Here is a 71279-nt window from a genome sequence, read left to right on the forward strand (position 1 = left end):
CAATTCAGCAGAAACATATCTACCTTTAGATTTCATTGACCTTTCACAGTAGTACCAAGAAATGTAGCACAGTGGGGATGAGAGGGATATGGAGATGGATGTTTCATTCATTCATTTATTCCAGGGAATATTATAGCGGAAGTTTAAACTATTTCAGATAACACTGGAAGTTGATACCTAAATGGATTATTAAAATATATACAAATGTGTGGGACTTCCCTGCTGGTCCAGTGGTTAAGACTTCACGTTCCCAATGCAAGGGGCACGGGCTCGATCCCTGGTCAGGGAACTAAGATCCCTCCTGCCACACGGCACAGCCCCCCACATAAAATACGTACACATATACTGACTTAAGTAGTGTGTCCTCCCCTGCCCCACCACCGATTTCATGTCCACCTGGAATCACTGACACAACCTGATTTGGAATACGGTCTTTGCAGATGTAATCAGGATGTGGTCATATTGGATTGGTGTCGGTCCTAATCCAATGATGTGTATCCTTATAAAAAGAGGGAAATTTGGGCACAGAGACCTGCACAGGAGACAGACATGTCTTCACCATGTAAAGACAGAGCAGAGATTGGTGTGATCTCTGTACAAGCCAAGTCATGCGAAGGATTGTTGGCAACCTCCAGAAGCTAGAAGATATGCCTAGAACACGTTCCTCCTCAGAGTCTCCAGAAGTATCCAGCCCTGCTGATCACTTCATTTCATACGGCCAGCCTCCTAAACTGTGAGAAAATAAGTTTCTGTTGTTTAAACCACCGTGTCTCCGGCGCTTTGTTAGGGCAGCCCAAGCAGACTAATGTAGTTCCTAAGGAGGGTGTGGGCCTTGGATATTTGAAGGACAGCCAGAGGCCAGTGTTTCTGGAGCAGAGTGAGCTGGTGGCAAGAACAGCAGAGGTGAGAGGAGAGCAATGACGGTGGGTAGGCACATCATGTCCTGATGCACTGACATGCTGTGGTGCACTGACACTGGCCATGAGTGACAGAGCCTAAAAGTGGCCAGATGAGGGAGCTTTACAAAGTCCCTGTGTTACCTTGAGAATAGACTCTAGGATGTTGTCACTTAAGGTGGTGGATCAGATGGGGCTGGTAGCAGTGGCAATGATGTGCCAGGTTGGAGCCCGGATGTAATTTGAAGTAAGAGCCATCGGAATTTCTTGATGGCTTGAAAGTGGGGTGAGAGGAAGAGTCAAGAGTGGCTCTATTATTTTGTGCAGGAAAAACTGGCATGATGGTATTGCCATCAACTGACATGTAGGTCGTGGGCAATGGAGAAGAATATTGCTGGAGTGTAAGGAGTTGAACTTGGAGTGTGCTGAGATGAAGATGAGATCAGGGCATACTAAGGCAGAAGATAAACTTATGAGAATTTTATTACAATTTAAAAAATATTTTAGGGACTTCCCTGGCGGTCCAGTGTTTAAGACTCTGAGCTTCTACTGCAAGGGGGTGTGGGTTTGATCCCTGGTCTGGGAACTAAGATCCCACATGACCCGTGGTGTGGCCAAAAAATAAAAATAAATTAAAAAATAAAAACATATTGTAAGAGAATGTTATTACAAACATTGGTCCCAATGGCAAAAATGTGGGGAAAAAAAGCTCCTACCAGTTGAATCATTTCATGAAAATGGTATAGTCCTACAAGCATAAAAATAGATTAATAAAAGTGCATAAATTACCAAGCTGTGGACGGCAAAACATTTTTGAACAAAAGACACTTGATAGGAACTTCTCTGGTGGTCCAGCGGTTAAGAATCCACCTTCCAATGCAGGGGACACGGGTTCGATCCCTGGTTGGGGAACTAAGATCCCACATGCCAAGGGGCAGCTAAGTCCGAGTGCCACAACTAGAGAAACCCTTGCGCCATAATGAAGACCCAGCACAGCTAAAATTAAAAAATAAATAAAATTTAAAAAGTGGACTGTTAAAGCTGATATTTAAAAAAAAAGACACGATATAAAATGATACATACCATTTGACTCTATTTACATGCAATATAAAACAGGAAAAATGATGGATGAAACTAAAAGTAAATGAAAGGAAATGATTTTTAAAAGTTTGGGATATTGGTAACTGTGAGAGGGCAGGGTGGGGCTTCTGATGGGGCATAAACCCAAGTGGGATGTGGGGGGTGTGACAGCAGCCTCCCTGTCTTGTATGGATTATGACACCATGTGTTAAAAAAAAAGGAGACATAGGGCCCAAAATGTAGTCACTTGTGCTGAATCCCATGTCAGCAAGCCAAAACTTACTACCTAGCCAAATTGCACTTTCAGTCTTTCCCAGGAGTGTGACCTTTAACCAGTCGATCTGGGTTTTCCTGCTCAGCACTAGTGAGGTAATCCCCTCGATAGGCCCCCTCCATCCCCCTTAGGAGGGCGGCATTGCCTGAAACCATGCATTCTTTGCTAATAATTTCCTTTCCACTTTTGAAAACCTTTCCTATTCTGAAGCTCAGTGGTGTGCCTTTCTACTTGCCAGATGGGACACTGCCCAGTTCATCAATTGTTCAATAAAGCCAATTTGATCTTTAAATTTACTCAGTGAATTTTTGCTATTTAACAGATGTGGTGGCAGCAGTGGGATCAAAGGATTTTCCAACGGTATTCAGAGATGACCAGAAACAGAGGCATGGGGGACATCCCTGGTGGTCCAGTGGTTAAGACTCTGCACTTCCACCACAGGGGGCACGGATTCATCCCAGGGAACTGAGATCCCACATGCCATGTGCCATGCAGCACAGCCAAAAAATAATTAATTAATTTAAAAAAACACACACACAGGCATGGTACCAGCAAACCTTTTTTCGAGTTCACTGTCTTTCTCACCATTTCTGAGGGTTGTGGATAAGTTCCTCTCACTTCTGAGCTCTGCTCTCTTGTTGTACTCCCAATCGAACTGACTTTCCAGTCAAGGGTTTAGTGGGTCAGCTTGAGCTGGAAGATGGTTCCATCCAGAACCCTAGTCCCTAGTTCTTAGTTCAGTCTGCAATCTCCTGCTTGTTTGGAATCCCTTTCACAAGTTGCACCCTGCATTTCCCCTTTACTGGGGTTGCTGATACAGTCCTTTCCCCAGTTCCAGTCTATTGATCCCATTTGCTGGAGTCTCCTTATTTAGTCCATGCTGGGATTTTTTTTTTAATTTGGCCATGCCCTGAGGCATGCTGGATCCTAGTTCCCGACCAGGGATTGGACCTGTGCCCCCTGCAGTGAAAGTGCAGGGTCCTAACCATTGGACTGCCAGGGAAGTCCCCCATGCTGGGAGTTACTGGTGGTGTACATGGACTTCTGCAGCAGTGTGTCTTGGTTGCTGCTGGTTTATTTTGGTGAACATGTTTATCTTGTTTTGTATAGATAAAGGCTACTGCTAACATGGATCTCAGAAACCAAAAAGCCGCAAAACTTGGTGGTCACAGATCAAGAATTTAAGAACTGTTAGAACACTTGCCACCTAACTCAAAGACTTCCATGTTGGGATAAGTTGGTCACAGAATGGGTTGGAATGGTACAAGGTCCCTTGCCAAACTCAAGAAAATTTCTATGCAGTGTAGTACATTGTAAACTACCACAGTTTCCAACTGAGTGGCATGTCCCTTTTAGGTATTAGTTTGACTCCAAGTGACCGAAAGTATAAGAAAGAAATAGAGGGAGGGAGGGAGGGAGGAAAGAAAGGTACATACATACATAAATAAATAAGATCCTTAAATCCACATGGTTAATAAGTATGCCACCTTCCAGTACACCTGTTAGGAACTGTGGTCCCAGAAGCTATAAATATCTGTAAAAATGGCAAAATCTTACTGACAACAACCTACAAATTTTGTGTCTTGAGAACACGGCTTGGGAGCCCCAAAATATGGCCAAACAGAAATGTATATTAATCTCCATTTGCAGCTAGGGTCCTACCAAACTGCTCTCATTCCTCAGGGAAATTAAAACCTAGCGTTACAATGGTTGTTATAAGGAACATTCCAATTAGATAAGATCATTTAAGAAGTGCACTTGGGCTTCCCTGGTGGCGCAGTGGTTGAAAGTCCGCCTGCCGATGCAGGGGACACGGGTTTATGCCCCGGTCAGGGAAGATCCCACATGCCGCGGAGCGGCTGGGCCCATGAGCCATGGCTGCTGGGCCTGCGCGTCCGGAGCCTGTGCTCCGCAACGGGAGAGGCCACAACAGTGAGAGGCCGCGTACCGCAAAAAAAAAAAAAAAAAAAAAAAAAAGAAGTGCACTTACTAAAAATTTTTAAAATAATAAAAATTTTTAAGAATTAAAAAGAAAGTGCACTTAAAAGTGAGGGCTTCCATGTGAAACAAACAGAATGAGATTAATTGGCATGTAGGGGCCTCCAAAAGTCAAAAAAATTTTCTTAAAAATTCATTACAAAAGGCTAATAGAAAATTAAAGCTATAAGAGGTACCTAGAACAAAAGAACTCATAAAGACAACACTGAACATAGTGGTTATTTTGACAAAACATGTCCACCTTTTATAGTCTCTTATTATCACGAGCAGACCACTAGAAAAAATATTCATTCTTTTAATAGAACAACCAATTTTTACTTTTGCACTAACTTACTTGTCATATTAAAACTTGTTCACCTAAATTTATTCCAATTTAGCCAGTCCTGATGACACAAAAAAATCCTTTCTAAAGATTCCTTTTTTCCACAAAACTTTTACAAATTTCTATGTCCATTTTACCTGTCCTTTGTTTTCTTTCCCGTTTAGAAATAAGTGGCTTTAGGACAAAGTCACTTCGTTTTCCCTTAACAAAATGCATTCCCATTCCTTATACATTTTTCTTTTAATCTTCTTGCATACAAGGATATATTCCTTATTAATCTTAGTAGTTTTAGAAACCTTAATTTATAATGAAACTAAGAAGTAAGCAATTGTGAACTGTTTGTTATACCAATATTTCTTTTCCAATTCAGTAAAAAGTATCTTATTAATAGATCCAAATATCTTTTGTTTTCTGTAATAAGGCAAAAGTAGGTACACTTAGACTTGTTTAGTATTGAATAACTAATGTTTCAGTATTTTGTCTTACTCAGAAATGACATAGACATTCAATGAATTCCCATCATTCAATTTAACGTAGCAAACTCTAAGGGTGTAAATTACCCCCTCAAAATTGGTAAGCTATTCTAAATAGATCTAACATAAAACAATTATCACTTAAAACTTCACGTAGGGAAAATGGCGGACTAGGAAGACGCAGAATTCGCGTCTCTGCACAACTAGGGCACCTACCAGGCACCAGTGGGGGACCACAGACACCTAAGGGGATGGGAGGAACCCCCAGCGACTGGTTGTTTCAATTATATTTTTATTTTACCTAATATATTTTTCATCTTTCTAATTTTATTTTGTTCTTTGATATTGTACTTCTCCCTTTTTTCTTTCTTTCTTTCTTTCTTTTTTTTTTTTTTTGCCACACCACGCAGCTTGCAGGGACCTTGGTCCCCAGGCCGGAGGTCGGGCCCGAGCTCCTGTGGTGGGAGCTCCGAGTCCAAACCGCTGGACTAACAGAGAACCTCAGACCCCAGGGAATATTAATCGGAGTGAAGTCTCCTGGAGGTCCTCATCTCAGCACCAACACCTGGCTCTATCTGCCTGCAAACTCCAGTGCTGAACGCCTCAGGCCAAACAACCAGTAAGACAGGAATACAGGTACTAGCAACACAAGAAACAAATAGATAAACTGGAGCTTATCAAAAGTAAAATCTTATATATATATATATATATATATTAAAAAAAAAGTAAAATCTTTTGTGCATCCAAGGACACTATCAAGAGAGTGAAAAGACACCCCACAGAGTGGGAGAACATATTGGGAATCATACATGCGATAAGGTTTTATTATCCAGAACACATTAAACAGCCTTTCATATCAATAATAAAAAGGCAAACAACCCAGTTAAAAAATGGGAAAGAAGTTAAATAGACTTTTGTCCAAGAGTGATAAACAAATGGCCAATAAACAGATGAAAATTTTCTCCACATCGCTAATCATCAGGAAAATGCATGTCAAAACCACATGAGATAACCACTTTGCACCTACTAGGATGGCTAGAATCATGGCCAGAAGTGTTGTCGAGGAGAAAAGCAGCGGCGGCGGCTCTAGCGGCAGTAGCAGTAGCGCCGGGTCCAGAGAGTGGAGGTGCTCCTAGAGCAGCGGCAGTTCTGACTACAGCGCAGGGACGAGTCCGGTTCGTGTTCGTCCGCGGAGATCTCTCTCATCTCGCTCGGCTGCGGGAAATCGGGCTGAAGCGACGGAGTCTGCGATGGAGAGAGAAAAGGAACAAATCCGTAAACTCTTTATTGGTGGCCTGAGCTTTGAAACTACAGAAGAAAGTTTGAAGAACTACTGCGAACAATGGGGGAAAACTTACAGACTGTGTGGTAATGAGGGATCCTGCAAGCAAAAGATCATGAGGATTTCGTTTTGTAACTTTTTCATCCATGGCTGAGATCGATGCTGCCATGGCTGCCAGACCTCGTTCAACTATGGAAGAGCGGTTGAACCAAAACATGCTGTTTGCAAGAGAGGAATCTGGAAAGCCAGGGGCTCATGTCACTCTGAAGAAGCTGTTTGTAGGTGGAATTAAAGATGCTGAGGAACATTATCTTAGAGATTACTTTGAGGCATACGGACAAATTGTTACCATTGAGATAATTACTGATAGGCAGTCTGGAAAGAAAAGAGGCTTTGGGTTTGTTACTTTTGATGAGCATGATCCTGTGGATAAGAGTGTGTTGCAGAAATACCATACCATCAATGGTCATAATGCAGAAGTAAGAAGGGCTTTGTCTAGACAAGAAATGCAGGAAGTCCAAAGTTCTAGAAGTGGAAGAGGAGGCCACTTTGGTTTGGAGATTCTCGTGGTGCTGGTGGCAATTTTGGACCAGGACTAGGACCAGGACCAAGTTTTAATATGATAACTTAAGAGGAGGACCTGATGGGTATGGAAGTGGTCCTGGATTTAGAGATGGGTATGCTGGGTATGGAGGAGGGCCTGGAGGTGGCAATTTTGGAGGTGGCCCAGGTTATGGAGGAGGAGGATATGGTAGTAGAGGTTCTGGATCTGGCAACCAGGGTGAGAGCTCCTGGGGTGGGTATGGCATCTATGGAGGAAGAAATCGTGGAAGTGGAAATGGCAATGATTTTGGAAATTATAACCAGCAACCTTCTAACTACGGTCCAATGAAGAGTGGAAACTTTGGTGGTAGCAGGAACATGGGGGGGACCATATGGTGGAGGAAACTATGGTCCAGGAAGCAGTGAAGGAAGTGGGGGTTATGGAGGGAGAAGCCGATATTGATCTTCTTCCTATTTACCATGGGCTTCACTGTATAAATATGAGAGGATTAGAACCCAGAGGTAACAGAACAGCTTCAGGTTATGGAAATAACAATGTTAAGGGAACTCTTATCTCAGTCATGCATAAATATGCAGTAATATGGCAGAAGACACCAGAGCAGATGCAGAGAGCCATTCTGTGAATGGATTGGATTATTTAATAACATTACTGTGGAGGAAGGATTGTAAAAAAAAAAAAAGTGCCTTTGAGACAGTTTATTAGCTTTTTTTTTTGTGGGCCTCTCACTGTTGTGGCCTCTCCCGTTGCGGAGCACAGGCTCTGGACGCGCAGGCTCAGCGGCCATGGCTCACGGGCCCAGCCACTCCGCGGCATGTGGGATCATCCCGGAGCAGGGCATGAACCCACGTCCCCTGCATCGGCAGGCGGACTCTCAACCACTGCGCCACCAGGGAAGCCCTCTTAGCTTTTTATTTGTTGTTTCTTTCTAGCGGTCTTTGTAAGTGTAGAAACATTCCTTCTTTGATAATGTTAAATTTGTAAGTTTCAGATGACATGTAAAAGCTTTTTTAAGATTTTTCTCAAAGTTTTGAAAAACTATTAGCCAGGATCATGGTATAATAAGACATAACATTTTTCCTTTAAAAAAAATTTAAGTGTGTCTTAGAGTTAAGAAGCTGTTTTACATTTATGATTTAATAAAATAATTCTAAAGGAAAAAAAAAGAAGTGTTGTCAAGGATATGGAGAAATTAGAACCCTGTACACTGCTGGTGGGAATGTAAAATGGTGCAGGCACTGTGGGTAAGAGCTTGGTGGTTCCTCAAAAAGTTAAACATGAAATTAACCCTGTGAGCCAACATTTCCACTCCTGCCTATACTGAAACAGATGCTCAAATATGTGTACGTGAATGCTGGTTGCAGCACTATTCACAATAGCCAGAAGGTGGAAATGTCCTGAATGTCCATCAGTGGCTGATGGAAATGTCCCAAATGTCCATCAGTGGCTGAATGGATAAACTAAGTGTAACCTGTACATAGGATGAGAATAATAGTCATAAAAAGTAAGGGAAGGGCTTCCCTGGTGGCACAGTTGTTGAGAGTCCGCCTGCCGATGCAGGGGACACGGGTTCATGTCCCGGTCCGGGAGGATCCCACATGCCGCGGAGTGGCTGGGCCCGTGAGCCATGGCCGCTGAAAGAATTTTTTTTTTTCTTTCTTTGTGGTACGTGGGCCTGTCACTGTCGTGTCACAAAAAAAAAAAAAAAAACTTTCTGTCTGTGAATTCCCTGGCAGTCCAGTGGTTAGGACTCTGCAGTTTCACTGTTGAGGGCCTGAGTTCAATCCCTGGTGGGGGAACTAAGATCCCAGAAGCTGCGAGGCATGGCCAAAAAAATTCTTAAAAAAAAGTTTTTTTTCTGTATTTGGATTTACCTAGTCTGGACATTTTATATACCTAAATGAAATCATACAATATTGGTCTTTTGTGTCTGGCTTTTTTCCTCAGCATATTTTCAAGGTTTCATTCATGTTGCAGCATGTGTCAGAGCTTCCCTTACTTTCTTTTTTTTTTTTTACCGGTACGCGGGCCTCTCACTTTTGTGGCCTCTCCCATTGTGGAGCACAGGCCCCGGACGAGCAGGCCCAGCAGCCATGGCTCACGGGCCCAGCCGCTCCGCGGCATGTGGAATCTTCCCAGACCGGGGCACGAACCCGCGTCCCCTGCATCGGCAGGCGGACTCTCAACCACTGCGCTACCAGGGAAGCCCCCCAAAAAGTATTTTAGTGGTGACCAAGAGGTAGGGTTATCATGGCTATAATCGCCTTATAATTTGTTTTTAAATGAGTACACAGTTCATATACCATAACGTTCACACTTTTAAGTGTGAAACTCAGTGGCTTTTTGTACATTGCACAGCTGTCCAACCATCACTATACAGTGTGAAAAAGGAAATATAACTTCTTACATTTCAAAATTCACAGAGACTGACTAAAAGCTGATCTGACATAAATTTCCCTGCAGTATAAAATGCACACCTGAGAACTGTGACATCTCAGAGTCTGTGCTGAGACCAGTTCTGCAGAGAGACTGGGATCTCAGGGTCTGACTTCCCATGGGGTAAAGTTCCCTGGGCCTTGGGTAGCTGACCTCAAGCCCCAGCGGTGGGAGCTTGGACTAAGGGCAGAGCCTCCTGCTGTTAAAGGTCACACATGGACCAGGCCTGACCCTGCGTTGCACATGGTGGGTGGTGTCACTGAGTCTTTGTTCTTAAAGGGCACGTTTCCACCATGACCTTGCCCTGGGCCATGCCCTGACACTGGAGATCACCAAACTGATGAAAGAAATTTTCACCTATTGAGGTATGGGGAAGTTATTCGGACTTATACATGATTTAACTCGAATTTTATACCAATTAAAATGGCCTGTTTGTGGCCTATCAAACACATTGTCTGTCTGCTTTAATTATTAAAGGACACATTGACCAGAACAAAAGATGTCCGTGTTAAAAATAAAGACTAGATGTCTCCCTTCCTGGGACACCAATCCTGGTCCTCCTTCGATAGCTACTCGTTGCCTCCTGCTGCAGCCTATGTGCTGATCTGTTTGTTTGTTTGTTTTTGTTATTGTTGTTTGTTTGTTTTTGCCGTTTTTTAAAAAAATATTTACTTATCTGGCTGCACCGGGTCTTAGTTGCAGCACGCGAGATCTTCGTTGTGGCATGCGGGGTCTTTAGTTGCAGCATGTGGGATCTAGTTCCCTGACCAAGGGTTGAACCCACGTCCCCTGCACTGGAGGCACGAAGTCTTAACCAGTGGACCACTGGGGAAGTCCCTGATCTGTTCGTTTTTGAAACCTTGGAGGAATGTTTCCCTGCATTGTTTGCTGTTAAGAGTTCTTACAAGACAGAAAACGGTGCTAAAAACCATGCTTTTCCTGAGCAGGTCGTCTGAGTTATCTGAGAGGCCGTCTTAAGGGCTCTAGTCTTCAGTCTGGCTCAAAAGATTTTTCTATTCCTATTATAGATCGTTTATTTTTTATTTCCATCAACAAAGCCCTATGACCCGTATTTTCTCATCCTCATTCCGGGTATGGAGCGATCCCCGGGGAAACTGAGTCTGGACTTCCAGGTGCAGGAGGAGGACACAGGGGAGCCACCGAGCAGATGCCACAGGGTGTGCCGCGCCCAGAGCCCGTTCTGCGCGGAGCCCAATTCCCAGGCCGGCGTATCAGCCACGCGTGTCCCTGTGCCCTGTCATTCGGATGTAGGGGCGGGGTCTGGTTGAACTGTCCAATCAGCGGCGACTGGGCGGGGTCCGGACAAAGCAATCAGGATAGAGTGGGACTAGGAGGACTGTCCATCAAGGCAGGGGCGGGGCAAGGATTACTGTCCAATCAGAGCCCGGGCCCCGAAGAGGGCGGGCGGCGTGCGCGTTCCCAGCCCGCGGAAGTTTTTCTGCGCTTGTGCGAACTTGTCCTGCGTGGCTTCAGGTGTCGCGTCCCCGTCGGTTTCACCTGCCCAGGTCGGAGGGTCGCCCCGAGGACACTTCGCAGAACCCGAAAGGAGGCACAGATGGTGAGTGCACCGCTCAGGGCCCTAACACGGAAAAGGCTGGTTCGAACGGTCCGGAACTTGCCAAAAGCGACGGCCGGGCCAGGGTCTCCCCGCCTCCCACCCACCCCGGAGTCCCGACCCGAGTCTCCCCCTCGGCCTCGGGGTGGGTACCCGGGATCCGGACCCGAGTCTCCCCCTCGGCCGCGGGCTGAGGACCTGCCGTGTTGCTCCGTCACTGCTCGGGGTCCGGGGGCGTCCGGACCGAGTCTTTGGCCCCGTGGGGGTCGGAGGGAGGACAGGACTATTCCCGACGCGGGCCGTTAGGCGCTGGGGCGTGGGGGACCCGCCCTGGACCTGACAGATAAAGTCAAGCCCGGACTTGTCAAGGAGACTGTATTGCAAATACTGTTGCGATAGCGCCGAGGCTCGGATCTCAGAGATGTGCCAGCATCTCCAACCACACAGCAAAGGGCTTTTCTGTGTGAGGAGGGCGAGCAGGAGGGAAGTTGGGCGAGTGAGGGCGGTGCGCGGAGTGCGGGGCCAGCGTGGCTGGACTGGACAGGGTTCCCTGGGTCACTTATTGCCTGGAGAAGCTGACCAGGGGCTTGTTCGGAACCTCAGTGTTGCTCAGACGTGGGGGCGACACCCCGTCCAGGAACCTGTGGGGAGAAATCTGACGATGTGGGGTAAGAAACAGGACACAGAGAACTTGGTCAAGCCCAAATGTGTGGGCAGGAGGGCCGGATCTCCTGGTGTCAAAGATAAAATGTCAAAGTGGGGCTGGCCCCTGAATACATGCAGGGAGCATCACAGAGTGTCTTTGTACTCTGGGAACAGATTCACAGTGACCTTGCTCCCAGGCCGACCCCTGACTCGGGAGGTTCCCCAGGCCCTCCTGTGTCATGTGGAACAGTAATCAGTATTGAGCTTATTTGAGGTCTTAGGAATTGCAACTTGGGGGACCCAGATTTGAGTTGATGGAATACAATTTATGTTTTTGAGGCATAAGAAAGAAAATTTAAGCATAACATTACTCTCTGCCCTTATTGGGCCCTCCCTAATGTACATTGTGCATCTGCATTATGCATTAAACAGACCTTCTCAAAGGTAGGAATGTCTGCTCCACCAGAAAGATCAAATTTTTTACCTCGTTCTGCCACCAGCAATGTAACTCCAAGATAACGTAACTTTCCTAATCCTGTCAGGGGTCATGCTGATCTGCTGCAGATCTAGACTATGTATTTTTGGTGAACCTTATGTGAGATGTCATTGTGTCATTTTGATATATGCTCCTTTGCCTCAAAAATATATATGATGGTCTTAGACTTCTAGTAAGTGGAACAGCCCTCTGAGTTTTATGAGAGACTGTCTCCTGGGTTATAATCCCCTCATAGGCTTAAACAAAATTTTCTATTTTCTCTTTTAGATCGACTATTCATTAATTTTTCATCAACAGCGTAACACTGAAAGTGTTGTAGGGAGGAGGAAGAGTAACAGACTTATTAAAGGAAAAGCCACAGGGTTGTTAAAGTTGCCTGGCGTGAATTATGATAGACTGACACAGGGAATGAAGTATTTGTCCTTAAGGAATAGGCTGTCACAAGTTATTTAGGGGAAGGGTCCAATAAGTATCTTGACTTTCTGGGTCATTGGGCAGATGTTCTGGATGCCTGCGTTAAGGCAGTAAGTGGTCAAAAGTTCAGATTCCATCTGGGCTGAGACCTGCATAAGCCCTACATCCTCAGTGGCCTCCTGCCTGCATTTTAGAGTGCTCTCTTAGCAATACTGACTCCATTTTGATTTTCCTTTCACACCTGTCCCCTGCTGTCCTGGCTCCCGGACTTAGGGGGGCAGCCCTGGACAGGGGGCACTGAGGGGAACTGAGTGGCACATTTCTGTTCAGGAGAAGGGGACTGCAAGCTGTGGGCTGATGCTGTGTCTGTCTGGCCAGCAGTACATTCGGCTTAGAGTCCACCAGGGCAGCCAGGTCTGGCGCCCCATAGAAAGCCAGGCAGTAAAGGGCTGAAGCCAACCACCCGCACTTCCGCCCTGCTCCGTCACGTGACCTACAGCCTGCCCTTCACTCAGAATGCAGGCCTGCACTCGTTGTCAATCAGGGCCCAAGAAGGGGGTGTGCCTAGAGACCCGTCCAATTAAGGTGCGAAGGCTTGGAGCCTCATCCAATCAGAGACGGGGGCGGGCGCATTCGCTTACGTTGTGACGTCGCTCTTAGCCGCCCGGGCGTTCCGTCGCACCTACTTCAGCGGACCTCAGGTGTCCCGTCGCTGTTGCTCTAACCTGCCGGAGCTGTTGGGCTGCAGGGCCGCGGGGAGGACGACCTGAATGCGCGGAGAGGGGCTGAAATGGTGAGTGCGTGGGGCTGGCACCGAGACCGGCTGGGGCTGGTTCGAATTGGCCGGAAACGGCAGCAGGATAGGACTCCCTGACTCCGGTCCAGACCCTAGTTTCCACCCTCGACCGCGTCGCGCGGTCCCGGGGTCCTGTCCGGTCCTCGCGCGGGGTCTCGTGTCCCAACTCGGGTCTCCGCCCTCGACCGCAACTTGGGATCCCGTGAGTCCCGACCCAGTCCCTGTCCCGGTGGGTGTCTGAGCGAGGACGGGACGAGCCGCCGGAGCGGGCGGTCAGGCGCTGGGGTCCCGCCCTGGACCTGACAGATAATGTCAAGTCCAGGGTTGGTCAGGGAGACTGTTTTGCAATTAATGTTGCGATAGGGCCGAGGCTCGGATCTCAGGGATGTGCCAGCGTCTCCAACCACACAGCAAAGGGCTTTTCTCTTCTGTGAGAGGAGGGTGAGAGGAAGGCGGATTGACAGAACCAGAGGTCCTGTGGTCAGGGTGTCCTCGGCCCAGGTGAGAGGGGTTTTGTTCTGCAGCTCAGTGATGCTCAGTTTGGGAGGTGTAGCGGGGTCAGGGGCATTTGGGAAGAAGCCTGAGTAAAGTTTAGGTAAAAAAATGGATGTTGAGCTTAAAAATAACAGTTATTTACTAGGAAAAATGGATTTATTTGGGAACAGCAAAAAATTGCAATTCGGGACAGACAAGGTATAGCAAAAGCCATAGGCAAGTCCAACAGACTTATTTATTGGAGAAAAAGGAGGGAGTTGGGAGGGGTTGTATTGATGTAAAGTCCGTGGAGAGATGGAGAATTCAGGTTGATGCTGGTTTCTCATTGGCTAGTTGCTGGGGTAGCCAGTTTCTTGAGAAGATGCAATGTATGTACATCTTTTTCTGTTGGGGCCTGTAATTGTTGATTCTTTCGTGTTTTCAATTTTTCTGTTCGGGGCTGTAATTGACACTTCTTCCTGTAATTGATGTCAAGTGGTTCTGGGTGAGGCTCTCCCTTCTGCACCCACCCCCACTTCTTTTTAGTGCGTTTTCTCTTTTTTAATTTTCACAAGGGCCGTTGAGAACACTTGGTCAACCCTGTGGCATTAAAAAAATTACAAACTTTACAACAAGAGACCTTTATTCAAATGAGTTCCTGCAGGGGGAGAAGGGTCTGTTGCACCAGGCACAGGGGGCTCTGCAAGAAGGGGGACATCTGACCCTAAGATCTGCAAGTGTCTCAAGAGTTGGGCAAAGAGAGTTTTTCTCTTATACAGAGGAATAAACACCACCAGGAGGGACCAGGTGTGATGCTCGGATAGCAGATCCCTGAGGCCAGCCTGTCCTTAGGGGTCTGTCGGCTGGCTGCGGTGAGGCCAGGTCAGGGGGAAGGAGAGGAGCTGAACCAAAGTTTGGCCAACAAACATTTGTTCTGCTTGGTCAGTGTGGGGAACAGTTCCGCTAATCACTGATGAGGTGGAGATGGGGCTTTGAGGGGACTGCATCTGGCCTTGTCCTGGATAAACAGGGGGCCTCCGTGTGAGTCTTATCTGAGTCAGGTGGGGCACGGGGACGGTTTCTTGCAGCCTGCCGTTTTCCAGAAGAACAAAGGGTGGGGGGGTCCTTTCACCTTCCATCGAAGTTTCCAGGAGCACAGGGCTCAGGGAGGGTTCAGCATTGTCCCCTGACACCTGTGAGCAGCCTCCTCTGGGTCCAGCTCAGCACTAATAGCTTCCCCTGATCCAGCTTCCGGTTTCAGCAAGTGTAAAATTCTGCATTCTTTTGCCTGGTTTCTTCTCCTTAGTGAGGATAGTAAGAATCTTAGGTCTTTGCCTTTTCCTGACGACTCGTGTTATTCCAGGCTTTTGGGCCTTAACCAGAGATGCCTCTGGGGAGAAGTATCTCAGTACAGAAAATGTTTTCTCTTCCATTAGAACTGCAGGAAATGGGACTTCCCTGGTGGTGCAGTGGTTAAGAATCCACCTGCCAATGCAGGGGACACGGGTTCAAGCCCTGGTCCGGGAAGATCCCACATGCCGCGGAGCAACTAAGCCTGTGCGCCACAACTGCTCAGCCCGCGAGCCACAACTACTGAAGCCTGCGCGCCGAGAGTCTGTGTTCCGCAACAAGAGAAGTCACTGCAATGAGAAGCCTGCGCACCGCAATGAAGAGTAGCCCCCACTCGCTGCAACTGGAGAAAAGCCCACGCGCAGCAATGAAGACCCAACACAGCCAAAAATAAATAAATAAATTTATTTTTTATAAAAAGGAAGAAGAATTTCAGGAAATGCAGGCAGTCCCACCCCTTCATGTGAAATGGGTGGAGAGATGGATTAAAAAGAATCATAGAAATTGTAGTGACTCTTCCATGAAGGGTACAGAGTTGTGACGCTGTCTGATCCTGGTCCACTGTTACTACCTGGTCAACAGAGGTTAGTGGAAATTCTGTGGAATGTGACCAGTGCTACTGAGACTTGCTCACTTCTTTTTAAATGAGTTACAGCTTGTCATCATGAGGATATTAGTGAACTGATGCTTGTCTTCTGAAAGTGATGAGCAGTAACCAGTTGCTCAAACCATAAAAATGCCCTAAAATTTCCCTGTCCTGCATTATCCATGAACACAGGAGGAAGCAGTGATCCTGCAGGTTCTCATTTACACACTGAGACGGGTCTTCGTCTCATGTAAATGACCCACAGGGATCATCATGATGCAGGTGCATCATCTGGGTTGGGGACAAGCTGAGCCTGTGAGGGAGGTGAAGGAAGGTGTCCTGGGGTCTTGCCCCACCCCATCTCCCCCATCCCCCCATTGCAGGTGGCCTACAGACCATAAAACCACCACAGAAGGAGCTGTTGATGGCACGAGCATGGGGCAGGGCATCCAGCTCCAGAAGTGCTGGGGGCGGTTTGTCCTCTGAGGTTGTGCTGCCCTCGGCTGTCTCCCGACTTTGCTTTTGGCCTCATTCAATGAGTTGGTGGATTGAGTGTGATGTGTGCACCCTGAGTAAGTCTGTGAAGGTCAGACGTGGGGAAGGCTCCTTGGGCTCAACTGCTGCTGAGAGGATCGATGAATTAGAGAGTTTCTCTGGGTCAGAACTTCAACTTGAGCGTTTCCTCCTGGGTGAGAATTGAGGCCCAGGGAGGGGGCATTCCTATACTTAGGTGGAGCTCAGTCCTTCCCCCTGCCCTGGGAGTACCCATCCAGCTCGGATGGCTTTGACCGTCTGACTTGGGGTTTCCTTGTGCACCGTGGGCAGCAGGCTGCTGACCTGAGTGGCTCACACTTGGCTGCTCTTCCCCTTTGTGTCCTCCTCAATGCAGTGTTCTGCCCTGTGACTCAGTGTGCAAGCATGTAGGACATTTTTATTCCATTACTTGAAAGTGTAGGGTTGTTTGGTTTTTATAGATTTCACCAATTTTATATGTATGTGTATGTGTGTGTGTACCGTTTTATCATGTGTACATGTGTATAGCCATCACCACAATCAAGATACAGCACTATTCTATCACTACAAAGATAGTTCCTGCTATCCCTTTATAGTCACACAAACCCCACTTCCTTCTTACTCTCACCCCTAACTTCTGACAGCCACTCATCTGTTCTTCATTTCTATAATTCTTCTAGTAGTTTTTTAAAATTTTATTTGGTTGCACTGGGTCTTAGTTGCAGCAGGCAGGCTCCTTAGTTGTGGCATGCAAACTCGTAGTTGCGGCATGAATGTGGGATCTAGTTCCCTGTCCAGGGATTGAACCCGGGCCCCCAGCATTGGGAGCACGGAGTCCTATCATCTGTGCCACGAGGGAAGTCCCTCTTCTAGTAATTTTCTATTGCATACTTTTTTCCACTCTTTCTGAGACTCCAGTGATACTAATGTTTTATCTTTTGTGTTTGTCCCACAGGTCACTAAGGCTCTTTCACTTTTTTTTGGTCTATTTTCTCTGTTGTTCAGATTGGGTAAATTCTGATGTTCTACCTTCAAGTTGACTGATTCTTTCCTCTGTCATATTCATTCTGTATTGAAACCATCCAGTTTTTTAGTTCAGTTATTGTATTTTTCAGTTCTAAAATATCCATTTGGTTCTTCTTTGTATCTTTTCTTTCTTTGCTGAGACTTTCAATTTTTTATTTGTTTCAGGTGTGTTTGTAATTACTCACTGAAGTATTTTTCAGTGGCTTTAAAATCCTTGTCAGATAATTCCATGTGTGATTTTGATGTTGGTGTCTGTTGATTGTCATTTTTTGTTTGTTTGTTTTATTATTATTTGGCTGCGTCGGGTCATAGTTGTGGCACACGGATCTTCGTTGCGGCACGTGGGCTCTTCCTTGTGGCGCGCAGGCTTATTTGCCCTGCGGCATGTGGGATCTTAGTTCCCCCACCAGGGATCCAACCCTCATCCTCTGCATTGGAAGCCAGATTCTTTACCACTGGACCACCAGGGATGTCCCTTGCATTTCAGTTTTTGTTGCACTTTGCAGATACTGTGTTGTTTGCAAATTGAAGGTGTTGTGCAACACTACATCTCAGCAAGTCTGTGGGTGCCATTTTCAAAAAGTATTTGCTCACTGATGGTCAGCATTTTTTAGCAATGGTGTTTTTGCTAATGTATGTACAAGGTTTTTTAGACATAAGTCTATTGAACACTTAAAAGACTATGTGACTTTTACCTGTACAGGGAAGCAAAAAAATTTGTGTAATTCACTTTATTGCAATATTTCCTTTATTGTGGTGCTCTGGAATTAAACCCACAGAGTTGCCAAGGCCTGCATGTATTATTTCCTGGTAAAATGACGCCATTAGTTTCCTCTATTAATGATTTTAAAACTCAAACATGTACTGCAGGTCAGCATTAGAGAGATTTCTATGTCTATTATTACCAAGAGATCAGGGTGAGAAATACATTTGGATACTTGAAAAGACTCTCTGAACAGAAACAAGACTTGAAATGTGGTTTTATGATAAACCATTCAGAAGACCTCAGTCATGCAATACTAAAAACACAGAACAGAAGATAAAGAGACACTAAGCTATTGTCTCCAGCATGTGACACATGACACATGACATATTACGGCATCTTTTGCTCCCATCCTGGTATGTGCAGCAGAGAGAGAGGCTTTAAATGGAAACCAGCACTTCATCTCAAATGCATTGGGCAGATTTGTTTTTTATATTCTCCCATTCCACACACCCTGAAAGCTCTCCTGATGAAGCACTTCTTGACCCAGAGCAACCCAGTGGTGTACACAGATATCTGTTTAGTAAAGAGGAGCAGTTCCCCGTTGAACAGTAGGAAGGAATGACAAGAAGATTATGTAAAAAATTTCCAAGACTGGTATTTCAGTTGCTCTCAAGAAATTTATGCTTCAGTGATAAGGAGATAGACGAGATGAAGACTTAACTAAAGATGAGATTCTATTAATATGGATCCTGCGGGGGAATATTGTTCATCGGCATTTTGCTCCATTGGGATGAGAGTTTGAAAAGCACTTCATATGCCTTAAAAAAAATCATGTTTACTAGAATAAGATCATTTAACTTAATACTATTTATTATTTCCCATATCTGTCCATTTTCAAAGCTCAACAGGCTCCATAAAGTATACTGAAGAGGGACCTGTTCACCTGTTATTAAGGCAGGTGCATGGAAATAGTGTACTAGAACTACATCTTTCATGAACTGTCAGCTTGCAACATTTTCCCCCCAAGAATGGTATCAAAAATTGTGCTTTATGGAAACCTCCCTCCATACTAGGGAAGACTATGAAAGATTTTGAGCCCAGTTCCTTTTTGAAAAGACAGTCTTTCCTCATCTCCAAGACTGAGCATCGTTCATCATCTTTAGGGCCAGTCGTGTTTAAAGGCAGTTTGGGGAATCATCATTTTCAGCCTGTAGTCTTGAAAGAAAACCAGACTGAATTTTTGTCTCCTGTAGAAATAGAACATCATGTATCAAGTTCCATCTCTGGGCACTTGTTGCATCCTTGACAATTGGTTTGTGATATCTCCTCAACCTACTGGATCTCTGAAACGTTTGTAACTTTGTTCCTTAAGCAATTCATATTCTTTTATTTGCCCAAGTTGTGGTGCTTTTGAATAAAATTGCCATTAGATTAAGAAGAACATATTTTTAGCTAGTCTGAATCTGTTTTTTTTTCTTTTTTTTTTTTTTTTTTTTTTTTTGCGGTACGCGGGACTCTCACTGTTGTGGCCTCTCCCACTGCGGAGCACAGGCTCCGGACGCGCAGGCTCAGCTGCCATGGCTCACGGGCCCAGCCGCTCCGCGGCATGTGGGATCTTCCCAGACCGGGGCACAAACCCGTGTCCCCTGCATCGGCAGGCGGACTCTCAACCACTGTTCCACCAGGGAAGCCCTGAATCTATTTTTTAAACAGTTTTTATTGAGGTATAATTTATGAACCGTAAGGTTTCCTAGTTTAAACTGTAAAATTCAGAAGTGTTAGAATGTTTACTGTATTGTGCAACCGTCCTCATATTCTAATTTTAGATATTTTTATCACCCAAAAGAACTTGTACCTGCTGGCAGTCACCTCTCATTCCAAGCCTCCACCCGCCCTTCGTCTAGGCAGTTTTATTAATCTAATTTCTGTCTCTATAGCTTTGTTCATTCTGTACATTTCACATAAATGATATGATACTGCCTGTGGGCTTTTGTGAAACCTGTTAATGTTTTTAAAGTTCATTGATTTTGTGTCGTGGATTACTACTTCATTCCTCTTGTTGCAAATAATATTCCGTTGTGAGATTACTGTGTTTGCTTATCCAAATCAGTTGATAACCTTTTGAGTTGTTTCCACTTTTTGGCTGTTATGAATCATGCTGCTGTAAACATCTGTGTATTACATTTGGGGTTTTAAAAAATATTTATTTATATATTTGGCTGCATCAGGTCTTAGTTGTGGCACGTGGGATCTTCTTCGTTACAGTGCACAGACTTAGTTTCCCTGCGGTGTGTAGGATCTTAGTTCCCCGACCAGGGATCGAGCCTGTGTCCCCTGCACTGGAAGGCGGATTCTTAACCACTGGACCACCAGGAAAGTCCCTGTGTATTAGTTTTTGTGTTGGTGTTTGCTTTCGCCTCTCTTGGGTAGATAGATACCTAGGGTGGAATTGCTGTGTTATATGGTGAAACTGTGTTTATCATTTTGAGGATCTGCTGGACTGTCTTCCAAAGTGGCTTCATTTTACCTTCCCACCAGCAGTTTGTAAGGTTCCAACTTTCCCACATCCTCGCCAGCATCGGTTTGTCTGTCTTATAGCCTTCTTAGTGGGTAGGAAGAGGTATCTGCTTGTAGTTTTCATTTGCATTTCCCTGATGACTAATGTCCCATATTTTCAGGTGTGTGATTAGCAAACCCCAGTTGCAGGCCCAGGTGAGATAGCCTTGCCTTCTTTGTAGCTGATGTAGTGGAATATTTTATCATTTCAATTTTCGGAATATATTTTTAATTAAAATTCTAATTGATAAAGATAGTTTGCTTTATATTTCAAGGGTGTAGAGTCATACCATATTGTCCTAAAAACATTAATTCGGTGATTTTTCTCTGTGTTAAAGTCATCTTTGGCTCTAATGCCATCAGATCCTTCTATGACTCTTCTTCGTGGGGCATTATTCTTGATTTCTTGATTATTTATCTGAAAGGCCTTGCTGGCTTGACAGATCCCTCAGGAACCAGGCCTCCTCTTACACCACAGGTGTCCCAGGCCCTGGGCCCTGGCCTGCGTCTGTGCCCTCGGTGTCCACCTCATCCTAGCAGGGGGTTCGTATCTCTACCTCTGTCGGATATGAGGGGACTGGCCCAGGCTTTTACATGCTCTTCAGTCTAGGCGAGAGTTGTTCAGATGCAGCGGCCCTGGAAAATCAGTGTTCACGACCTCCTGACAGTCTGCTCCAGTTCTAGGAGGTTCAAGGAAATAACTTATGAGCAGGCCAAGTGTCCATTTCCATGTCGTCTGAATGATGATTTCATTTTCAGTATGTGTCATACCTCACTGTCTGCTCTATCTCAGTAAAAACCGTTCTTTTTCATTATGTGTGCATGAGTGTTTATCAGGTATTGTTGTTACATTTTGTTTCAGTTTCTAGCACTTACCATCACTGAGTAAAATGCATTTGATTGGCTTGTGTGTGTTCATTTCCCACAAGAGTGTAAGCTCAGGAGTCCTAGGAATTGAGTCCGGTTTCCGACTGCCAGCCTCCCCATCCTCCCACACATGGGGGTGAAGAGGGAGCCTTGCTGACACGGAACCTGTGGCTGTTTCAGGACTCGGTGGTCTTTGAGGACGTGGCTGTGAACTTCACCGCAGAGGAGTGGGCTTTGCTGGACCTGGCTCAGAGGAAGCTCTACAGAGACGTGATGCTGGAGACCTTCAGGAACCTGGCCTCCGTGGGTGAGGACGGCTTCCTCCCTGCACTTAGTCTTTAGAGAACAAATATTTCTTACAATGTTCTTTCTTACTGGAACCAAGGAATAGGAATATGTTGAGAAACAGGCAGACGTGGTCCCCACCTTTATAGAACCTACCTAGAGTCAAATAGCTTTTCCATGACTAAATATTTCTATATTGAATTGATTTTTATTGCTCTTGATCAGAATCCTGAGGCTCCCTAATTGTATAAATGTGAACGTGGTCTCCAGTGTTACTTTGGGGCAGTGAGAGCAGCGTTACGGTTTTCACCCTGTGAAAGTTACACTGTGATCAGTACACATTTGACATGATAATCTTGCTGTAGTTAAACTCACACTCACCCATCCTCAGTGACTTGAGGACCAGAGAATCGGCCCATCTCATGGAGGGCTTGTTGTCCTCCATCCTCCCCCTGAGAAGCTTTTCTCCACGAGCAGGACAGCAACCACGCACCATCTGATCTCCTAGTGGCAGCTGGGTCACTGGAGATAGGCTTCGTCTAGGGCCTCTGTGCCTGCGATCACCAGGAGGGCACACCTCTTGGGAGGAGCAGGTTCTGTATCAGGGAGAGATATTTGGACATAACTGTTAGAAACATGACTCTGAGAAGGTGACGTTTGTCACTCTGTCTTTGAGAAGGTGACCTGGCTTCCCTGTTGGACTTTTCATCCATCTTTGCCCACTTCAGAAGTCTTTCTGTAGCTCCTCTTACGAAGGGAGCATTTAGGAGTGTGCATTTTGCCCACTTCCTGCCTGCTTTGCTTCTGTGAAGTATCTCTTCTGAAGTATTTCTTAGTGAACAGTTTGCCATTTTGACTCATTTTCCCTATGATGGCTAAAGTTCCAAATAGCTGAGGTCCTCAGAGTTTTTCTTTGTGTGTGTGTTAAGTTTGTTTTGGACCCAATTCCAATGTGTGTGTGGGTGTGTGGGTGTTAATTTTGTTTTGGACCCAATTCTAATGTGTGTTTGTGTGTGTGTGTGCACGCGTGCACATGTGTTAAGGCACCTCACACCAACAAACAATTATTGGACCAGCAGCACATCATAGAATTCAACTCAATCCTGACACCATCTACCCAGTGATAGCCACAGATTCCACAGCTTAAGGTTTCAGTCCTTCAAGACTTACTCCATATTCTCCCACTTCAGATGCCAATCTCAAGTCCAGGCTTTTACCTGTCCTCCTGACCAACTGGCTATAAATCAGAGGTTCCCATGACTCTCTCCTTGGGTTCAACTAATTTATTAGTGTAGCTCAGAGAACTCAGAGAAACATACTACTTACTAGATCACAGGTTCATTTTAAAAGGATATAATTCAGGAACAGCCAGATGTAAGAGATGCATAGGGTAAGATTTTGAAAAGGAGTTTCTGTGCCTCTCCAGGTGCCAGTCTCCCCACATCTCCACGTGTTCATCAACCAGAAGCTCTCTGAACTTTTTTTTCATGCCTTCATTACATAGGCATGGTTGATGAAATCATTGGCCATTGGCAGTGGATTTGATCTCTAGCCCCTCCCCCATCCCCAGAGGTGTTGGGGTGTCTGGGGGTTTGGGTGGGATTGAAAGTTTCAACCCTTTAATCACATGGTGTCTCCATTGGCAATGAGCCCCCATACTTCTTTCTAACAATTTTTTTCATTAACATAAACCCAATTGGGATGGAAAGGGTTTTTATGAATAACAAGACACCTATTTCACCTTTCTGATCCTGAAGCGTTTTCTGGAAATGAGCACAAGAGACCACATATTATTCCATTGCTTTTACTGCTCAGGAAATTCCAAGGGTTTTAGGATCCCCGAGCAGGAAACTGTGGATAAGGACCCAATTTTTCTGAGAAATATATGTTGGTCATCTGAATGACCAAATATATATATGTTTCTGATAAATCACAATATCACACATCTTCTTCCTTCCTTTATAAAATTATTTTACATTTTTGAATTAGTCTATGGAAAGAAATCTACATGTGGTCTCTTTTTTTTCCTTTATCCCACCATTTCTTTCCCATGGATTTAATTATGTTACCAATTATTGCAGGTTCTTGCTCTCCAGTTAAAACCAGTAGATCAAGTGCTCATTGGGATATTTTGGAGACTGGCCTATGCAGTGAAGAGAAAGTAGTAAGATTCACAAGAAATGATTCCAGGTCTTTTTGGGGAGAAAACTGGGCATTTCATAACATGCAAGATCAGCATCTAACTCAGGAGAGGCGTTTGAGGTGAGTAGCACTCCCACAAGGGGAGGGGGAATCTCGGCAGAGTATTAGACTCACTTAAAATTAAAGAAAAAGTGTAAACTTAGCTAGACAATTGTCTATTCACAGAATTCTTACAAAACTACTTTTATAAATGTGTTGTAGATATGGAGCTCCTAAAACTTAATTCAGTAGGAAACACTGGTCAGGAAACCTCGTATGTAAAAAACACTGAAAGTTATGGCCCTGCTTGAGCCCTCAGCTGGAGCATTAAACTTGTTGCACTTTGTCACAATGCACAGAGTGCTAAAAACATGCCCATTCATTGAAAAGGGCAAATGTGTAGTCAAAATAATAATGAATAACCATCAACAAATCACTAATTAAGAAATCACTTATAATTATTAATCCCTAATACTGTGCTTCCTATTTTGAACAGAAATAATTTGGTGGAGAGTCTCTGTGAAGGTAAAGAAGGTCATCAATGTTTAGAAACCCTGAACCAGATTATAGATTTTACTGTGCATAAGAGCTATTGGACTGGAATTCAGCCCCATCAATGCATTAAGTGTGGAAAAACCTTCAGGGACCATTCTTTCCAGAAGAATCAGCAAAGATCTCACCCTGGACACAAACATTATCCATGTGAAGAATGGGGGCAAGCCTGCAGCTGTATCTCGTGCCTAAGCCCTCCCAGGGAAACAGACATTGTAGAGAAACCCGATAAACATCAGGATGCTGGGAGAGCATCTAAGAGGTGCATGAAGAGTGACTGTAGTGAACAGTCTTTAGAGTGTAAGAAGTCTGGAAAAGCTCTCACTTGTCCCTCATCTTTTCAGGAACATGAGAGAGGTCATTATGGACAGAAAATCCACATGTGTGAAGTATGTGGAAAATCCTTCAGTTATTATTGCCAACTTGCACGGCATGTGAGAACTCACACTGGAGAGAAACCCTATGAATGTAAAGAATGTGGAAAGGCTTTCACTCGCATCTCACACTTCCGAGAACATGTGAGAATGCATACTGGAGAGAAACCCTATGAATGTAAGCAGTGTGGCAAAGCTTTCAGTTGGTGCACTTACCTTCGAGAACACATGAGAACACACAGTGGAGAAAAACCCTATGAATGTAAGCAGTGCGGCAAAGCCTTCCCCTATCTCAAATCCCTGCAAGGACATGTGAGGATCCACACTGGAGAGAAACCTTATGTGTGTAAGGAATGTGGGAAATCCTACAGTTGTCCCAAATACTTTAGAAAACATGTGAAAACACACAGTGGAGTAAAACCCTATGAATGTACAGAATGTGGGAAAGCATTCATTACTTCCTCATCCCTTCGGGAACATATGAAAACACACAGTGAAGAGAAGCCCTATCAGTGTCAGCAGTGTGGGAAAGCCTTCAGGTATCCCAGATCCCTGCAAGGACACATGCTAACCCACAGTGAAGGGAAGCCATATAAATGTCAGCAGTGTGAAAAAGCCTATAGGTGTCTCATATCCCTTCAAAGACACATGAAGACACACACTGGCGAAAAATTCTGAATAGAAAAACTATGGGAAAGCCTTCATTCTCCCTTAAAATCTTATAAATGGAGCAGTCACAGGAGAGAAACATTATGAACGGAAAGAATGTTGGGAAACCTTCAGCACTTATTTTATACTTGAAAACTCAGGGTAGACAAAATTTTTTAATGGAAAGAAATATGATTTTTCCTTTTAAGTGCCTCATCCTGAATAGGGATCCCAGTGTATTAATTTCTAGCTCATGTTAACTGATCTGAACACTTAAGATAATAACCATGCCTCTATGTTCCCATCATCTTTGCTACTTATGTTTTGTTATCTTGGACTTTAAATAGTTATACAGTCATATAATACTTGTCTCAATTCCATTACAATGTCTTTTGAACCCAGAGTGAAAGTCTTTTTGGTTTGTGGTTTTTTTCATGTGCAACATGGTATGAGTTTAGATGAAAAAAATTTGTTTTAATGAATTTATTTATTTTATTTATTTTTGGCTGTGTTGGGCCTTCGTTGCTGCGCGCAGGCTTTCTCTAGTTGCGGTGAGTGGGGGCTACTGTTTGTTACAGTGTGTGGGCTTCTCGTTGTGGTGGCTTCTCATCACACAGCACGTGCTCTAGGCACACGGGCTTCCGCAGCTGTGGCTTGTGAGCTCTAGAGTGCAGGCTCAGTATTTGTGGCGCACAGGCTTAGTTGCTCCACGGCATGTGGGATCTTCCCTGACCAGGGCTCAAACCTGTGTCCCCTGCATTGGCAAGAGAATTCTTAAGCACTACACCACCAGGGAAGCCCCTAGATGAAAATATTTTTGATTCTTACTTTGTCTTATGTTCCTAATATGTGATCATGATGTGAGACCTGTGTTGTTGAAATGTCTTTTCTGGTTCCTGAACAATACTGGAATTTTCTGACTCAGTATTTATGCTCCCCTTAGTTTATATTACTAAAAGGTGTGTCTTCCATGTTTGTTGCTAGTGGATACCATATTTGTGTTCCTCACAGAAATTAGTAATTGCGGAAGGTCTTGGAAGACCTTCTGTCTCATCTGATTATGTTTATTAATTTGGCCTCTCTTCATTGTCCATGATCTTGGGTAGAAATTGCACACAAAACATTGAGTTAAGAAGAGCAACTTGTTGGTGTGAAGTTGAAAGCTACTATCCAGGTGGTTCTATTGAATTTTGTTGTCAGCTTGGGCAAGATGGGAAGCTATGTATCCCAGAGTCCTTTTGTTAGTGGTTCTGAGTTAAAGTGTAGAGAAGAAAAAGATGCGTGAGGTCCAGGGCTTCCCTAGTGGTGCAGTGGTTAAGAATCCACCTGCCAATGCAGGGAACACGGGTTCAAGCCCTGGTCCAGGAAGATCCCACATGCTGCGGAGCAACTAAGCCCGTGTACCACAACTACTGGGCCTGCGCTCTAGAGCCCGTGAGCCACAACTACTGAGCCCGTGAGCCACAGCTACTGAAGCCTGCACACCTACAGCCCGTGCTCTGCAACAAGAGAAGCCACCGCAATGAGAATCCCCCCCACCACAACGAAGAGTAGCCCCCGCTCGCTGCAACTAGAGAAAGCCTGCATGCAGCAACGAAGACCCAATGCAAACAAAAATAAATTAATTAATTAAAAAAAAAAAAGATGTGTGAGGTCCAGAAAGCAGAAGTGAGGAATCCATGATTCTCGGATCTTTTGTACCATTAGGAGACGGAGATGCATGGCAACCTGGTAGGCCTGAGTTCCAGCACCATTTTCTGACTTCTGGCTCTGCCCATGTGGAACAGCCCCCAACCAGACACATGTTTGGCATTTGGGGACAATGAGAAACACAGGTATGGTACGAGGGAAACCCTTTTGAGTTCACTGTCTTTCTCATTGTCTCTGAGGACCATGGGTAAGTTCCTCTTGGTTCAGATCTCCAGTCTCTTCACATTGAGCTTCCCACTCTACTTGGCTTCTCAGTTTGTAATTTTCAGGTGTTTGGAAAATCCCAACCTTTTTTCTGTCCCAAGATCCACATGGGAACTGTTAGTGGCAGCTTGCAGTTCCCCAACCATGTGGAGCCCTGAGTCCACAGTCCCCATTTGTTGAGGTCTGCTGGGTCAGCACTTCCCCTAGTCCAAGTTTCCACAGAAATTGCTGGTGGTGCACACGGGGCCTTTTCTTGGGAAGTCTGCAGTAATTTCTAAGCCCCAGCCCTTGGTTCTGTTCCCAGTTTCCTTACTGGGATCTGCTGGTGGTTTAGTGTATAGTTCCCTATGTATTAGAATTTTCCCCCACAGTCCACATTGGGAACTGCTGATGGCAAGTGCAGTTCTCCATTTGTTAGGAATGAGTCCACAGTGCCCATCTGTGAGGTCTGCTGGTTTAATCCTTTCCCTGTCTCTAGTTCTTTGGTTGCTACTGGTGTCCACAGCTCCATTTCCTTGGTTACCATTGGATGCTGTTAATGTGCACATGAGGTAAAGACTATTTGCTACATGGGAATTTCAGAAGCCATAGCCACAGAAGTTGGGCAAGGGATGCAAAGTTCAATGCTGTTAAAGCACTTGCCACCTAACTCAGACACCCATGTTAGGTTAAGTTGGTTACGAAATGGGTTAGATTGATACTGGGTCACCCTCAAACCTCAAGAAGATCAATTCTCACGTAGTGAGGTACAGCGTAATACATCCCACATCTTCTAACCCAGCATCATGTCCCTTTTAGTTATCAGATTGTCTCGAGAGACCCAAAAGCTTAGCTAAAAATACAAAACCAGTAATACAGTGGGATCCTTAAAATCTAAAGAATCAAGTGTATCCCCTTCTGGCACACTTGCTTTTTTTTAATATCTAAGAACGGCGGTCCCAGAAGCTGTAGATATTTGTAGTAATGGCAAAATCTTGCTAAGCTTGTTTTGTTTCCTGAGAACTTGGCTTGGTCACTGTCACGTTGGGGGCCCCAAAACATGGCCAGACTGAAATGTGGGTTGCACCTAACCTAAGAGACTAGGGTCCTACATAACTGCTGTCAGCCCCCAGGGGAATTGCAATGCCCATTAGAAGAACCTCTCTAATTGGATAAGATCATTTCAGAGGTGCACTCAGGAGTTCCCAAATGAAACAAACAGAATGGGCTACTTACTTTAACTGGTACCCAGAAGCTCCCAAAAGGCTTCAGAATTCCAAAAATACCTTCATTAAAAGCTTCCTTGCAAAAAGCTAATGAAAAATTAATGATATAAAAGGCAACATAAACCCAACAAGTTAACAGCCTCATATACACCCTCATACCTACCTTGAAAGGAGGATCCCTCCCAGAGTTGATGAGACTCAGAGATTTTCTGGTAAACTGCTGCATTATTCTCTTTAACAGCCTAGGGGAAACTAAAATTAAAATGAATTTAAAACCCTAGCCAAATTCTAGTAAAAATCAGAGCTATGCTCTCCACTTTCTACCCCACTCAGAACCTGCAGATGTGATCCTGGAAAAACTGGCAAAATCAGCTAAAGGTGAAAATTCTTATCATAGCACTCCCAAATCTCTGTACTGCCCAGTCAAGAGAGGGAAATAACATTTCACAGCTGTTCCTTTCCAAAATCCATGCCAAATGGTTATTGGTCCTTTCTCTCCCAGGGATAGATTTGGTTCCTTGCATGTCTTGTTTTATGTCGTAGGAACTTGGCTGGGGGACTTCCCTTGGTGGCGCAGTGGTTAAGAATCCGCCTGCCAATGAAGGGGACACGGTTCGAGCCCTGGTACGGGAAGACCCCACATGCCGCAGAGCAACTAAACCCGTGCGCCACAACTGCTGAGCCTGCGCTCTAGAGCCCACGAACCACAGCTACTGAGTCCACATGCCACAGCTACTGAAGTGCACGTGCTTAGGGCCCATGCTCCACAACAAGAGAAGCCACCATAATGAGAAACCCACGCACTGCAACGAAGAGTGGCCCCTGCTCACCACAACTAGAGAAAGCCCACGCACAGCAATGAAAACCCAATGCAGCCAAAAGTAAATAAATAAATAAATAAATAGGAAAAAGAAAAAACTTGGCTGAGCTTTCTGCTTTCCTGGGACATACAAGTTGATGGCGCTTTCTTTGGCTCTTTTGTGAGTGACTCTAGATATCGTGAAGATAATATATTTTGTACCTCTTTGGGGACACTTCTTGAATCCAAGACGTTGTTCATATTGCCAAAAATATTCACTGCTCCTGGCTGAAACCTGACACGACATTTGAAAGGACTTAATAACTTTAAACCAGAAATTTGGCCAGATTAGAAGCTGATATGCAGAGCCTGAAAGAAAAAAATTTCATTAGGCCTTTTACCTTAAGTTAAATGTACCCATAGGGAAAGAAGAACATTCCAGCAAAGGTGGAGAGGTGGAGCAACGCATGATATCATTTACACTACAACCCAATTCTTTGAGGAACTGAGAGCAACTGTACTTATCTTAACAAATAAAAAAAACAGCTGTAGAGGCAATCCAACATCTATTTCTTTTTACCAATCCTAAAACCTTCCCTATTTATCTCAAAAAGCTTTTAAGTTATTGGTCTTAGGAAGCCAGAGTCCTTCTTAGAGGAATTTATATCATTTCCCTGTGCCTTTGAGATAAAAAATGTTAACTCCTAATCTAGGCCGTATGTTTAAAGTACAAACTTCAGGGGTGTATTTGTAATGAGAAGTAAAAGGAAAGGGGAAAAGTTATTTTCAACTTAGAAAAACAAGAAACCCTTAAAGTGTCTTCTAAGGTCTCTGTTTGGATCTGTGTGTTTGTGTATGTCTATGAATGTACATTAAAGATACGGTGTTTTTTTTACCTCTGGATGGTATTGACAAAATTAATTTATATTGTAAAAGGAGCTCTATTTAATTGCCTTAAAGAAAATAAGCACTTATATAAATTAAATTCCCAGAACTGTAGTGGAAACTAACCAAAATGCTTTTCAGGTTCACGTCATCTGGGAGAATATTCACTAGTGAAGCTAATTTACATTTGTTGGTTTAATTAAAATAGGCATGTCTTTAGAATTATCAGCATTAAATATAAAAATTTTACTTAGAGGGGAGATATGGGAACATATATATATGTATAACTGATTCACTTTGTTATAAAGCAGAAACTAACACACCATTGTAAAGCAATTGTACTCCAATAAAGATGTAAAAAAAAAATTTTAGACGCAAGAGGGAGGGGATATATGTATACATAAGCTGATTGACTTTGTTATACAGCAGCAACTAACACAACAATGTAATGCAATTGTACTCCAATAAAGATGTTAAAAATTTTTTTTACTTAAGTTTACCTAAAGTCAAGTAACTTCAGTTTATCTCTTACAAAATTTGTCAGGAAAAAAAGTAACGATTTAATTAAATTTTCAAAACTAATCGAAACATAATAGTTGAAAACAAACAAATAGATTGCAAGATAAAAAGGTTTTAGGTGAATTTTCCAAAAGACTCCCCAAGTCTTTTGGTAACCTAGAATCTTAAAGTTTTCCTAAGTTAAATGATGATTTAAGTTAAATACATGGAATATCCAGATCATTTCCAAATAAGAAAAAATACTGAAACATTAGTTACTGAGCATAGGTTTATCCACTTTTTGCTTCCTTTTATGGAGGAATTAAAGATATTCCATTGGTAAAAATGAGAAATTTTCTATGAAACAGCACGTTTCTAGAAAGTATAAACAGTTCTTGTAAGTTTGACAATTCTCCAAATGTTAATGTAAAGACAGTTGCTTACTTCTTAGTTCTAACTGTTAAGAATTCTAATTAATACATGTAATTAAAACTACTAAAAATAATTAGGGAAATAATTCTATTTTCGAGGAAAGTAAGATATGTTTTTTGTTTAGAAACAGTATGAGGTATGAGGGAAATGAAAGTGATTTTGTCTTACGGGACTTCATTGGCGGTCCAGTGGTTAAGACTCCCTGTTTCCACTGCAGGGGGCATGAGTTCCATCTGTGGTGGGGGAACTAAGATCCTGCATGCCGTGTGGCACGGCCAAAAAAAAAAGAAAAACAATTAAAAAAAAGAGAGAAAGTGATTTTGTCCTAAAGTAAAGCTGGTTATTTCCAAGAGAAAGAGAACAAGGGATAAACTAAAATGGACATAGAAAATTACAGAAAATTTATAAGAATGGAATCGGGGAAAATTTTTGTGTGTGATCGATAAATAAATATAAGAATTTTTAAAATTAGCTTTAATATCAATAGTGTACTTTTGTAAAACTGGGACTTCATTTAAATAACTAAGTTTGCTCAGAACTGTAATAGAGCGCTGCAGTGTGCAGCCCTTAGCCCTAGGCCGTTGCTACGAGCAGTTACCCCCCACCACCCACCACCTCCACCCTGTTACCAGGCAACTGTTACCGGGAGACCATTAACGCGGGAAGGTTAGAGCCACGTTAGAGGTCATGCTCAGCCATTGGTCGGCACAGTGGGCCCCGCCCCAAGCTAGCAGCTGTCAATGAGCAACCAGTGGAGGGGCATCGAGCCAAGGGTCGCCGGAGTGGTGGTCGTCAGGTGGAGAGTGGGGTAAGAGGCAGATCCTGGCCTTCTCCCCGGTGCCCTCCAGCTCACCCGGCCTCGGGTTGGCGGGTGAGCTGGGGGGCCCAGGGAACAGGCTGGGGGTGTGTCCTGCAGGGTTCCAGAGCCCTCACCAGGACCACCCACTGGCCGGGCCCAGGTCCTGAGGGGGCGGTGAACCTCTCCCCCATCCCCGCCTCTGCGACCTCATGGCAATGGTAGTCTGCGTGGGACACAGTCTGTGGGACCTGGCCCCCGCTGTTTGGGTGGCCTGAGGAGCCTGAGGGCCAATTGGGTCATGGGTGCCTTGCTCCCTCAGCGATGACAGCTGGGCAGGGTCTGGGGACCTGGCCCTGAGGGAGCCACCAACCGAGATCTGCCTCCTCTTAGCCAGCACCTGGACCTCAGAGAGTGAAAGTTGTGTCTTGGGACCTTGCCTTTTCTTGTCAGAGCAGAGAGTAACATTTGTTTGGTGGAGGTTTACAGGAATATCGTGACCTGACCGTGACCTGATCTCAAGAGCAAAGGCTCCGACACCAAGAAGTTGGCAACAACTAACTACGCCCCTCCCTCACTTTTCTTATAAAAGGGCTTTGCTGAAAGCTTTCGGGGAGTTTGGGGTTTTTCAGGCATGAGCCACCCATCTCCTTGCATGGCCCTGCAATAAACCTTTCTTTGTTCCAAACTCCAGTGTTTTGGTATTGTTTAGCCTCACTGTGCGTTGGGCACACGGACTTGCGTTACTGTAACAGTTCTCCTTGGGCCTATGAATGCTTGAATGGCTACCGCATAGCGGGCAATGCCTCTCACATTATCTAGCTGGGCTGCCACCTGTTTACAAACTTACTGAGACACCTTATTGCTCAACTCCCCTAAATTTACATTGTTAATTTAGAAAGGATTTTCCAGGAGGCGTCGATGACTCAGGATTTGCTTCCTTTGGCAGGACCCTACTTCCTGGTGAGGAATAAAGGTGAATGACACTTGATCAGGAACTGCCCCATAACTTCTGAAAGTATGGCAGAATCCACAGCTGCCCAACAAAGAACCTTAGACACTCTGGCCAGAGTTTTTCCTGATAATAGGATAGGCCTCGGTTATCTTACAGCTGAGCAAGGAGATGTGAATGCTGTGGCCAGCACCACCTGCTATCTGGATTAACACCTGGGAAAGTTGAAACTCAGTTACATGAGCTCACTGAGCAAGCCCCTTGGCTGAAAGAGGTGACTCTTTCGGTGGGGTCTTTCTTTGACTTACTTGATTTTCGATGGTTTGGATCTTGGGGAACATGGCTCTGAAGTGCACTCCGAACATTGGGCATTTTCCTGCTTATAATAATAACAGTCATCATCATCATCGTCGTCGTCATCATCTTTCTGGTGCACTGTATTCATTCAAGAGCTTTATTATGTTTTATTTTTTTAATTTTAATTAATTAATTTCTAGTTGTCTGCAGTGAACATGGATTACTTGTAAAATTAGAAAGAAAACAATAAATGTCATTAAAAACAAAAAACCTGGGCATTAACTATCCCGCTACGTCCCCTTCATCCGTACTGCATATATTTTGTTATCTAGGTCTTTAACTAATTGTAGTTATATAAAACTCGTCTCATTTCCATTACAATGTCTTTTGGCCCCAGGGATGATAAATCGGTTTTGATTTGGGGTTTTTTTCTTTTGCAATTTGGTATAGGCTGACGTCCTTTTAGTGCACGTCGCTTTTTTTTTTTTCCCCTCCCACCCCCGCGCCCAAAATGCACATCGCTTTAAGCCCATTGCAGATACTGGCGTTTTTTTTAATTTTTTTTTTTTTTTTTTTTACAAATTTGTTTGTTAACACCAAAATAGTGGCTGGCAGTTGAATCAATACACGAAAATGGTATAGTCCTAGAAGGATAATAATAGATTAATAAAGTGAATGAAGGGCTAAGCGCAGGAAGATTGTAAATATCTTTGAACAAGAGATATTTGATATAAAATGATACATACTCTTTGATTCTATTTACGTGCAATATAAAACAGGGAAAATTATTGTATACTTAGGTGATGAAACTAGAGGGAGAAAGGAAATGACCTTTTATAAGTTTAGGATATTGGTGACTAAGCGGGCAGGTGGCTCTCCTGACAGGTCATCATAACCACTGGGATGTGAGGTGTAGCCGCAGCCTCTCTTTCTTGTCCAGTTTGTGATGTCATGATGTTTATTTTGTCATATTTCTGTCGAGTGTACATTTTGTGCATTTTTCTGCATTGCGTTTTCAAATATAAAATGCTGTGATATCATCAATATAACTCACCATAGTACCACATTTATAAAAAGCTATCTCAAATAATCTCAATGCATGGATAAAAAGTGTTTTATACTATTTAACATCCATGACAAATTTCTTACTAATTTAAGAATAGATGAGAACTTTCATAATCTTTTGAAAGGCATCTTCAAAATTTTTTTTCATGATAGAAAGTATACATAAGTAGTCAAAGGTCACTTATTCAATAAAATTGCATACCCATCACCCCTTTAGCAGTCTCCTAGATAGCCTAGCTGGTGCCAGGAGAAATAGGTATTTGAATTATAAAGGAAGAAAAAAAGTATCTTGTTGCTGAAACAGTTGTGCATATAGAACCTCAAAACCACATGGGGGTAACCATAAAAACGAAAGTGATTAACAGGTTTTCAGAATGCAAACCATATAAAAATAAACATCAATACCTTTCTAATCGTTACCAAAAAGAAGTTGAGTGTATAACTTAAAAGTTAACATGTCCAAAGGTAAAAATGAAATTATTCAATTATCAAAATAAGTCTAATTAATGAAACATATAGAGAGAACCATATGCAAAACATTTTTAATTATATTGAATGACATCAAAGCAGACTAAAATAAACGGAATGATGGAAAGGGTTCTAGGAAAGGAGAGAGCCATGTCACCACAATGTCAATATTTCACAAAGAGCTGTATGGTTGGTTTTTTTATATGTATACATTTATTTTATTTATTTATTTTTGGCTGCGTTGGGTTTTTTTTTAATATATAAATTTATTTATTTATTTTTGGCTGAGTTGGGTCTTTGTTGCTGTGCGCGGGCTTTCTCTAGTTGCAGTGAGCGTGGACTACTCTTCGTTGCGGTGCGCAAGCTTCTCATTGTGGTGGCTTCTCTTGTTGCGGAGCACGGGCTCTAGGCGCGCGGGCTTCAGTAGTTGTGGCGCACGGGCTTCAGTAGTTGTGGCTCGCGGGCTTAGTTGCTCCGCGGCATGTGGGATCTTCCCGCATCAGGGCTTAAACCTGTGTCCCCTGCATTGGCAGACGGATTCTTATCCACTGCGCCACCAGGGAAGTCCGGGGATAAGGTTTTATTGTCCAGAATACATTAAAAACCTCACAGATCAGTAACAAAAATGCAAACAACCCAGTTAAAAAAACAACAAAGGACTTGACCTGCTGGAAGTCAAAGGCACAGTAATATATTTTCAATTTCATGCATCAAAATGACATACTGATATTTTACGTGAAGTTCACCAAAGATACACCAAAGATACACCGTAAGCATGTACAAAGCAACCCCGTAAGTAACCATGACCCCTTACAAAGTTGGGAAAGAATGCTAATCTTCTAAGAAGCTACGTTGTTAGGGTCAGAAGAAAGGGAAAAAAAAAAAAAAAGGATCTTTATGGTTGAGCAGGCATCCCATCTTTGAGGAGGTCTGGTTAATATATAAGGCAGATACTGCCCACTAAAGGGGAGGGAGGGAGGAGGCCAAAAAGGACAGAGAGAAATTTACATTTAAATTTTATTGTCCTGCCTCAAAATATACATTGTATTTCATAAAATGGATAAACAAAATATAGTCTGTACCTAGGATGGAGCAGTATTTAACCATAAAATGGAAGAAAGCTCTGATATGCTGCAATGTGAATGAACCTTGAAATTATTATGCTGAGGAAAAAAGCCAGACACAAATGGCCAATATTGTATTATTCCATTTAGATATATAAAATGTCCATAATAGGTAAATCCAGTGAGACAGAAAGTATTTTAGTGGTGATCAGGAGGTAGGGTTATCATGGATATAAAATAGCCTTATAATTTGTTTTTTTAAATGAAGATATATTTCACATACTCTCACATACGTTCACACTTTTAAGTGTAAAACTCAGTGGCTTTTTGTACATCGCACAGCTGTGCAACCACCGCTATACAATCTGAATAAGGAAATATAGACTTCTACGTTTCAAAATTCACTTGGACTGACTAAAGCCTGATCGGACACAAATTTCTTTGCAGTGTAAAATGCACACCTGAGAACGGTGACATTTCACACCTATGTATGTGCTGAGGCTGCAGGGAGGCTGGGGCCTCGGGGTCCGACTTCCCAGGGGGAAAGGTCCCTGGCTTTTGGGTTGCTGATCTCAAGCCCCAGAGGCAGGAAGCGGGGACGAAAAGTGGGACCTCCCCGTGTCAAGGGTCACACTTCAAAACCTAGCCTGACCCTGCCTTGCACGTGTTGATGTCACTGAGAGTTTGGTTCTTAACGGGCACATTCCCCCGGTGACTTCTCCCCAGTCAGTGTCCTGACTCCGGAGTTCACGAAGCCCTGTGTCTCGTCCTTTCTCATCCTCACTCCCGATATGGAGCGATCCGCGGGGAAACTGAATCTGGACTTCCAGGTGCAGGAGGAGGACACAGGGGAGCCGCCCAGCTGCGAGCAGATGCCACAGGGACCTCCTGGCTGGGAGCGGGTTCTTGCACGGAGGCCAAGTCCCGGGCTGGGGAATCAGCGACGCGTGTCCCTGTGGCCTGTCACTCGGAGCAGGGGCGGGGCCTGGTTGAACTGTCCAGTCAGCGGAGACTGGGCGGGGTCTCGACAACCAGCCAATCAGGGTAGGAAGGGACCAGGAGGACTGCCCATCGGGGCGGGGACGGGGCAAGGGTTACCGCCCAATCAGGGCTCGGGCCCCGGAGCGCCGTCCAATGAGGGCGGGCGACGGGCGCGTTCCGAGCCCCCGGAAGTTTCTCTCAGCGGCCCGCACGCTGGTGCAAACTTGTCCCGCTCGGCCTTAGGTGTCGCGTCCCCGTCGGTCTTACCTGCCCAGGTCGGAGGGTCGCCTGGGGGACTCTTCAGAGAACCCGGAAGGAGGCGGAGATGGTGAGCTCGCGGCCCGGGGCCCGAACAAGGAAAAAGCTGCTTCGAACTGGCCGGACCTGCCGGAAGAGGCAGTCCGGCCAGGGTCTCCCTGCGTCCCACCCACTCCCGTGTCCAGACCCAATTCTCCCCCTCGGCCGCGGGGAGGGGACCCGGCTTCCAGTCCCGGGATCCCAACTTGACTCTCCCCCTTGGCGGCGGATTGGGGTCCGGGCATCCGGACTGAGCCCTGGGCGGAGTGGGCTTGCGAGGGAGGAAAGGACGGTCAGAAGCTGGGGGCGAGGGAGGTCTTCCCTGGATCTGACAGATAAAGTCAAGCCCGGACTTGGCAAGGAGACTGAATTGCAAATACTGTTGCGATAGCGCCGAGGCTCGGATCTCAGAGATATGTCAGCCTCTCCAACCGCGCAGAAAAAGGCTTTTTCTCTTCTGTGTGAGGAGGGAAGTTGGGCGAGTGAGGGCGGTGCGCGGACTGCGGGTCAGTGTGGCTGGACTGAACAGGGTCCCCTGGGTCTCCTATTCTCTGGAGAAGCTGACCAGGGGCTTTTTCGGAACCTCAGTGCTGCTCAGGTGTGGGGCCGTCCCAGCGTTCCCTCCTCCTGTGGGGAGGGAGCCTGGTGATGTGCGTAAGAAATGGGACGGGGAAAAGTTGGTGGAGCCCAGATGTGTGAGTAGGTCAGGAGGGCCGGACCTCCTAATGTCAAAGGTCAAAGTCAAACTGGCTCCTGCTTTGTTATAAAGCAGAAACTAACACACCGTTGTAAAGCAACTATACTCTAATAAAGGTGTTAAAAAAAAAACCCACCAAAAAAACTGGCTCCTGCAATGCCTGCAGTGGTGTCACAGAGTGCCTTTGTTCTTAAAGGAAGGGCACAGATCCACAGTGACATTGCCCTCCATCCGTCCCCTGACCCAGGAGTTCCCCAGGTCCTCCTCTATCATGTTCAATAATAATCAGTATTGATGCCGCAAAGAACAAAGCGGTTTATTTGGGGGTCTTAAGAATTTCAATTTGGGGTACACAGGTTCTGGCAAAACCAGAGTGTTCTGGGGAAGAGAAAGAGTCAGGAGTTTATAAAGCACAAGCCACAAGGTTGTTAAAGTTGTCTGGCAGAAATTATGATTGACTCTGACAGACGCGGAGGAAAATTCAAGTAACCATTAAATTAAGAAGAAAGGGAATTTTATTCGAGCCAAACTAAGGATTATAACCCAGGAGACAGTCTCTCAGAAGCTCTGAGAACTGTTCCACCAGTTAGAAGTCGAAAACACAGTCATGTACATTTTTGAGATGAAAGATCGTACATCAAAATGACATACTGACATTTCACATAAAGTTCACCAAAGATACATAGTCCAGGTAAGCACGTACAAAAGGAGTAGTAAGACAGAAGTTACATTGCTAGCCTCAAAAGAAAGGGAAAATTTTGATCTTTACGTTTGAGAAGGCGTTCCCATCTTTGAAGAGGTGTGGTTACCGTGTAGTGCATATGCTTAAACACTAAGTGGGGAGGGAGGAGCTCCAAACAGACGGAGAGAGAGCGTTTTATGTTAAAATTTACTTGTGCTTTCTCAAAGTATAAATTTTATTTCATCACACAGGGAAGGAAATATTTGTCCCTAAGGGATGGGCTGTCACGAGTTATTTAGGGGAAGGGTCCAATAAGTATCTTGACTTTCTGGGTCATGGGGCAGATGTTCTGGATGCCTGCGTTAAGTCAGTAAGTGGTCAAAAGTTCAGATTCCATCTGGGCTGAGACCTGCATAAGCCCCACTTCCTCAGTGGCCTCCTGGCTCCATTTTAGAGCGCTCTCTTAGCAATACTGACTCCATTTTGATTTTCCTTTCACACCTGTCCCCTCGTGCCCCAGCCCTCGGACTAAAGGGCAGGGGCAGCCCTGGACAGGTGGGGATACTAGGAGGGGAGACTGAGTCAGCACTTTTCTGTTTAGGAGAAAGGGTCTGCAAGCTTTGGGCTGATGCTGTGTGGCCAGGAGCAGATTCTGCGTATAGCCCAGGATCCTGGCGGCCAGGTGTGGCGTCCCATAGGAAGCCAAGCGGTAAAGGGCTGAAGGCAACAAACGGCACTTCCGCCCTGCTCCGCCACGTGACCTACAGCTGGCCCTTCTCTCAGAATCAAGCCTGCAACGTTGTCAATCAGGGCCTGAAGGGGGTCCATCCAATCAGGGCGTGAGGGATCGAGCCTCATCCAATCAGAGCCGGGGGTGGGCGCATCCCCCCTGCGGGGACGTCGCTCTCCGCCTCCTGGGAGTCCAGCGCGCCACATGGGGTCCAGGTGTCCGCTCGCTGTCCCTCTCACCTGCGCGAGCGGTCGGGCCGCAGGGCCGCGGAGAGGACGCCGTGAGAACCGAGAGCAGGGCTGAGATGGTGAGTGCGCGGGCCATGCGCTGAGACCCGCCGGGGCTCGTTCCAACTGGCCGGAACGGGCCGCGGGCCCCGTCTCCCTGTCCGCAGTCCGCACTCAACTCTTTACCCTCTCCCACGAGTCCCATCCACGCACAGGGTCTGAGCGCCCTGATCTGTTCCTGGGCCGGGAGGGCAGGGGGTGGGGTCCGAGGTAGCACAAGCGGAGCAGACGCTCAGGCGCTGGTGGGGAGGGGACCCGCCCTGGACCTGACAGATGAAGTCCAGCCCAGACTTGTCAAGCAAGGAGCCTGTATTGCGAATGCTGTTGCGATAGCGCCGAGGCTGGGATCTCAGAGAGGTGCCAGCGTCTCCAACCACACAGCAAAGGGCTTTTCTCTTCTCTGTGAGGCGGGTGAGAGCAAGGCTGTTTTTCAGGATCGGGGCTCCCTGTGGTCAGCGCATTCTCGGCCCAGGTCTGCAAGGGCTTGTTCTGCAGCTCATTGTCTCTTGGGGTGGGGCTGCGGGTGAGGGTGGGGTTGAGGTGGGGGAGAAACCTAAAATCAGGGGCCTGTGGGTGAGAAGCCTGATCAAAGGTGGGCTAAGAAATAGTCGTTGACCTTAAAAATAAAAATCAGCTGTTTACCAGCAAAAATGGGTTTATTTGGGAACAACAAAGAATTGCAATTTGGGACAGACAACGAATAGTAAAAGCCATATGCAAGTCCAAGGAACTTACTTACTGGAGAGAAAGGATGGAGTTGGGAGAGGTTATAGTACTGAAGCAACTTCCACTGGAGAAAATGGAGAGTTCAGGGTGATGCTGGTTTCTCACTGGCTAGCTGCTGGGGTAGCCAGTTTCTTGAGCAGATGCCATGCATGCACATCTTTTCCTGTTGTGGCCTTCAATTGGTGATTCTTTCTTGTTTCCATTTGTTCTGTTGGGGTCTCTAATTGACACTTGTTCCTGTAACTGACATCACGTGGTACTGGCCGAGGCTCCCTCTTCTCCCCACCAACATCTTTTTTAGTGAGTTTTCTCTTAATTTTCACATGGCCACTGAGAATACTTGGTCAAGCCTGTAGCATAAAATAATCTAAACTTCAAAACAAGAGACCTTTATCCAAATGAGTTCCTGCAGGGGGAGAAGGGTCTGTTGCACCAGGCACAGGGGGCTCTGCAGGAAAGGGGACATCTGACCCTAAGATCTGCAAGTATCTCAGGAGTTGGGCAAAGAGAGTTTTTCTCTTATACAGAGGAGTAAACATCACCAGGAGGGACCAGATGTGATGCTCGGATAGCAGATCCCTGAGGCCAGCCTGTCCTTAGGGGTCTGTCGTCTGGCTGCGGTGAGGCCAGGTCAGGGGGAAGGAGAGGAGCTGAACCAAAGTTTGGCCAACAAGCATTTGTTCTGCTTGGTCAGTGGGGGGAACAGTTCTGCTAATCACTGATGAGGTGGAGATGGGGCTCTGAGGGGACTGCGTCTGGCCTTGTCCTGGATAAACAGGGGGCCTCCGTGTGAGTCTTATCTGAGTCAGGTGGGGCACGGGGGTGGTTTCTTGCAGCCTGCCGTTTTCCAGAAGAACAAAGGGTGGGGGTCCTTTCACCTCCCATCGAAGTTTCCAGGAGCACAGGGCTCAGGGAGGGTTCAGCATTGTCCCCTGACACCTGTGAGCAGCCTCCTCTGGGTCCAGCTCAGCACTAATAGCTTCCCCTGATCCAGCTTCCGGTTTCAGCAAGTGTAAAATTCCGCATTCTTTCTGCCTGGTTTCTTCTCCTTAGTGAGGGTAGTAAGCGTCTCAGGTCTTTGCCCTTTCCTGCTGACTTGTATTATTCTGGGTATTTGGGCCTTAACCAGAGATACCTCTGGGGAGAAGTGTCTCAGTACAGAAAATGTTTTCTCTTCCATTAGAATTTCAGGAAATGCAGGCAGTCCAACCCCTTCATGTGAAATGGGTGGACATACTGATTAAAAAGATTCATAGGAATCATAGTGGCTCTTCCATGCAGGGTGCAGAGTTCTGACACTGTCTGATTCTTGTCTACTTCCTGTTATTAGGTGGTCAACAGAGATGAATGGAAATTCTGTGAAATGTGACCAGTGCTACTGAGACTTGCTCACTTCTTTTTAGATGAGTTACAGCTCGTCATCATGAGGATATTAGTGAACTGATGCCTGTCTTCTGAAAGGGATGAGCAGTATCCTGTTCCTCAAATCATAAAAGTGCCCCAGAATTTCCCTAGGTGAAGGAACGTGGCCTTGGGTCCTGCTGTCCACCCTACCCCACTCCTACGCCGGTGGCCTCCAGGCCATAGAACCACCACAGAAGGATCTGTTTGTGGCATGAGCGTAGGGGAGGGGATCCACCTGCAGGAATGCTAGGGGTGGTTTGTCCTCTGAGGTTCTGCTGGCCTCAGCTGTTCCCTGACCTTTGCTTTTGGCTTCATCCAAGAGAGTTGATGCTCTGAGTGTTACGTGTGCACCCTGAGTGAGTCTGTGAAGGTCAGGCGTGGAGAAGGCTCCTTGAGCTCAACTGCTGTTGAGAGGGTTGATGAATTGGAGAGTTTCTCTGGGTCAGAACTTCAACTTGAGCGTTTCCTCCTGGGTGAGAATTGAGACCCAGAAGGAGGGAGTATTTCCACACTGAGAGAGGCAGCACAGGCGTGTGGAGCTCTGGAGCTCAGTCCCTCCCCCTGCCCTGGGGGCGCCCAGCCAGGCTGTGTGTCAGCAGGGGGATCCCAGCCCCCCAGCTCGGATGGCTTTGACCTTCTGACTTGGGGTTTCCTTGTGCACCGTGGGCAGCAGGCCGCTGATCTGAGCGGCTCACACTTGGCTGCTCTTCCCTTTTGTTTGTTTGATGGAATCTTGTGTCATGTGACTCAGTGTGAGTACTGAAGACTTTTGTTCCCTTACTTGAAGGTGTAGATATTTATTCCCTTGGTTGGCTGGTAGCACTTCCCAGTGAGTGGCCCCCAGGGTGCCCATCATCCTGGTCTTATTTATTTATTTATTTATTTCCATACGCGGGCCTCTCACTGTTGTGGCCTCTCCCGTTGCGGAGCACAGGCTCCGGACGCGCAGGCTCAGCAGCCATGGCTCATGGGCCCTGCCGCTCCGCGGCATGTGGGATCTTCCCGGACCGGGGCACGAACCCGTGTCCCCTGCATCGGCAGGTGGACTCTCAACCACTGCACCACCAGGGAAGCCCCCGGTCTTTTTGTTATTCTTTGCAGCTTTACATATGTCCTTCATCACCAAGCATCATTTTGTTTGATTTTGCTTCTGCTGAATTTGTAATAAGTGAATATGACCCGTACCACACAAGTAATGCCACACAGAAGGCTTCTCTGTGGTTCTCAGCCCCAGTCTGTTTCACACGTGTTGGTTTCAGCGGTCACCTGGTTAAATCCTCCATCCAGTCGTGTGAGGCTTGAGTTGTCTCATGTTTAATTTTGATTTGTCAGCAGCGCCGTTAAACTCCTTGATTTTGTCTCCAAGTGCCAGTGCAATATAAATTTTGTACATGTGGAAGGAAAATTGTAGGATTGTAGATTATGGATATTTTCAAAATACTAGGAAGTGTGGATGGAGGGCTGGAGACGAGTGTTTATTCCACGTCATTTCCAGCAGATGGAGATTTGGAAATTCCAGCTTAATTTTGTTCATCTCAAGTGTGTAAAATGGATCTGCTTGTGATTGTATATTGGTCTTTACTGATAATCATTGAGTCTGAGCATTTCTTATAGGTGGTGGCTCATCTTCTGTGAGATAGTTTTCAGTTGTTTTCTCACCTTTAATTCATTTGTATATTTATTGATTTTTTATGTGTTATTTACATACACTGGACATTCATCTCTTTTCATTTCTAGGTATGGCAAAGATGTTCTCCCAAACTGTGGGTTATCGCTTCTTTTTTTCTTTTTTTTAATGTTTATTTATTTATTTATTTGGTTGCACCTGGTCTTAGTTGTGGCAGGCGGGCTCCTTAGTTGTGGCATGCGAACTCTTAGTTGCAGTGTGCATGTGGGAACTAGTTCCCTGACCAGGGATCGAACCCAGACCCCCTGCATTGGGAGTGCAGAGTCTTAACCAGTGCACCACCAGGGAAGTCCCTATCATTTCTTTTTATTCTACACTTCATGGACAATTCTTAACTTTAATAGCCTTGAACTGAATTTATCCACCTCTTCCGTTGTAGCTCTTTTTTCTTTTCGTGTATAGGAAAATTTCCCCTACTCTCAAGTCATGAGTGAGTTTGCCTGTAACTTCTCAATGTGTTCTACTTTCTTCTTTCACAGTTAAGTTCACAGTGAATTGGTTATTGCATGTGCAGTTACTAAGGAAAAAGATTTCTTATTCCCCTGTAAATACCCAGTAATCACTGCCCCTCAGGTCAAAGTGTCATCATCTGGCCCCTGCCCAGCAGCTTATGCTCTGGCGTTGATCCACTTGACAAAAACAGGTGGGCCTGTTTCAGTGCGCTGTTTTTCCATTGGTGTATTTGTCCATCCCTCTGTTAACACCATCCTGTCCTAATCACTGCAGTTTAAAACGCTTCAATGTCTGTTACGGAATATCCCACCACCTTGTTCCATAGAAAATTTTGGCTATTATTAGAAATTTGTTTTCCATTTCAGTTTTTAGAAGTAGTTTTTCTCTAAGTTCAAACAAAACAGAATCAAACCATCCCCAAAACAAGCCAATTTTAGATTTAATGGAATTTTCTTAAAACTCTTAACCTGTTCGGGAGAAGCTGACATCCTGGTCTCTTTTCTGTGGATATGCACCATCCCTTCATTCATTTCCTTCTAGGATGGTGTTAGTCAATAATGTTTTGAAATTTTTCCATTAAATTGTTTTATATTTTTTATTAAACATATTTTAGAAAGAAAGTTAATTTTAATGACAATTAGTTTAAATTATTTATTTATTTACTTTTGACTGCGCTACGTGTCATCTTAGTTCCCCAACCAGGGATCGAACCCATGCCCTCTGCAGTGGAAGCTCCAAGTCTTAACCACTGGACAGCCAGAGAAGTCCCCTAATGACAATTAGTTTTAAAAGTCTATGTTAAGAAAAGTCTGTTTAAACTTTTACATTTCTACTGCTTGTTTCTTTTTTTTTTTTAATTATTTTTTAAAATTGAAGTGTACTTGACTTACAGTGTTGTGTTAATTACTGCTGTATGGCAAAGTGATTCAGTTATTTCTTTTTTAAAATATTCTTTTCCATTATGGTATGTCATAGGATATTGAATATAGTTATCTGTGCTGTACAGTAGGACCTTGTTGTTTATCCATTCTGTATATAAAAGCTTACATCTGCTCACCCCAACCTCCCACCCCATTCTACCCCCAACTCCCTCCCCCTTGGCAACCACCAGTCTGTTCTCTGTGTCCGTGATTCTGTTTCTGTTTCAGAGGCAGGTTCATTTGTGTCATATTTTAGAGTCCACGTATAAGTGATATTATATGGTATTTGTCTTTCTCTATCTGACTTACTTCACTTAGTATGATAATCTCTAGTTGCATCCATTTTGCTGCCAATGGCATTATTTCATTCTTTTTTATGGCTGAGTAATATTCCATTGTGTACACATACCACATCTTCTTTATCCATTCCTCTGTTCATGGACACTTAGGTTGTTTCCATGTCTTGGCTATTGTGAACAGTGCTGCTATGAACATAGGGGTGCATGTATCTTTTTGAATTATGGTTTTGTCTGGACATATGTCTCAGAGTGGGATTGCTGGATCATATGGCAATTCTATTTTTAGTTTTATGGAGAATCTTCATACTGTTTTCCACAGTGACTGTACCAATTTACATTCCCACCAACAGTGTAGGAGGGTTCCCTTTCCTTTTCTCCGCACCTACTCTCCAGCGTTTGTTATTTGTAGACTTTTTAATGATGGCCATTGTCACTGGCATGAGGTGTAGTTTTTATTTCATTTCTCTAATAATTAGTGATGTTGAGCATCTTTTCATGTGCCTATTGGCCATCTGTATTTCTTCTTTGGAGAAATGCCTATTTAGGTCTTCTGCCCATTTTGGATTGGGTTGTTTTTGTTGTTGTTGTTGAGTTGTATGAGCTGTTTATATATTTTGGGTTTTTTTGTTTTTGTTTTTGTTTTTTTTTGCAGTACACGGGCCTCTCACCGCTGTGGCCTCTCCCGTTGCAGAGCACAGGCTCCAGAGGCGCAGGCTCAGCGGCCATGGCTCACAGGTCCAGCCGCTCCGCGGCATGGGGGATCCTCCCAGACCGGGGCATGAACCCGTGTCCCCTGCATTGGCAGGCGGACTCCCAACCACTGTGCCACCAGGGAATCCCTGTTTATATATTTTGGAATTAAGCCCTTGTTGGTCGCATCGTTTGCAAATATTTTCTCCTGTTGTGTAGGTTGTCTTCACTCTCCTCTATTAATAATTTTAAAAATCAAGCATGTATGGCAGATCAGTATTAGAGAGATTTCTGTGTCTGTTATTACCAAGAGCTCAGAGTGAGAAATATGTTTGAATACTTGAAAAGACTCTGAGCAGAAACAAGACTTGAAGTGTGGTTTTATGATAAACCACTCAGAAAACCTCAGTCATCCAATACTAAAAACACAGAAGATAAACAGGCATTTACTAAACTCATTGTCTCCAGCACATGACACATGACATATTAAGGCATCTTTTGCTCCCATCCTGGTATATGTAGCAAAACAACACGTTTTAAATAGAAACCAGCACTTCTGCTCAAATACATTGGGCAGCTTTTTTTTTTTTTTTTTTGCGGTACGCGGGCCTCTCACTGTTGTGGCCTCTCCCGTTGCGGAGCACAGGCTCCGGACGCGCAGGCTCAGCGGCCATGGCTCACAGGCCTAGCCACTCAGCGGCATGTGGGATCCTCCCGGACCGGGGCACGAACCCGTGTCCCCTGCATCGGCAGGCGGACTCTCAACCACTGCGCCACCAGGGAAGCCCAGCAGATTTTTTAAAATATATTTTCCAATTCTACATACCCTGAAAGCTCTCATGGTCAATCACATCTTGACCCAAGGCAGCCCAGCAGTGTACACAGATATCTGTTTACTAAACAGGAGCAGTTCCCCATTGAACAATAGGAAGGAACTACAAAGCAGATAATGTTTAAAGTTTCAAGACTGGTATTTCAATTGCTTTCAAGCAATTTATGCCTTAGTGATAAGGAGATAGATGAGATGATTGAACGTGAGAGTCCATTAATATGGATCCTGCAGGGGAATAATTGTTCATTGGTATTTTGCCCCATTGGGATGAGAGTTTGAAAAGCACTTCATATTTCTTTCTTTCTTTCTTTTTTAATTTATATTTTTGGCTGCGTTGGGCCTTCATTGCTGCACACACGCTTTCTCTAGTTGTGGCGAGCTGGGGCTACTCTTCGTTGTGGTGTGTGGGCTTCTCATTGTGGTGGCTTCTCGTTGTGGAGTACGGGCTCTAGGCACATGGGCTTCAGTAGTTGTGAAACACAGGCTCAGTAGTTGTGGCACGCAGGCTCTGTAGTTGTGGCTCATGGGCTATAGAGCACAGGCTCAGTAGCTGTAGCACACAGGCTTAGTTGCTCCGTGACATGTGGGATCTTCCCGGACCAGGGCTCAAACCCGTGTCCCCTGCATTGGCAGGCGGATTCTCAACCACTGCACCACCAGGGAAGTCCTGAATCTATTTTTTAAACAGCTTTAGTTGACATATAATTTATATACCATAAGGTTTCCCTGTTCAGAGTGTAAAATTCCAGGGTGTTAGTATATTTACAATTGTGCAAGCATCCTCATATTCTGATTTTAAATCATTTTTATCACCCCAAAAGAAAACTTGTATCTGCTGGCAGTCACCCCTCATTCCAGGACTTCACCCGCCCTTGGTCTAGGCAGTTTATTAATCTACTTTCTTTTTCTTTTTTTAAGGGGAACTTTATTTTTATTTATTTATTTTTGGCTGTCTTGAGTCTTCGTTGCTGTGCAGGCTTTTCTCTAGTTGTGGCGAGCGGGGGCTACTCTTCGTTGCCGTGCGCAGGCTTCTCATTGCAGTGGATTATCTTGTTGTGGAGCATGGGCTTTAGGTGTGCGGTCTTCAGTAGTTGTGGCACGTGGGCTCAGTGGTTGCAGCACACAGGCTTAGTTGCTCCGCAACATGTGGGATCTTCCTGGACCAGGGCTCGAACCCGTGTCCCCCTGAATTGGCAGGCAGATTCTTAACCCCTGCACCACGGGGGAAGTCCTATTAATCTACATTCTATCTCTATAGATTTGCTCATTCTGTGCCTTTCGTATAAGTGTTATGTGGAGTCTTAATGTTCTTAAAGTTTATTGGTTTTGTGCCACCGATCAGTACAATATTCCTCTTCTGGCAAATAATATTCCGCTGTGAGATTATATTGTGTTTGCTTATCCAAGTCACTTGATGATCTTTTGATTTGTTTCCACTTTTTGGCTGTCATAAGTCATGCTGCTGTGAATATCTGCGTATTAGTTTTTGTGTTGGTGTTCGCTTTCACCTCCTCTCTTGGGTAGAAAGATACCTAGGGTGGAATTGCTGTGTTATGTGGTGACACTGTGTTATCATTTTGAGGATCTGCTGGACTGTCTTCCAAAGTGGCTTCACCATTTTACCTTCCCATCAACAGTGTGTGAGGTTCCAACTTCCCCACATCCTTGCCTGCCCCGCCTTGCCTTGTTTGTCCATCTTATATCCATCCTGGTGGGTGTGAAGTATCTGCCTGTAGCTTTGGCATTTCCCTGATGAGTGTCGTCCAGCATCTTTCCATGGGCTTATTGGCCACTTGTATTTATTCTTTGGAGAAATGTCTGCTCACATTATTTGTCCATTATTTATGCATTATTTGTTTTTCTCGTTGCCCTTTATTTTTTATTGTTATCCTATTAGTTTTTTAAAATGTATTTAAAATACAAGTTTCTTATCAGGTGTGTGATTAGCAAACCCCAGTCGCAGACTCAGGCGAGGCAGCCTTGCCTTCTTTGTAGCTGATGTATTTGGAATTTTTTATAATTTAGATTGTCAGACTATATTTTGGATTAAAATTCTAATTTATAAAAATAATTGCTTGCTTTATATTTCAGGGGTCTGGTGTCATCCATATTGTCCTAAAGATAATAACTAGGTGTTTTTTTCTCTCTGTTTAAGTCTCCTTTGGCCCTATTGCCGTCAGATCCTTCTGCGACTCTTCTTTGTGGAACATTTTCCTCCATTTCTGGGCACATGATTATCTGAGAGGCCCTGCTGGCTTGACAGATCCCTCAGGAAACAGGCTGTCTCTTACCCCACAGCTGTCCCAGGCCGTGGGCCCTGGCCTGCGTCTGTGCCCTCGGTGTCCACCTCATCCTGGCAGGGGGTCGTGTCTGCCTCTGTTGGATATGAGGGGACTGGCCCAGGCTTTTACATGCTGTTCAGTCCAGGCGAGAGTTGTTCAGATGCAGCGGCCCTGGAAAATCAGTGTTCACGACCTCCTGACAGTCTGCTCCTGCTTGGAGTTTCAAGGAAATAACTTTTGACCAAACCAAGTATTCATTTCCTTCTTATCTGAATGATGATTTTATTTTCAGTCTTTACCACCTCAGGTTCTGCTCTCTCACTAAAAACAATTTTTTAAAAAAATTGAAGTACAGTTGATTTACAGTATTGTGTTAGGGGACTTTCCTGGTGGTCCAATGGTTAAGACTCCGAGCTTCCACTTCAGGGGGTGCAGGTTCAATCCCTGGTCAGGGAACTAAGATCCCATGTCCTGGGTGGTGCAGCCAAAAAGTTAAAAAAAAATAAATTGTGTGTTAGTTTCAGGTGCACAGCAAAGTGATTCCCTTATACACACACACACACACACACACACACACACACACACATATATGTCTGTATATATCTATAGTCTTTTTTTCCAATTATTTTCCATTATAGGTTATTACAGTATATTGAATATAGTTCCCTGTGTAAATTCTTATTGTTTATCTATTTTATATTTGGTAAAAAACAGTTCTTTTTAGTCATGTGTCTATAAGTCTACATCTGTTGTTGCTGTTACACGTTGCTTCAGTTTCCAGCACTTAGCATCACTGAGTAAAATGCATTTGATTGACTTGTGTGTGTTCATTTCCCACAAGAGTGTAAGCTCAGGAGTCCTAGGAATTGAGTCCGGTTTCCGACTGCCAGCCTCCCCATCCTCCCACACATGAGGGTGAAGAGGGAGCCTTGCTGACACGGAACCTGTGGCTGTTTCAGGACTTGGTGGTCTTTGAGGACGTGGCTGTGAACTTCACCGCAGAGGAGTGGGCTTTGCTGGACCTGGCTCAGAGGAAGCTCTACAGAGACGTGATGCTGGAGACCTTCAGGAACCTGGCCTCCGTGGGTGAGGACGGCTTCCTCCCTGCACTTAGTTTTTAGGGAACAAATATTTCTTACAATGTTCTTTCTTACTGGAACCAAGGAATAGGAATATGTTGAAAAACAGGCAGACGTGGTCCCCACCTTTATAGAACCTACCTAGAGTCAAATAGCTTTTCCATGACCATAAATATTTCTATATTGAATTGATTTTTATTGCTCTTGATCAGAATCCTGAGGCTCCCTAATTGTGTAAATGTGAGCGTGGTCTCCAGTGTTACTTTGGGGCAGTGAGAGCAGCGTTACGGTTTTCACCCTGTGAAAGTTACACTGTGATCAGTACACGTTTGACATGATAATCTTGCTGTAGTTAAACTCACACTCACCCATCCTCAGTGACTTGAGGACCAGAGAATCGGCCCATCTCATGGAGGGCTTGTTGTCCTCCATCCTCCCCCTGAGAAGCTTTTCTCCACGAGCAGGACAGCAGCCACGCACCATCTGATCTCCTAGTGGCAGCTGGGTCAGTGGAGATAGGCTTCGTCTAGGGCCTCTGTGCCTGCGATCACCAGGAGGGCACACCTCTCGGGAGGAGCAGGTTCTGTATCAGGGAGAGATATTTGGACATAACTGTTAGAAACATGACTCTGTCTTTGAGAAGTGACGTTTGTCGTTAACCTGGCTTCCCTGTTGGACTTTTAATCCATCGTTGCCCGCTTGAGAAGTCTTTCTGTAGCTCCTTTTATAAAGGGAGCATTTGGGAATGTGCATTTTGCCCAGTTTCTTGCTACTTTGCTTCTCTGGTAATATTGATCTCGACATCAGTCTCCATTCTTTTTGAGGTATTTCTTAGTGGACAGGCTGCCATTTTGACTCATTTTCTCTACCATTGCCAAAGTTCCAAATAGATGAGGTCTTCAGAGTTTTTCTTTGCTTGAGTGATAAGTTAGGTTCTGGACCCAATTGCATCATGTGTGTATCTGTGTGTTTGTGTGTTTAGGCTCCTCACAACTGGTCAACTCAATTCTGACAGCATCTACCCATGGTAGCCTCAAATTCCACAGCTTAAGGGTTCAGTCCTGCAAGACTCACCCCTGGTCTTCACCTGCCCTCATCTGATACCAGTTTCAAGCTCAGGTTGTTACCAGTACTTGTGACCAACTGACTATAAATGAGAGAGGTTCCCGTGACCCCCCTCCTCAGGTTCAATTAATCTGCTAGTACACTCACAGGACTCAGAGAAACATTTCATGTACTTCATCACCAGTTTATTATAAAAGGATATAACTCAGGAACAGTCACATGGAAGAGATGCATAGGGCAGTATATGTCAGAAGGGTTTGGAGTTTCCATGCTGTCTCCAGGTGCCAGTCTTCCCATTATCTCCATGTTTTCACCAACATAGATGCTCTCTGAACTTATTTTTGCTGGGGTGGGGGAGGTTATGGAGGCTTTATTACATATGCATGATTGATTAAATCATTGGCCATTGGCAAGTGATTGAAACTCTGGCTCCTCTCCCATCCCCAGAGGTGCTGGGGTGTCTGGGGGTGTGAGTGGGACTGAAAGTTCCACGCTTTAGTCACATGGTGTCTCCATTGGCAACGAGCCCCCATCCTGCGCTGCTTTTCAACAGTCACCTTCACGAATATAAACCCAATTGTGATGGAAAGGGCTTGTTATGAATAACAACACTTATTTCACCCTTCTGACCCTGAAGCATTTTCAGGAACTGAGAACAGGAGATCAAATATTATTCCATTGCTTTTATCACTCAGGAAATTCCAAAGGTTTTGGGAGCTGTGAGCAGGGAACTGTGGATGAGTACCTGATTTATGTGAGAAGTGTATGTTGGTCATCTGAATGACCAAATATATATGTATATATTTCTTATAAATCACAATATCACACATATATCCTTCCTTCCTTTATAAAACTATTTTACATTTTTGAATCAGCGTATGGAAAAAAAGTACAAATGGCCTCTTTCCTTTATCCCACCATTTCTTTCCCAAGGATTTAGTTATGTTACAAATTGTGGCAGGTTCTTGCCCTCAAGTTAAAACCAGTAGATCAAGTGCTCATTGGGATATTTTGGAGACTGGACTATGCAGTGAAGAGAAAATAGTAAGATTCACAAGAAATGATTCCTGCTCTTTTTTGGAAGAAAACTGGGCATTTCATAGCATGAGAGATCAGCGTGTAACCCAGGAGAGGCATTTGAGGTGAGTGGCACTCCCACAAGGAGAAGGGGGATCTCGGCAGAGTGTTAGACTCACTTGAAATTAAATAAAAGATATAAACCTAGGTAAACAATTGTGTACTCACAGAGTTTTTACAACACAATACTTTTATAAATGTGATGTAGACATTGAGCATCTGAAACTTAATTCAGTAGGAAATTTCAATGATCAGGAAACCCAATATGAAAAAAACACTGAAAGTTATGGCTCTGTTTGAGCCCTCAGCTGGAGCATTAAACTTGTTGAACTTTGTCACAATGCAGAGAGTGCCAAAAACATGCCAATTCAGTGCACATGGCAAATACGTAGTCAAAATAATCATTAACATCCATCAATAAATTATTAATAAATCTTTTTTTTTTTTTTTTTTTTTTTTTTGCGGTACACAGGCCTCTCACTGTCGTGGCCTCTCCTGTTGCGGAGCACAGGCTCCGGACACACAGGCTCAGCAGCCGTGGCTCACGGGCCCAGCCACTCCGCGGCATGTGGGATCTTCCCAGACCGGGGCATGAACCCGTGTCCCTTGCATCGGCAGGCGGACGCTCAACCACTGCACCACCAGGGAAGCCCAAGAAATCATTATTAATCCCTAATACTGTGCTTCCTACTTTGAACAGAAATCATTTGGTGGAGAGCCTCTGTGAAGGTAAAGAAGGCCATCAATGTCTAGAAACCCGGAACCAGCTTACACACCTTACTGTGCATAAGGGTTATCTGACTGCAATTCAGCCCTGTAAATGCACTAAGTGTGGAAAAGCCTTCAGGGATTGTTCTTTCCAGAGGAATCAGCAAAGATCTCACACCAGACACAAACCTCATCCATGTAAAGAATGTGGGCAAACCTGCACCTGTGTCTCATGCCTAAATCCTCCTGGTGGAACAGACATTGTAGAGAAAACTGACAAACGTCAGGATGATGGGAGAGCATCTAAGAGATATGTGAAAAGTTACAGTAGCAAACAGTCTTTACAGTGTAAGAAATCTAAAAAATCATTCACTTGCCTGTCATCTGTCCAGCGACATGTGAGAGGTCATTATGGACAGAAAATCCACGTTTGTGAAGTATGTGGGAAATCCTTCAGTTATTATTCCCAGATTGCACGGCATGTGAGAACTCACACTGGAGAGAAACCCTATGAATGTAAAGAATGTGGGAAAGCTTTCACTCGCATCTCACACTTCCGAGAACATGTGAGAATGCACACTGGAGAGAAACCCTATGAATGTAAGCAGTGTGGCAAAGCTTTCAGTTGGTGCACTTACCTTCGAGAACACATGAGAACACACAGTGGAGAAAAACCCTGTGAATGTAAGCAGTGCGGCAAAGCCTTCCCCTATCTCAAATCCCTGCAAGGACGTGAGGATCCACACTGGAGAGAAACCTTATGTGTGTAAGGAACGTGGGAAATCCTACAGTTGTCCCAAATACTTTAGAAAACATGTGAAAACACACAGTGGAATAAAACCCTATGAATGTACAGAATGTGGGAAAATGTTTATTACTTCCTCATCCCTTCGACAACATATAAAAACACACAGTGAAGAGAAACCCTATCAGTGTCAGCAGTGTGGGAAAGCCTTCAGGTATCTGATATCCCTACAAAGACACATGAAGACACACACTGGTGAAAATTCTGAATACAAAACTGTGGAGAAGCCTTCCTTCTCCCTTAAAACCTCATTGTAAATGGAAGCAATCACATGGAGTGAAATCTTATGAATGGAAAGAATGTGGAAAAACCTTCAGCACTTCACTTATTTTGTAAATGAAAACTCAGGGCACAACAGAAATCTTTTGTTATAAACATGGTTTTTCCTTTGTAAGTGCCTCATCCTGAATAGGGATCCCAGTGTATTAATTTCTAGTTCGTATTGCTGATCTGAACACTTAAGATAATTAATTATCCCTCCATGTCCCCTTCATCTGTACCTCATATAAAACTTGTCTCGTTTCCATTACACTGTCTTTTGAACCCAGGGATGTTAAGCGGTTTTTGGTTTTGGGGGTTTTTTCGGGTGCAACTTGGTATAATTTTAGATGAAAAAAGTTTTGATTCTTACGTCCCATTGTTTTCCTCATACGTGATCATGAGACCTGTATTGTTGAAATGTCTTTCCTGGTCTACTGTTACAGATACTGGAATTTTCTGACTCACTGTTTACCCTCCCCTGGAGTATTAAACTGAAATGTATGTCTTTTCCATGTTTCCTTGTTGCATATATGTCCTCACAGAAATTAGTAATTGTGCAAGGTCTTGGAGGACATTCTGTCTCATCTGATTATATTCATAAATTTGACCTCTGTTCATGTCCATGATCTTGGTTGGAAATTGGACATGATCCATGGAGTTAAGAAGAGTGACTTGCTGGCATGAAGATGAAAGTTCCTGTCCAGACAGTTCTACTGAATTGTGTTGTCAGCTTGGGTGAGGTGGGAAACTGTATATCCAGAGTCCTTCTATTAGTGGTTCTGAATTAAAGTTCATGGGAAGAAGAAGATGCATGAGGTCTGGAAAGCAGAAGCGGGGAAGCCATGATTCTTGGGTCTTCTGTACCATCAGGAGACAGAGATGCATGGCAACCTGGTGAGCCTGAGTTCCAGCACCGTTTTCTGACTTCTGGCTCTGCCCATGTGGAACAGCCCCCAACCAGACGTGTTTGATGTTAGTTCCCTGTTGGGCAGCAGATTCCACACTTGTCCACAAGTTCTCTCATGGATCTTCTTTGGTTTTCAAGTGCACACAGATACTTGCATGTTCCTATGGCTCTTTGGTGTCCATCAGCCTACTTCTTCAGGCTTCAGAAGATCACCTAGTGATTTACTCATATCCTGTGACCCCCCCCCTTCATGTCCAATGATTCTCATAATTATGTGATTTCTGTAAGAAGCATCTTGTTCCTTTAGTAGAGAGGCTGTTTCCTTCCCAACCAAATGCAGGAAACTTACTTCCCTGGTTGCACTGTTGAGGCTGAACTGACCCTACATTTGTTGTTTCTGGATACTTCTGTGATTGCAATAAGCACTTTTGAATGTATTTGGCCTATTGTGAGCATTTTCTCTCTCTCTCTCTCTCTCTCTCTTTTTCTGACTCTGTTGGGTCTTCGTTGCTGCGCATGGGTTTTCTCTAGTTGATGCAAGTGGGGGCTACTCTTCATTGCAGTGTGCAGGCTTCTCATTGTCATGGCTTCTCTTGTTGAAGAGCATGGGCTCTAGCAGGCTCAGTAGTTGTGGCACTTTGGCTTAGTTGCTCCACGGCATGTGGGATCTTCCCAGACCAGGGATCGAACCCGTGTCCCCTGCATTGGCAGGTGGATTCTTAATCACTGCACCACCAAGGAAGCCCATGTTTTCTCTTATAGCTGACTGCTCTCTAAGCCATAAACCTACTATATTTACTTACCTTGCATTTATAGATGTGATTACCCAGTGTTTAATTATTTCATTTTTTAAATGTTTTGTTTGTATTCATACTTGATATACCAGAGTTGTCAATAATTATACAATAATCAGAAAAACAAGCTGCAAGTTGGTGTCCCACTATCCCCTATGCATTGGTCCGTCTATCTGCATGATGGCTTATAGTACTGAGAGAAATAGCTTCTTCACCTGTACCTTCCAAACCTCTTGCAGTTTAGGCTATTGGTGAATTATAACCCGAAATTATAAAGACGATTCTGGGAAGTATACATCCCAGCCTTACCCATAATGAAATAACGCAATGCAATAGAACCATATCTACCTTTCATTGACCTTTCATAATTAGCACAGTAGGGGCTAGAGGGATATGAAGATGGAGATTATATATATATGAAGTATATATATATATATATATATGTGTGTGTATAAAATATAAAATATTTCTGGTTCCAGAAAATAGTATAAGCAGAACAGTAAAATAACTATTTCAGATAACACTGGAAGTTGATACTTAAATGGATTATAAAATATATAAAAGTATACATATACTGAGTTCAGTAGTGTCCCCCCAAATTTTATGTCCATCTGGAACCTCAGAATATGATCTTTTTTGGAAATAAAATCTGATTTTATTTTAAAAAATCTGGGAGACAGTAGGTCCAAAATGGAGTCACTTGTGTTAGGCAGCCAACCAAGACTTAATAACGAACCAAATTGCAGCGTCAACTTTTCCAAGGAATGTGGCCTTTAACCAGTGAACCTGGTATTTCCTGGTCTACAGTAGGAGGTATTTCACTGATAGACTGTCTACACTTCTGTTCCCCTCAGAAGGGTGACCTTGCCTGAAACAATGCACTCTTTGCTAATAACTTTCCTTTTTCTGTCCCTTCTCTGTCTTTAAAAAAACGATTATTTCTGCAGGTCTTTGGTCCTCCTTTCTGCTTGCTAGATGAAATGCTGCCTGATTCATGAGTCGTTTAATAAAGCCTAGTAGATGTTTAAAAGTTACTCAGTTGAATTTTTGTTATTTAGCAGATTTGGTGGCAGTGATAGGATCTGAGGTGAACTTCTGATGGCATTTGGGAACAATGAGAAACACAGATGTGGTACGAGGGAACCCTTTGAGTTCACTATCTTTCTGATTATCTCTGAGGGTTATGGGTAAGTTCCTCTTGGTTCTGATCTCTACTCTCTTTCCCTTGAGCTCTCACTCTTTTTAGTTTGCAATTTCCAGGTGTTTGAGTGGAAAACTCCAACCCTTTTTTTCTGTCCCAAGATCCACATGGGGACAGTTAGTAGCAGCTTGCAGTTCCCCAACCATGTGGAGTTCCTATTCCACAGTCCCCATTTATTGAGGTCTGCTGGATCAACCCTTTCCCTACTCCACAATTCCACAGAAATTGCTGGTGGTGCACACAGAGCTTCCTCTTGGGAAATCTGCAGTAATTAGGTTTGTGCTGTGACCAACACAACCTGCTGCACCTGGATCAACATTTCTGGGAAAGTTGAAACTCAGTTACGTGAGCTCACTGAGTAAGCCCTTTGGCTGAAAGAGGTGACTCTTTTGGTGGGGTCTTTCTTTGACTTATTTGATTTTGATTGGTTTGGGCCATGGAGAACGTGGCTGTAAAGTGCACTCTGAACATTGGGCATTATCTTCTTTCCACTAATAATAATAATACGCTTTCTGGTGCACTGTATCCCCTCAAGAGTCTTTAATGTGTGTTCATAGCTGCGAACCACCAGGCAAATGACCTAAGACTGGAATGTCAGAAAAGAAACAAGAGAATGACCAAATTTAAAATGGAAACCTGGGCTTCCCTGGTGGCGCAGTGGTTGAGAGTCCGCCTGCCGATGCAGGGGACAAGGATTCGTGCCCCAGTCCGGGAAGATCCCACATGCTGCGGAGCGGCTGGGCCTGTGAGCCACGGCCGCTGAGCCTGCGTGTCTGGAACCTGTGCTCCGCAATGGGATAGGCCACAACAGTGAGAGGCCCGCATACCGAAAAGAAAAAAAAAGGAAACCTAAAGCTGTGACCTGTGAATATCACAAGGATTAAGCAAAAAGTGTCATGACATATGGATACCACACAAAGGATCAACAAAATTCACAAAGCTGTGAGAACTACAGGGTAACAGCTGAGTGGTACTAATGCCTTAAATTTTGAACACATTTCTCAGTAAAGCTGAGACTGATCAAAAGAGGGAAATGTTTAAAAAAGGAAACTATAGGCCTCAAATGGAGTCACTTGTGTTAGGCCCCAGCCCCACTGCAGCAAACTAAGTCTTAATACCTAACTGAATAGCAGTGTCAATTTTTCCCAGGAATGGGAGATCTCTTCCCAGGAAGAGATGCCAACCTGGCATCTCTTGGCCAACTGTAAGGTACTCCACTGGTAGACCCCTTCGGTTTCCCTTAGGAAGGTGACTTTGCCTGAAACAATGCATTCTTTGACGATAATTTCTTTTCTTCCACCTCATTCTTTCATTTTCTGTAGCTCTTTGGAGCTCCTTTCTACTTGCTAGATGAGATGTTGTCCAATTCATGACTCATTTAATAAACACAATTAAATCTTTTAAATATGACCAGTTGAATTTCTGTTTAACAGGTCTTTTCAGATACACTCAACACGAGTTCATAACAGATTAGAGTAGGTCTGGTCCAACGATGGACGTCCTTTTAGAAAGAGGGAACTTTGGACACAGACCTGCACAGAAGATAGATATGTCCTCACCACATGAGGTAAAAAGGAGCAAATTGGCATGATCTGTCCACAAGCCAAGGAATGCAAAGGGTTTTTGGCAACCACCAGAAGCTAGGAGAGGGGCCTGGAACATTCTCCGTCACAGCATCCAGAAGGAGCCAGTGCTGCCAACAGCTTGATTTCAGAATGTCAGACACCATTGCTTTGTTAGGGGACCTGAGCAGACTAATATAGTTCCTAAGGCAGCAGTAGGCCTTAGGTAATTTTAGGATAGCCAGAGGCCGGTGCACCTGGTGCAGAGTGAAATGATGAAACAACAGCAGAGGTCAGAGGACAGTGTGAGGGTGGTAGGCACATCATGTATTGATGCACTGGCCTGCCATGGTGCACTGACATTGGCCGTGAGTGACATGGAGCCTAAAATTGACCAGAGGAGGCAGCTTCACAAGATCCTTCTGTTTCCTTGAGAACAGGCACTAGGATGATGCTGTCAATCAAGGTAGTAGATCAGACTGGGTTGGTAGCAGTGGCAGTGTTGTATGGGGTTAGAGCCCAGACATAATTTGAAACTCAGGCTATTAGAATTTCTTGATGGCTGAAAGTTTGGGTGAGAGGAAGAATCAATGGTTCCTCCATTATTTTGCACAGAAAAAACAAAACCCAGCATGACTGAGTTGCTATAACTGAGATGCAGGTTGTCAGCCATGGAGAATAGTGCTGGAGTGTGATGAGTCCAACTCTAAGTGTGTCGGGATGGAGATGAGATCAAGACAAGCTGAAACAGAACATAAACCAATAAGACTTATTAGGTTTACTACAATTTAAATTTTTTTCAAAAATGTTACTAGAAACATTGGTCCAAAGAGTGAAAGTAACTGCTAGCAGTTGAATCAATACGTGAAAATGGTATTGTCCTACAAGGGTATGGATGACTAACCATTTTCAAAAGAAAGATATTTGATATAAAATTGTATATACCATTTATGTTTTCAAAGAACCAGCTGTGAATTTCATATATCTGTTCTATTTTTTTTAGTCTCTATTTATTTCTTCTCCAATCTTTGATTTCTTTCGTTCTGCTAACTTTGGGTTTTGTTTGTTCTCCTTTTTCTAGTTCCTTTAGGTGTAAGTTTAGATTGTTTACTTGAGATTTGTTTTGTTTCCTGAGGTAGGCTTGTATCACTGTGAACTTCCCTGTTAGAACTGCTTTTGTTACATCCCATAGATTTTGGAATGTTGTGTTTCCATTTTCATTTGTCTCCAGTTATTTTTTTATTTGCTCTTTGCTTTCTTCAGTCACTCATTTGTTATTTAGTAGCATATTATTTAGCCATCACGTATTTTTGGGTTTTGCCATTTTTTTTGCTTGTAGTTGATTTCTAGTCTCCTACTGTTGAGTTCAGGAACGATACTTAATATGATTTCAATCTTCTTAAATGTATTGAGACTTATTTTGTTACCTAGTATGTGGTCTATCCTGGAGAATGTTCCATGTGCACTTGAAAAGAATGTGTATTCTGCATTTGGGGGTGGAATGTTTATATATATATATATATATATATATATATATATATATATATATATATATATAGTGATCTAATGTGTCATTTAAGGGCAGTGTTTCCTTATTGATTTTCTGTCTGGATGATCTGCCCATTGATGCAAGTGGGGTGTTAAATTTCCCTACTATTATTGAGTTACTGTCATTTCCTGTCTTTTTATTTGCTAATATTTATTTTATGTATTTAGGTGCTCCTATATTGGGTGCTCCAATATTTACAACTAGTATTGCTTCTTTTTTGTTTGATCCCTTGATCATTATGTTATGTCCTACCTTGTCCCCTGTTAGAGTCTTTGTTAAAGTCATTTTGTTTGATATAAGTATTCCTACCCCAGCTTTCTTTTCATTTCCATTTGCATGGAATACCTTTTTTTTTTTTTTTTTTTTGCGGTACGCGGGACTCTCACTGTTGTGGCCTCTCCCGTTGCGGAGCACAGGCTCCGGACGTGCAGGCTCAGCAGCCATGGCTCACGGGCCCAGCCGCTCCGCAGCATGTGGGATCTTCCCGGACCAGGCCACAAACCCGTGTCCCCTGCATTGGCAGGTGGACTCTCAACCACTGCGCCACCAGGGAAGTCTGGAATATCTCTTTTTATCCCCTCATTTTCAGTCTGTGTGTGTTTTTAGATCTGAATTGAGTCACCGCATATATATGGGTCTTGGTATTTTTGATCCATTCAGGCCCTCTTTTGATTGGGACATTTAGTCCATTTACATTGAAAGTAAGTATTGATTGGTGTGTATTTATTGTCACTTTGTTTATTGTTTTCTGGTTGTTTTGTAGTTCTTTTTTTGTTCCTTTCTTTTTCTTTCTTCCCTTGTGATTTGATGACTATCTTCAGTGTTATGTTTGGATTCCTTTCTCATTTCTATGTGTATATCTGTTATAGATTATGGTTTATGCTACCATGAGATTTTGTGGAACACCCTATATATATGTCATTATTTTAAGTTCATATCTTAAGTTCAGATGCTTTCTAGGAACCCTGGATCTTTACCACCACTACCCTCCCCTCAACATTTAATTTTTTTCTTTCTTTCTCTTTCTCTCTCTCTCTTTTTTTTTTTTTTTTTTTGCTGTGCCACACGGCATGTGGGATCTTAGTTCCCCAACTAGGGATCAAACCCATGCTCCCTGCAGTGGAAGCGCCATGTCCTAACCACTGAACCACCAGGGAAGTCCCACATGTAATGTTTTGACATCATATTTTGCATCTTTTATTTTGTGTGTATTCTTAAACTACTTATTGTGGATGTAGATGATTTTACTACTTTTGTCTTTTAATCTTCCTACTAGCTTTATAAGTGGTTGATCTACTACCTTTACTGTATGTTGCCTTTACCAAAGAAATATTTCCTTTCCTAATTTTCACATTTCTAGTTGTGATAGTTTCTTTTCCACTTACAGAAGTCCCTTTAATATTTCTGGTAAAGCTGGTTTAGAGGTGCTGAACTCTTTGAGCTTTTGCATGTCTCAAAAATGCTATCTCTCCTTCAAATCTGAATAATAGTTTGCTGGGTGGAGTATTCTTGGCTATGTGCTTTTCCCTTTCATAAGTTTTTATTTATTTATTTTTTTTAATTTTTGGCTGTGAGTCTGTTTCATAGACAGGTTCATTTGTGTCATATTTTAGATTCTACATATAAGTAATATCATACGGCATTTGTCTTTGTCTGACTTACTTCACTTAGTATGATAATCTGTACTTGCATCCATGTTGCTGCAAATGCCATTATTTCATTCTTTTTTATGGCTGAGTAGTATTCCATTGTATACGTGTACCACATCTTCTTTATCCATTCATCTGTCAATGGACATTTAGGTGGTTTCCATGTCTTGGTTATCGTGAATAGTGCTGCTATGAACATAAGAGGTGCATGTATTGTTTTGAATTACAGTTTTGTCCAGGTACATGCCCAGGAGTGGGATTGCTGGATCATATGGTAATTCTGTTTTTAGTTTTCTGAGGAACCTCCGTACTGTTCTCCATAGTGGCTGCACCAATTTACATTCCCACCAACAGTGTAGGAGGGTTCCCTTTTCTCCACACCCTCTCCAGCATTTGTTATTTCCTACTAGTGTATTTTTTATATAAATTTATTTAATTTTATTTTTTTTGGCTGCCTTGGGTCTTCATTGCTTCGTGAGGGCTTTCTCTAGTTGAGGCAAGTTGGGGCTACTCTTTGTTGCAGTGCGCAGGCTTCTCATTGCGTGGCTTCTCTTGTTGCAGAGCATGGGTTCTAGAGCGCAGGCTCAGTAGTTGTGGCACAGGGGCTCAGTAGTTGTGGCTCACAGGCTCTAGAGCGCAGGCTCAGTAGTTGTGGCTCACGGGCTTAGTTGCTCCGTGGCATGTGGGGTCCTCCCAGACCAGGGCTCGAACCCGTGTCTCCTGCATTGGCAGGCAGATTCTTAACCAGTGCGCCACCATGGAAGCTCCCTACTGGTGTATTTAAAATTTCATTTATTGTATTCTTCAGCTCTGATTGGTTCTTCTTTATATTTTCTAACTCTTCATAAAAATGCTTGCTGTGTTCATTGTTCTTCTTCCAAGTTTGTTGAGCATCTTATGATCATTACCTTGAATTCTTTATTCATTTGATTGCTTATCTCCACTTCACTTAGTTCTTCTTCTGGGGTTTTGTCTTGTTCCTTCATTTGGAACATATTCCTTCTTCTCATTTTGTCTAATTCTCTGTGTCTATTTCTATGTATTAGGTAGGTCAGTTTCATTTCCCAGTCTCGTAGATGTGACCTTAATGTAAGAGACAACCTATGGTGCCCAGACGCAAACTCCCTTCTGGACACCTGTGCTATATGCTCTGGGGGTGCTCCCTAGGTGGGCTTATGGGTCCTTCTGTTGTGGTGAATCTGACCACTGTGGGTGCACTCATAGGTGGGACTGTTCCCTGGCCTGTTTGGCTCTCAGGCTTTGCTGACCCACTGGTGGTCAGGGGCCAGGTCCTGGAGTGACTGGTTGCTCATCCCATGGGGGACCCAGGACGGGTGCCGGCCTGCTGGTGGGCTAGCAAGCCCCCAGAGCTTATAGCCTAGATAGAGGACCCCAAAATGGTGCTTTTCAACAATGATGTCCTTGTGGTAAAACAAACTCCCCAAAATGGCTGTTGCCAGCCAAGATCGGTGTCCCTAAAGGGGATCCCAGATGCCTCCTACCTCTCTGAGATGTTCTACAAGATCAGCAAGTGGGACTGAACCAGTCCTGCAGGGAGGCTAGGGCCTCATGGTCCGGCTTCCCATGGTGGAGCCTTGGGTTGCTAACCTCAAGCCCCAGATGTGAGGGCGGGGATGAAGGACGAGGTCACCCCATGTCAAAGGTCACACGTCTGACAGAGTCTGACCCTGCCTTGAACGCGGTGACGTCACTGTCTTTGTTCTTAAACAAAGGGCATAGACCCAAGGCGATCTTAAATTGGGCAGACCACTGGCCCAGGACGTCACCAGATCCCCATCCCATCCTGTCCAGTCCTGGCTCCCTGGGGAAACTGAATCAAGACACACACATTGTTAAAAAAAAAAAAAAAAGACACACATTTGGCTCCAGGAGGGTATGCCCACTCGGGACCAGGTTCAGCTCAGAGCCCAGGTCGGGGGTGGGCTGGTCAGCCACAGGTGTCCTGTTGACCTGTCACTGAAGAGGTGGGAGCAGGTCTTGGGAAATTGTCCAATCAGAGCCCTCCGTGAGAGGGTGAGCCCAGAGCACCCTCCAATCAGAGCTGGGGGCAGGCCCGCTGGCACCCTGCGTGGACCTCGCTCTCGCCCAGCTGCTGTGCTCACCTGCCACATGAGGTCCCAGGTGTACCGTCCCCATCGCTCTCACCTGCCTGGGCCGTGGAGCCGCAAGGAGAATGCCCCTGAGAGTCAGGAGGGCTGGAAGCAGCCATGGACCCGGTCCTACCCGATGGCTCACAATCCAAGTCTCCACCCTGCGCTGCGGGGTCAGGTACCGGCGTCCTGTCCGGACCTTACGCAGGGGTTCCGCCCCAGTCCTTTGCTGGGCAGTGGTCGGAGGGAGGATGGGACGGCCACTGGTTGCAGGGTGGATGTGGGGTGCAGTTCGTGTGGCTGCAGGGGACCCACCCTGGACCTGACGGTTCTGCGTTCACTCTGACCACAGGTTTCAGCAAAGGTAAAATAATGGATCTTTTCCCAATTTCCTCCACTTAGTGAAAACAAGTGTTTCATTTCTGTTCTTTGCCTCCTGGTGGGGACGCTGTTGTTTTGACTTGTGCTGTTCTGGGGCTTAGTCTGGGAATGCGGCTGGGGAAGGAGTCACATCCGGCACAGGCAGAAAGTCCTGCCAGCACCCAGGAGAAAGGGGCCAGGTAGCAGGAGGACAGCGGGGTGAAAGCCGTGCTCAGCCTGGGCAAGGCGCCCCGAGCTGGGAGCTGCCCCTCCCCACCCCTAGTGTGAGTCAGGCCCTTGAGCACCTCATACACACGGAGATCACATCGGGCCGTGCCTGGCACCTAACAGCCCCTTCCTAGCACAGGCAACTAACCTGCAACGTGCTGACAGGGCCCTGGCCTCCTCCAGGCACCCAGGGACAGGAGGGAAGAGGCTCGGGACCAGAGATGCACTCCTGAGATGTGGGGGGCCCCCTGATACCCTGGGGATTCCACATCAGGCCCCACCCCCTCTGCCCCCAGCACTCCAGGACTCCCACCTCCCTGGGGTGGGGGGAAAGCCCAAGTCCTCCCCCATGGCCGGCTAGGCCCTGCATGACCTGTGCTGTCCCCTCCCTGCCCTCACCCCCTCCCTCTCTCCCCCTTGTTCACACTGCTGCAGGCACACGGGCCTCCTCACTATTCCTCCAACACACCAGGCCCGGTCCTGCCCCAGGACTTTTGCACATGCTGTGCCCTCTTCCTGAAACAGCCTTCCCTGTTCTCTCTAGGGTGGCAGGAACTCCTTATCTTCCATGTCTCACTGTGAACGTCACTTCCTCCGAGAAGCCCTTCCTGATTACTTTAGCTCAAAATCTTGACTCACTTTCACCCGTTCACCTTCTATTTTCTTTTAGGCGCTTACATTTTGTGAATCTTGTTTCTCTATTTATTTATTTGTCTCTCTTCTTCCCTTAGAGCTGCCGGGTCCTGTGAGGTAACCACTAGTCAAATGTGGCTCTTTAACCTTCAATCAGTTAAAATTCAGCTCCTTACAGGAGCTCAGTAGCCACATGTGGCTGGCGGGTGCCATATTGGACCCTGTTGATAGAAAACATCCCTATCATGGAGTCAGATCCTGTCCCTCCCCTGCTCAAACACCTCCCAGGGCTCTCAGTCTCCCAGAGTCAAAGCCGAAGTCCTCAGGTGGGTTTTGAAGGCCCCATGGGGTCTTTAGCACCCCTCTGACTTCAGTCCCTTTATTCCAGCCACACAGGCCTCCCTGCTAGTCCTTGAACACTACCTCAGGGCCTTTGCTCGGGCTGATTCTTGCCTGAAACAATCTTTGCTGGGACACTTGCAAAATGATGGTTTGAGCCCTGGAGAACTCCCCCAGCCTTGCCCTTGGGGCCTTGGCTTTCGTCTCCTTAATTCTTTTAATGGCCCCATTGTCCCAGATTTGGCCAGTAGGAGCCCCTTCCAACTGGCTCCTGGGCTGTAGTGACAAGCCCCCATCATCTTCTGAGCACTGCCTGGCTTTCAGGAGTAACTAGATGCTCCAGGGTTACTGTCCCAGTCCCGGGATCATCTTTGTTGACATGCAGATTTCTGAGCTCAAGCCTGGTGCTTCTAGTTAGGGGATTCCTAGGAGAATGAGTAACTTTTTAAATTAAAAAAAAAAACCTTCCTGGTGGGTTAGGGTGGCAGGAAAACTAGGAGGAAGGTGGGTGTGATTATAAGGGCAACACAGGAGACCCTTGTGGTGATGAACATACTCTGTATCTTGACTGTGGATAAATGAACCCAGCCAGGTGTTATAATTATATAGAACTTAATACACACACACACACACACACACACACAAACATACAAACACACACCCCTGAATAAAATAGATTGTATCAATGTTAAGATCCTGGTTGTGACATTGTACTATAGTTTTGAAAAATGTTACTACTGGGGAAAACTTGGAAAAATGTAGAAGAGATCTCTCTGAATTATTTCTTACAACTGCATGTGAATGTACAGTTCTCTCAATAAAAATTTTCAATTAAAAAAGAGACATACTGGGAATTCCCTGGCGGTCCGGTGGCTAGGACTCTGCCCAGTCACTGCTGAGGGCGCAGGTTCAATCTCTGGTCGGGGAACTAAGATTTCCAGAAGCCGTGCAGCGTGGTAAAAAAAAAAAAGAGAGAGAGAGAGACATACTAACAGAAACGTAAGAAAATGTTTTCATGATGGGAATGCCAGTAACATGAGAGGCCATGAAAAAAATAAATAAAAGAGTACATGGGCTGCAGCTTCCAAGCAATGATTGTGTAGAGCTACATGAATGAATTTCCCCTGTCACTGTCCAATCTGCTTTTCAGAAATAAACATGAGATTAAAATTCAGGATGAAAAACAAAAAGAAAAAGGGTGACACAGAGAAGCAGCTTCATTTGGGACCCATTGTTTTCAACCACAGATAAGCTATTATAAAATTCCTTAAAGGGATGATCTTACCAGTTATATCGTGGAAAACACAGCAATAAAACCAGGGATACAGTAAAACAAATGAAACCAAATGGTCACAGACAATTAAAATTGATGACTGGTGTTCTCTGATCACTGGTTGGCTATCTATATGCTTTCTAGTACAAATTAGGAAACTATTTGCGGGGGGAACTTTTTATTTTGGTATAATTTCAAGCTTACAGAAAAGTTGCAAGGTCAGTACAAAGAACTCCTGAATATTCCCTTCACCCAGTTTTCCCAACATTAATAGCTGGTCCCTTTTGCTTTTTCATTTTCTTTGTGTGTATATATACATATGTATATATAAATGATGCATATTTTCCCCCTTAACTGTGGGAGGAAATTGCATTCTGTGCCCCTATAACCAAGCAGGACCCTATGGGGCCTTTGCAGGACAAACCCACCCACCGTGTCCTCCACCTTCCTCTTGTCTGTAAAAAAACCTTTAGCCTCCTAGGCCTTCCTCGAGTTCCAAAGAATAAATTCAATCAGAGAAGGGAGAAAATGCAGAAAGAAAGTAAAACAGCCAAGCAAGACGAAATAGCAATGATATAGCCATTAAAGTCAAGGACCTGCCGTACCTCCTCAAGGGCTATAGATCATATTCTGAGCCGTGTCCTTTGAGCTGTTTTGGAGTTACTGAAAAAACCACTAGGTGGATGAAGTAAACTGCATGATGCCCACAAGCACGTAGACCCCAGACCAATTGGAACCAGGTTTATGATGTTGACACCTGATTACCTCACCACCAACCAATCAGAAGAACGTCCACCAGCTGACCACGCACACACACCACCCCGTCCCTAACCCCGTCTTTAAAACCCTTTCCCTGAAAACTATTGGGGAGTGAGTCTGGGGCTTTTGAGCACTAGCTGCCTGGACTCCTGGCTTGGCGCCTGCGATAAACACTGCCCTTTCCTTCACCACAACCCGGGTCAGTAAACTGGCTTTACTGCCCGCAAGTGAGCAGACCCAGTTTGGTTCGGTAACATCCCCTTTATCCTGAAATACTTCAGTGGCTGTTCTGAAACAGCCAACTAGAAGGTTTTGCTAGTGAAAGGGCGCCCTCTTGTGGTCACTACTTTTCTCCACTGAACGCTTTCTTTGTATATTGTGGATACAATTACTTTGTCAGTGTCTGTTTCACAAATATCTTCTTGCTGTGGCTTGCCTGCTTGCTTTCTTCATAGTGCCTTTCAATGAGCAAATGTTTAAAAATTTAATGACCTACTTTATCTTTCCTTTGTGTGTATTTGCCGCATTTTGTATCCTAGCTAAGAAATCTTTGCCTAACCCAAGGTCACAAAGTTTTTTTTTTAATATTAATTTATTTATTTAGTTGCACTGGGTCTTAGTTGCGGCAGGTGCGCTCCTTAGTTGTGGCATGTGAACTCTTAGTTGTGGCATGCATGTGGGATCTAGTACCCTGACCAGGGATGGAACCCGGACCCCCTGCATTGGGAGCATGGAGTCCCAACCACTGCACCACCAGGGAAGTCCCAAGATTTTTCTCCTGTGTTTCTTCCAGATGTTTTAGAGTTTTATTTCTTACGTTCAGTTCCATGATTCACTCTGAATTGACTTGTGTACACTATATTATGATGAAGTTATCATTTCTGAATCGACAGACATGCCCTTAAAAAGAAGACCTATAAGAATTTTCAATTCTCCCAAAATTGAACCTGTTAATTTAATGCAAATAAACCAGCTGCAGCCCATCCTGGACACCATCCACTGCACATCTGAACTTCTCCAAGTGCCTAAGATGACAGTTCACAGCCAGGAACTGCTCGCAGAGCCCCCAGGCCTGTCCCAGCCTCACCTCAGTCACCCTGGCAGCCCTCCCTGTACCAGAAGCATCCTGCCTAGAACCTGGAAAAAGGCTGGGGATGGGTCCCTAAAGGGGGAGAGGGGGAGGTTAGGGCAGGGTAGAGGCTTCTCTGTGTGTGAGTGGAATCAAACAGCTGTGCAGGGCCCTGGGGAGGCAGCAGAAACAGCAGGTGCTCAGAGCCACTCCCCTGTCCACATTGGGATACATTATATTTATTATATATGCTCTTTATATAGTTAATTTTTGTCCCTCCCCACTGGAATCTAAGAAGGATGAGGGCAAGGATTTTTGTGTTCGTTTACTGCTGTCTTCCCCCGTGCAGACAATAGAGTCTGGAATACAGAGATGCTTAAAGAGCATTTTTTTTGAGGAATCCCCATGCATTTTTCCCGGATACACCCAATACAAATACATATATAGGTACAAAAGTGAAAACATGAGCTAGGTCGCCATCCAGTGGCCACCATAGGATATCACAAGGCATATATTAGTAACAAAAGCAACACGTAGAGAAATGAATAGAATATGACCCCATTTCCCCAAGAAATAAAAGACTTTCAGGGGAGAAACATTCCAACAATGGGAATGTCTTTTTATACGGGTGTGTTAGCATGAGGAACATGTTCGGAGAAATAAGCATTTATTGCTTATGCGAGCGGCCTTTGCTTATCAGAGTAACCTGGGCGTTCAAGGATTAGCGGGAGGCCACGCCCCCAGCAGCATCCCTGGGCCTTATTAGGCGATAACCATGCCCACGAAGGCGGATCCCTCCTCAACCGCGCCCACAACTTAATTTCGGTTTCAGGAATGACCTAGCGGGGAGAGGCCGGACATTGGGCCCAATCGCTTCCCGCGGGGGGGCGGGGGGGAAAAAAAAAAAAATCGCCCTTCTCTGCTCGGCGATTGGAGGATGCTGTTGGCCCGCCCATCCTCGGGGCTCCACCAGTCCCAAGCCGAAGGCTTAGCCCCTTTTCCGCTCCCAGCAGCCCTGGAGCCGGAAGCAGAAGCGGTGGTCGTGGAGCGGGCGCCGGGGGCTGCGGTTGACTTTGCGCGCCATCCTGCTTCTCCAGAGGGAGGTTTTTCCTGTGTTCACCGCAGGTCCTGGCCCCGCGTCTGCTCGTCGGCCGAGGCTGGAGGAGTGGCGGGCGGCGGTGGGAATGAGTCAGAGGGCGGGGCATAGTTCCAAGAGTAGGGGGCGGGGTCATTAAAAGCGCGAATTCCCGGGTCCCGCCCGGGTGGAGGTCGGTGGGACTGGACTGAGGCCCGGAGGTTTTGGTTAGCGTGGGACCTTCTGACCCCCTGGGCCTTAGGACCCGGGTCGGACTCACTGTAGGATTTTGGGGAAGGGTGGGTTGTAGGTGAGATGTAAATGCATCCTGGTTTCCATTGGCTCAGAGCAAAACTGAGCTCCGTGCAGAGGGGTCAGAGTTGGGTCTGAACGGCGACGTGGACCCAGGCCCTGTTTCCTTGGGAACCAAGAAGATAAGATGCCTGTGGATTGTATGTCCGGAAACCCCTTATCTGAGTCCTGCACCTGGGTGGAGATGGAGACGGATTCTTGGTATCTAAGAGAATCAGGCCTGACAGGCAGGAGAGGGACGTTGTCTTCCTTCTGATAGGACTTCGGTCAGAAGGTGTGCTTTTAATGGACAGAATACTCAGCGAGGTAGACGGGAATGGCTCAAAAGGGAGTTGTTTTGGCACTTTACAGCTGTAGCGTGTTCTTGGAGGATACGTTTCCCGATAATTTTGCATCTGGCTTTATCCGTCCTCCCAGCATGATGAATGACAGGGCAGGTACTTTCTCAGTTGATTTTTACTATCTCACTCGTGTCCCGTCAGACCTGCTCAGCTGGGCGCCAGTCGTAGCCCCAAGCCTTAATCAGCTCTCCGGTGGTAGTAGGCAAGTTGCTAAGCCTCAGAGCCTATTTCCAGCCTGTAAATCGAACGTACATAACGGGACGTGCATTTAGCAAGTGATGTGTGGGATGTAAAGTGTGGACTATTATTTGAATTCCCTGGCGGTCCAGTGGTTAGGACTCTGAGCTTTCACCGACGAGGACCCGGGTTCAGTACCTGGTCGGGGAACTAAGATCCCGCATGCTAAGCGGTTTGGCCTAAAAAAAAAAAAAAAAAGGTGTTGATTATTTTTAGTGTCAGCTCATCATTGTGGTCGTCCTCATATTAAAGTCTTAGACCCCTGAAATGCAGGCGGCAGAATGACAGCACTTACGACCTTGGACTTGGGAGAAAAGACGCTAGTATCAAATGAACGGTCTAGAGCAGTGATTTTTCAACCCTGGGACAGTTTTACCCCCAGGGACACTTGACAATATCTGGAGAAATTTTTGTACCACCTGGGGGATGGAGGTGGGGTGCTACTGGCATCTAGTGGGTGGAAGCCAGGGATGCTTCTCAACACCCTGCCCTGAATGGGGCCACACTTACAACTAAAATTATTTAATAGTGCAGATATGGAGAAACCCTGTTTAGAGTGAGTGATGCATGATGTGGAGTAGACATTCATTAGATACCATGATATCGTTATTATTCTATTATTGGTAATTTTTCAGAGAAATGATTTTCTTCCAGATCCAAAGTAATTCCTTAATCTTAACAAAACACCATTTCCATATTTGCTTTTTAATGAAATAATTCAAAGAAGTGTACACAGATTTTATATACAGAAGCAATATACAGATTTTCACACTTAGCCATACTTGCTGCACACATTTGTCAAACAGTATGGATATTTCTCCCCCTCCCTCCCCAGAGGTCGCCATTTCTAATTTGACATGTAGTCTTGTAGTTTATGTGTATATAGGCTTTTTTAAAACGTGTGTGCCCTTAAGCAGCACATGGTAATTTTTTGTGTGTTTTTAAAAACTGCCATAACGGCATCCTACTGTTAGGATTCATCGCCAGCTTTTTTTCTTTTCCTTCAACGTTATTTTTGAGATTTAGTTTTTATACACCAGGGTTTCTGAAATTCAGCACCGCTGACGTTCAGGACCAGATCATTCCTTTTTGAGGGTCCTTTCTGTGCACTGTAGGGTGTGGACCAGCATCCCTGGTCTCCTTGCACCAGATCCCAGTAGCAACCCCTCCGCAGT

The 71279-nt window shown here is 44.8% G+C and overlaps 2 protein-coding genes, 2 long non-coding RNA genes and 1 pseudogene across 5 annotated transcripts in view; all 5 read left to right on the forward strand.

The window, feature by feature from the left end:
- Nucleotides 1-2108, forward strand: part of LOC307184633 — a 30518-nt gene extending 28410 nt beyond the window's left edge. The window contains exon 4 of the long non-coding RNA XR_013827776.1: nt 1-2108. This exon is cut by the window's left edge and continues 2755 nt beyond it. This is a non-coding gene — a long non-coding RNA (uncharacterized lncRNA).
- A 4185-nt stretch (nt 2109-6293) lies between these two features.
- On the forward strand, nt 6294-7331 carry LOC307183613 (heterogeneous nuclear ribonucleoproteins A2/B1-like; annotated as a pseudogene). The gene has a single exon. The product of its transcript is annotated as a heterogeneous nuclear ribonucleoproteins A2/B1-like (transcript).
- Nucleotides 7332-10616: 3285 nt separating this feature from the next.
- LOC307183799 (zinc finger protein 77-like) lies at nt 10617-30180 on the forward strand. The gene is made up of 4 exons (XM_079916885.1): nt 10617-10902; nt 21509-21635; nt 23695-23875; nt 24291-30180. Exons 1-4 carry the CDS (start codon nt 10900-10902, stop codon nt 25396-25398), a joined length of 1419 nt encoding a protein of 472 aa, XP_079773011.1. The 5' UTR covers nt 10617-10899; the 3' UTR covers nt 25399-30180.
- LOC307183800 lies at nt 13137-15780 on the forward strand. The gene is made up of 3 exons (XR_013827612.1): nt 13137-13247; nt 13614-13751; nt 15161-15780. It is a non-coding gene; the product is annotated as an uncharacterized lncRNA (long non-coding RNA).
- Nucleotides 30181-36534: 6354 nt separating the features above from the next.
- On the forward strand, nt 36535-55155 carry LOC307184978 (uncharacterized protein; the record flags this gene model as incomplete). Its single annotated transcript, XM_079918718.1, has 5 exons — nt 36535-36664; nt 37000-37052; nt 39168-39437; nt 49670-49796; nt 52632-55155. The coding sequence occupies 5 exons, from the start codon at nt 36535-36537 to the stop codon at nt 52682-52684; spliced, it is 633 nt and encodes a 210-aa protein (XP_079774844.1). The 3' UTR covers nt 52685-55155.
- Nucleotides 55156-71279: the final 16124 nt, after the last annotated feature.

The sequence above is a fragment of the Stenella coeruleoalba genome (genome assembly GCF_951394435.1).
Source record: "Stenella coeruleoalba genome assembly, chromosome: 3".
Taxonomy (NCBI): domain Eukaryota; kingdom Metazoa; phylum Chordata; class Mammalia; order Artiodactyla; family Delphinidae; genus Stenella; species Stenella coeruleoalba.

Excerpts from the sequence above, each read along its gene's own strand:
- LOC307183799 (XM_079916885.1), top strand. Across the intron at positions 21,636-23,694 it reads CAGGAACCTGGCCTCCGTGG|GTTCTTGCTCTCCAGTTAAA; the intron begins GTGAGGACGGCT and ends CAATTATTGCAG. Across the intron at positions 23,876-24,290 it reads ACTCAGGAGAGGCGTTTGAG|AAATAATTTGGTGGAGAGTC; the intron begins GTGAGTAGCACT and ends TATTTTGAACAG.